This window comes from Galeopterus variegatus, unplaced genomic scaffold, assembly GCF_000696425.1.
Source record: "Galeopterus variegatus unplaced genomic scaffold, G_variegatus-3.0.2 Scaffold639, whole genome shotgun sequence".
NCBI classification, from domain to species: Eukaryota; Metazoa; Chordata; class Mammalia; order Dermoptera; family Cynocephalidae; genus Galeopterus; species Galeopterus variegatus.
In genome coordinates, this window is record NW_007726750.1 from 151,248 (window position 1) to 222,465 (window position 71,218).

At 45.7% G+C, this 71,218-nt stretch overlaps 2 protein-coding genes across 2 annotated transcripts in view; one reads left to right on the forward strand and one right to left on the reverse strand.

Moving 5' to 3' along the window:
- Positions 1-18,812: 18,812 nt before the first annotated feature.
- On the forward strand, positions 18,813-37,605 carry ST14 (suppression of tumorigenicity 14 (colon carcinoma)). Its single transcript, XM_008570880.1, has 18 exons — positions 18,813-19,092; positions 19,369-19,496; positions 19,721-19,791; positions 20,542-20,699; positions 20,874-20,909; positions 21,185-21,425; positions 23,199-23,338; positions 23,702-23,799; positions 24,390-24,499; positions 24,617-24,747; positions 25,894-25,998; positions 26,384-26,494; positions 26,589-26,702; positions 27,043-27,165; positions 27,956-28,142; positions 35,215-35,489; positions 36,691-36,827; positions 36,919-37,605. The coding sequence occupies exons 1-18, from the start codon at positions 18,813-18,815 to the stop codon at positions 37,078-37,080; spliced, it is 2,607 nt and encodes an 868-aa protein (XP_008569102.1). The 3' UTR covers positions 37,081-37,605.
- Positions 37,606-59,269: 21,664 nt separating this feature from the next.
- The window catches only part of ZBTB44 (zinc finger and BTB domain containing 44), a 66,474-nt gene continuing 54,525 nt past the window's right edge, over positions 59,270-71,218 (reverse strand). The window contains 4 exon segments of the mRNA XM_008570878.1: positions 59,270-60,501; positions 62,786-63,086; positions 64,819-64,982; positions 67,572-67,656. Of these exon segments, the coding sequence (XP_008569100.1) occupies positions 60,219-60,501; positions 62,786-63,086; positions 64,819-64,982; positions 67,572-67,656 (833 nt within the window). The 3' untranslated portion in view covers positions 59,270-60,218.

Below are 71,218 nucleotides of genomic sequence, written 5' to 3' on the forward strand. Positions count from 1 at the left end.
CGGGGCTGGCCGGACCTTTGGTACCAGACCTGCCGCGCGCCGGCCGCGATGGAGGCGGGAAGGAAGCCCCAGGGTCTAGGGGGAGCCGATCTCTCCTCCCGTCTTCGTGCCCCCTAGGTCCTTTCCCTGACTTGAAAAAGGGGTTCCGTCTCGGTTCCTTCATTACCTTCGGGCTATTCATGCTCATCTGGAAGGAACCAGGGAGCGGAGGCTAGGAGGGCAGTGATTTGGGCGTCGGAGGTTTCCAGAGGGGTTTGGAGTCAGCCTCTGCAGGAGTTTGTTTGTTTATTTGTTTGTTTCTTCCTGGTCAAAAGGCACTTTGGGACCTTCGCACAGGGCAGCTGGGTGACCAGAGCTTCAGCTGCCATAGAGGCTGGAGCTAAGGACTCCAGGGTTGGGCTTGCCTGGGCTTCTCCAGCCGGGGATGGAGCCCTTTGGGAAAGTGACTGTATGAAAAGGATGTGGGAACACGTGCCTTGAGCCTTTTGGAAGTTACTGAGGTAGGAAGCTCTTTGGCAGAAAGAACAATGAGAGACTTTTTGAAAGACCTCAAAAACAGTACACCTTAATATACGGAGTGGGGATGGGTTGTTAGTCACTTTATTGAAGGACACACCTAGGTGGCAGTGCCCAGGCGGGACCAGCAGCCAGGCCTTTACCCTCTCTGTCCAGTGGGGACCCCAAGTTTCCTGGAAGGTCAGTGCACACCAGGTCAGGCCGGCAGGAAGTAGCGCAGAGAGGCAGGGGCTGCTTGGGGTTAGGGTTAGTGGACTGCCTCCGCTGCCGGCCTTCACTTTCTCCTGGGCATTCCTGGGTTCCATAACCTCTGCCATTGCTCACATGTCAGGCCAGAGTCTGGAGCTCTCTCAAATCTATTCCTTTTCTCCAAGCAGCATTCTGACTTAGGGAACTTGCTCAAGACCAGATCCCGGGGCTGTGTGGCTCTCTTCACCACAAATGGCAACTGAGGCTGGGCACTTTTGTCTCCACTGTTCGCCCCCCACTGGGAAGCATGGACTCAGCAGCAGGCCCAGGGGCTTGGGCCGGTGCTCCTGGTTGTGCCCCGGCCCTGCTGGGAGGCAGATTCACCGGCGCCTTCTCTTCCTTTCTGTAATTGTGATGTTTGTGAATCCTTGGTAATTGCCTACTTGGGGCTCTAGACTCCTGCCTCCTCAGCAGAGAGCCTGCTGTTTGATATTTGTTTTTTCAGGGCTGTTTTTGTCCCCTTCCTCCAAGTTCATTCTTCCGACTTCCCTTTCTGGGAATCTCCTGCTGACACTGGGAAAGCTGGGTCTTCCTGGAGTCTCTACTCAGCCTCCCCCTGTGCTACCTCCTTGCTACCTGCACTCCCTCCCACACCTCTCTGGGCTCCCGGGGCTGACTTCTCTTGTCACTTGGAAGCCCTTGCCTTCTCTTCCTCCTGCTCCCTGCTCATTTTCTGTCTTCCGTAAAGCTCATGCACTCTCCACACCAATCAGGCTGCTCCTTCCACTCTGATTCTGCCATTTTCCTCTGCGGCTCCTTCTTTTTCTTTTCTCCTGACCAGCTCTGTACCTTGAACCAATTCTGTACCTAGTCCAGGGCCAGGCCCTGCTGAAGGGAGGGCTCTCGAAGACCAATGAGATGTGGTTGTTTCCCTTAAGGAACTTGCAGTCTTGAGAGCAACGCTAAGAGACACGTGCCAAAGTGAGAAGTGCAGCAGTGTGTCCTGACTGCAGTAGCCAAAGCTCATTTCCATTTCTCCAGGAAGTCTGCAGTGTTCCTCCCTACCCCAAGCCTCACCAGAAATTGCACGCCCTGGAATCACCTTGCAGTGTTTGTTTGCAGTCGGGTCTGCCTCTGGGTTGTTCAGCAGAGCCTGGTTCAGGTCGTGCTGGTCCCTCGGGGGCATTGTTATGTTTGAATTCCTTGTTCCCCAGCTTCCATCCCTGTATCCCTGTTTGGTGGTACTTGTATCTGGCTGCCTCCTTCCAAGGCTGATGTCGTTGGCTCCTTCCCCACCCCCACTGCTCCCATCAAGTGGGAGGTGGCTGCAGATGTGTTCTCCATGGCCTCCAGGGCCCTGATGTATGTACCAGGTCTGATGATTGTGTGAGCCCTGCCTACATGTGAGCAGGTGTACAGATGCCAATTGTTATGGCCATTAACGAGAACTGGAAAGCCTGCCTTGCCAAGTTTATTGGTCCCCCCTATTTGATGGTGGCTGTGACACTGCTTTGCCATCCATTGGTTCCTTCTCAGGTCACGATTGCCTGAGGTAAGACTCAGCATCCCATAGGCAAGCAGAGACAGGGTTGGAAAATCAGGTGATGGGGGCTCAAAATCAGATGTCTGGAGTCAAGGCTGTACATCTCTGGCTATGCAGTCATCTGTTAATTGGCCAAACATTCATTCATTTTTTTTGCTTATTTACATAAATGTTTACTAGGTTCCCACAACTGAGCATATGCCAGGCACTGGGAAATCCAGTGAGAGAGACCTCAGTCCCACAGTCCCTGCCTCAGGACCACCCAGTGTAGTGTGGGATATAGAAAGTTAAATTCTGGGGCCGGCCCGGTGGCGCACTGCTACAGTGTGCCACTTGGGAGCGCGGTGGCGCTCCTGCCGAGCGTTCGGATCCCACATACAGACCGGTTCCCTCTCATTGGCTGAGCGAGGGGCGGGCGCAGCACCGAGGGTTGCGATCCCGTTGCCGGTCCCGGTCTGGTACAGGCGCGACACTGAGGGTTGCGGTCCGTTGCCGGACACGAAAAAAGACAAAAAGGAAAAAAAAAAAAGTAAAAAAAAAAAAAAAAAAAAGAAAGTTAAATTCTGTGTCATGAGTACTAGATTCTGGAGAGGCCCAGCGTGGGCATATAGGAGGGGCATCTGTGGGCAGGCAAATTGGGGCTGGCGGCATCTGTGATGTGGTGCAGGCTTGTCCAGCATGGAGCCGAAACCTGGCGCTTCCGCTGTCTAGCCACATGAGTTCAGAGATGTTACCTAATGGAAACCTCAGTTTCTGTGGCTATATATGGGGATGACATCTGTGTTCCAGGTTTGTTGCAAGGATTGAAAGGCATCCTGTACATGAAAGCCCTTTGTAAGTTGCAGAGTGGTGTTCAAATCATAGTTTGAGTTTTTGAGTTGGAAAGGCCTTGAGACAAACAGGAAGGTTATATAGTGTTAATGGGATGCACGTGAACAGGCTGAGAACCCAAGTTGGCAGTGGGGGCCAGACCTCGCAGAAGTGCCAGCCTGCCCTACCGAAGCACGGGAAACGCTTCCAGGAATGTTGGGGGACATTGCCCCAGTGATCGAGACCTCTTCCTATGGTTTTCTGGTTTTCATTTTCCTCTCTTTACCCAGCTTCTATGAGAAAGATCCTTCTATGAAAAGAAAATGTGGCTGGCTGCTCACCCCTTTCTGCATCTCATCCCTTCCCCATCCCACCATGCAAAATAAACCTGTAGAAAACCTACTTTGTTCTCGTGAGCATGTGCCAGTAACATGTGTGCAGGAGTGAGGGAAAGAGTAGGCAAGCGGGTAAGTGGCAGGAAACGAGAATGGTTCTGTAGGTGGGGACTCACAGGTGCTGTGCGTGGACAGGAGGGCTGCCTTCTCCAGGGCGCCTCCCTCCACCTTGGTCTTGGGAACACCTCGAAATTCATGGTCCCCATTTAGGAGAGGGGGAAACTGTGGCATAATAGAAGACAACCCTAGCTTGATGGCCACTATGGTGGGTAAGAAGCCCAAGTCGCCTGCTACCAGTGGGAATTGGCTGAAGGTGGATCTGCTTAGAGCTGGCTTGGCAGAGATGCTGTGTCATCAGACATAGCTGAAAGAGAACCAGTCATGGCCCGTCCCCCACCTGGCTGCTCGCTCTGCTCCCAGGGAACATGACTGCCTGCCGCTGTGTTTCTGAAGTTCCCCTGGTGTCTGTTCCTTCCCTGGTCTGTGGTTCTACCCAGGCTGTTGGCCTGTGTCTTGTCTTAAGAGAGAAGGTCTGTTCTCGGAAGGGGAGGGAGAATGGGACAGAGCCCGCAGGGAAGTCCAGGTCTCAAAGATGTTGCTGCTTCTGACATTGTGCACGTGGCTACTGGGGTTTCTAGAATATTAATGATCATTGCTAGCATTTATGAGTATGTACCGTGCGTGTATTTCCCCTCTTAGAGGTAAGTACTGTTAATTGTTATTATGACCCTTTTTAGGTGAGGAAAATGAAGCACAGAGCAAAACAGTTGTGGGATCTAGATCTGGATTAGAACCCAGGTAGTCTGTCTCTGCTGTTTTCTACCTGGACCAAAACATGCAAAACAGGGCTGTCAATGAAATGGGCTCAGAGGGATGGATTACTAACGGTAGAATGCATTTGATTTGGGTAAGAAACTGGATTTCTTTTCTCAGGGTGTTTCTGAGATGCCTGGGGCCATTTGGTAGTATAGGAATAGGGATGGAAGCTTCCGGGCTTCTCAGGAAGTTCTCAGGTTGGTTGGCAGTAGTGAGAAGTGTGTTTGGGGTTTGCTCAGAGCTTGTGGGCAGTAATTGCCCTTTTTTCTTTGTTGAGAACTTTTCTGGAAACAGGTCCCTTTTATCTCCAGTACTCATATTTTCAGAATTTGCTTCTTATGACTGGGTTTAGCAATATGTTGGGGTTTTCTCCAGAGTCCTTGTGATAGTTAGCTAACTGGTCAAAATTTTGGATTCTTTGTCTCTCTCTTTGGCCCCAATTGATGATGCTGAAGTGGTGGTGATGGTGACAATGGTGGTGGGGGAAAGGTGGAGAATGTGATGACAGCCATTTCTACCCTTCGCTGACATGTACTTCAATTCATTAGCTTGCTTTATTCACACAGAGCCATGTGGGAAAAATGCCTAGTTTACAGATGACAATACTGAGGCTCAAAGGCCTTGTGTAAATGGCCCACAGGCAGTAGGAGGCAGAACAAGAATTCAAAGCTTACGATCTTAACCACAATGCCATTATAAAATTGTATTCCAAAGACAATGGCGATTGACGTGTATCTTCAGCAAAATCCTAGAACTCATCATTAAACAAAGAGTTGTGAGCACATAAAAGAGGAAGTGGTGATCAGCCGGCGCCAGCGCAAGTGCACTAAAAACATCTCACACCAAGCTCGTCTGGTTCCCTTTTTTGATGAGGTTACTTAGCTGGTCTGCCAGGAGCAAGCTGGAGAGGTGATTTCAACAAGGCTTTAAACAAAATGTAGCTTTATTTATTACACACGATTAACATCTGTGGTGGAAATTTTAAAATGAAAAAAAAATTCACCCACCCAAGCCAACAAATCAGGTTGAAGGTCTGGTAAGCTTGTGTCTGATTGAACAAGAGGATCCATTCATGCCCCCATGTCACTCTGGGTGGTGGCATCGGGGCTGCTCCTCTCCCCCTCGTGGGTCCTGTGCCATTTCCTACTTCGTAACAACTCAGGTGAGGACCTGGCGCATTTGCCTATCAGCTTTGTAGGCGACATCCAGCTGGGAGAGAAGGGCCGATACTCTGGATGACTTAATTATGACTCAGAAAGATCTGGACAGGCTGCATGAGAGGTTGCAGTGAGCAGAACGTGTCCGTCTGGGTTAGCTGCACTCACTGCACCATCCTCAACAGCAGAAACAGAAGCCACATCCCTCCTGTGGTCAGGGCCTGAGGACCCAGGCACGCGGGAGATCCAGAATCTTGAGCTGACAGCACTCTCGGTGAAGGCCGGACAGGTAAATGTGGCTGCCCAAAGTCTAAAGGAAGTTTTTACCCCCATATTTTTATTTGTTTATACCTTTAGAAATTATTATTAAAAGGCTACTGTATACTTGTTTAAAGGAAGTCTGGCCAACTCAGGTAACTAGTAAGAAGTAGAAAATGGGGGAAAGTATCTATACAGAGGCATTTTAACAATTTGGTATTGCCTTAATGTTTTCTTTTCTTTTTCCTTCTTTTCCCCTATGCCCTCCCTCGCCTATACTTGTTTTCTTAAAAAAGTTATCTTTTTCTAATTACAAAAGTTAAGAAGTCTTTTTTTTTCTAAAGTCAAGCAATATAGATATGGAAAGAGTAGAAAGTGAAATTTCTCTGAAATTCTCTCCCCCAGATTTTATAATCTCTATAAACAGTTAGGCTCAAATTCTCTCATGTCTTCTGTGCATATGCTAATATTTATGTGTACACATATTCTCCCTGAATGGGATCATAATGTAATCCCTATTCTGCAGGTAAAGACATGGCTGTAATTAATTAATTAATTTAAAACATTTATTAAATATCTCAGCCCACACTAGGACTGTGGAGCAGAGACACACCTCCTCTCCTTCCCCATCATGTTGAGAGACTGGGAAGGAGGTCTGCCGGGGGCAGGGGTCTCTCCCGGAGAGTTTCTCAGAAGAGATGTCCGAGCTGAATTTTGAAGAGTGGGAAGTAACCATGTACTTTCTGACTTTTTTAAAATTTAACATTCATATAATCTTAGATAGTTTTCTGTGTTATTACCTACTCTTTGAAAAACCATCTTTGAATGCTACCTACACTTTCACCAAGTGAGTGTATCATTCTTTCTTCTCATTTTACTTGTTTATTGTTTGTGTGTGCTAACTGACGCATTGTGGGACAGTGAGTGGAGAAAGAGTGATCAGGATGGAGGGAGGTGACTGCCAGCCAGCCCCTGTCGAGGCTCATTGTCAGGCCTCACATGGCTTATGACGTTGAATTCTGGGGACCATGTCTTTAAGAGAATAAGACTAGTGGTGAGCTTGAACTAGATGGCCAGAGGTTTAGAAAACGTTTTGTTTGAATGATCGGAGGAACTGAGCATGTTTAGCCAGAGAAGGAACAGACCAAGGAAGCGAATGAGTGCTGTTGTGGACTATTTCCCGAGCAGGAGACATCAGACTGGTTCTGTTGCAATGCTAATTAGTGCAGAGGTTATTGCGATGCTGATCACACTATCGGAGAGAAGAACTTTCTAATCATGGCACTAAATGAAAATACTATTTCCTCCAGAAAGGTGGGAGGGGAGATGCCCTTTAGGAGCTGCTTTGAAGGATACGGTCTGCAGTCCAGCAATTCTTGCCTTGCTCCATCCTGTTACTTCCACCAGCAGAGATTCTGGTTTGAAATTCTGGTGTCCTCCCCGGGGACAGGGGCTTTCCTGTCTGCATATTCAGCCCTTTAGCCCAAATGACTTAGATTTGTAGCTCATTTAACATGCCTGGGAGTCATGGAAGAGGTATTTCAGAACTTTGCCAATTCTAGGAGGCTGCAGGTGGGCTTGGGGCTTTCCCACTAACTTCTGCAGATCCTTGGGTCCACTAAGGCAGGAACAGACCGTGGTTCCTATGTATCATGGAACACTATTCAGCAATAAAAAGGAACAATCTACTGATAGACACAATGACTTAAATGATTCTCCAGGGAATTTTGCTCAGTGAAAAAAGCCAACAGCTCTTAAATCATACGTACTGTATGATTTATTTATATAACGTTTTTGAAATGACACAATGTTAGAAGGGGAGGACAGATGAGTGGTTTTGAGGCTGAAGGGGGTGGGGGACAGGAGGGAGGGGACTGTAATGGTGGATACAGGAAACTGCATCAGTGATAAAATCATTACACACACACAAAGGAGTGTAAGTAAAATGGGAAATCTGAATAAGATCAGCAGGCTATATCAATATTGTGGTATTATAATACACCTTTACGAAGTGTTACCATTGGGGAAATGGGGCGAAGTACTGGGGATCTCTCGCTATTATTTTTTACAACTACATGGGAACCTACAATTATCTTGATAAAATTTTCAGTAATGAAAACAGGCACTGCCTTGTGAAATCAGAATGTGGGTTCATTGAAAAGTGGAGAAAATGAACGAAAAGAGGTATGTGGTGCTGGTTGCATCTCTTGTGTCTCTTGTTTGGTTTCGAGGGGATGTACCTGGCTGTGCTGCAGGTGGATGCTTCTGCTTTGAGTCTGGTGTCTCAGGGTAGGAGGAGAGTGGGATGGCTGGGCTGGGAAGGGGGTCTCGGGCAAACAAGGATGAGGCCAGTGCAAACTTAGTGGGATCAGAGAGCCAGAGATGGAATTCTGTGGTTGGACTTAACAAAAGAGGTTGTGTCCTAGAGGGAGCAATGAACCGAGGACCAGGAAAGGAAGAGACCAGACAGAGTCCAAACTTAAATGGGGCCTGGGGACAGCAGGTGGCTAGGCCAGATCTGACACCAGAGACCTTGGGGGCTGTCAGCAAAGCCCTGGATTGAGCATTCTTTTCCCTTCCTGGCACCTGGCACCTGGATGATTATTCCAGCCTGCCCTGGGGCTGATGCCCAAGTCTGGCTACAGAGGGAGAAGTCCTCCACTCAGTCAATCCATCCATCAGTCAAGTGCTAACTCTGGCCAAGGTAAAAGGTGGAAGGTGGGGGAAGAAGCAGTATGAAGAGGAAACTGACCATCCAGGACTGTGCGGTCCACCCAGCGGGCAGTGGACATCACTGATGCCGTGTGGGTGGTGCAGGTCAGAAAGGAGATGAGGTCCCAGGAGAAAGTGCTGTGGATTGGGGTGGTTGGGAGAGGATTCTTGGAGGGACTCAGCCTCAGCTTTTATCCTCGGGCAGGCAGGGTTTGGTAGGTGATAAGGGGAGCCCAGTCCTTCTGAGTGGGCAGGATGGGACCAGGTTAGAGTCCCTCCTGGATGGGGTCAAGGCCAGAGATGGGGGGTGTCAGTACCCCCAGACCAGTGTTGAAGATGCGGAAATCCATGTACAGTGGTGAGCACAGCAAGGCCCATCTCTTGGGCCCTAGACATGGGTTTTGTTGTAGGTAGAGTTTTGCAGTGTTCCTTTTTTAAATTTTATTTTAAATCAATACTGGTATTTTATTTTATTTATTTTTAAACCACTTTATTGAGGTGTGATTTATGTACAAAAAGCTGTACATATTTAATGTGTACAACTTGGTGAGTTTGGACATATGCATACGCCTGTGATACCGTCACCTTCCATCTATGCTGTAAACATATCCATCACCTGCAATAGTTTCCTCCACCCCCTTTATCTATTGTTATTATTATTATTATTATTATTTTTATTTATTTTTATTTTTTTTGTGATAATAACACAATATAAGATCTCCCTTCTTAGCAACTTTTTAAGTATACAATACTACATTGTTAACTATAGGAGCAGTGCTGTGTGGTAGATTTCTAGGACTTATTCATCTTGTATAACTGAGACTTTGTACCTTTTCACCAACATCTCCCCATTTCCTCCTCTCCCCAGCCCCTACTCTCTGCTTTTATGAGTTTGACCGTGTTAGATTCCTCATTTAATTGAGATCATGCAGTAATTTCTTTTTGCGCCTGGCTTATTTCACTTACTATAATACCCTTCAGGTTCATCCGTGTTGTTGCAAATGGCAGGATTTCCTTCTTTTTAAGACTGAGTAAGTAATATTGTATTATATATTATCACATTTTCTTTATCCATTCATCCATCGATGGACATTTAGTTTGTTTCCACATCTTTGCTTTTGTGAATAATGCTGCGGTGAACATGGAGTGCAGATGATCTCTTTGAGATCCTGATTTCAGTTCCTTTGGATAAAACCAAGAAGTGGGATTGCTGGATCTGCAGAGTGTTCCTGAATCTATCTGAGCTTCAGTTTGCTTGTCTGCAGCATTGGGAGGTGGGGGTGGTAATATTTCCCCCCCTCTCCCCAGGAGGAGCCGTAGAGTGAGAAGAATGCTGGCTTTGGAGTCAGAAATTCACCCGGCCTCTGAAGTTTGCCTCTGAAAGTCGGCCACTTACAGTTCTCTGTTTTTTTTTTTTTTTTAAAAGATGACCGGTAAGGGGATCTCAACCCTTGGCTTGGTGNCGGGTGGAGAAATCAAAATCGAAGGGAGACAGCAGGTAGACCCATCGTTTGCGAGAATCAGCTAATTGTGGTCTGCAACAGCTCTGCTTGGAAGGCCGTAAAGGGTTATTAACCCACCTTTATGAGGGGGAAACTGAGGAACAGTGAGATGTACTTGCCCCAAAGGCTCTGCCCTGACCCCTCATCTAGGTTACACCCACTCCACCCCCACAAAAGGGAAAGAAGAGACTTGTGTCCGGTACTTCTCCCCAAAGTCCCCCCCCCCCCCCCCCCGTTCTCTGCCTGCTGTGGGGGTCTTGCTGCTGGTGTGTGTGGGCAGGGCCCCAGGCAGTGCTGGCAGCTGGCACGAGACCTGTAGAAGCGGCTTCTGGCCGGCAGAGAACCACCGGGTGTCTGTATGCTGGTGAGTGCCCACGCTGGCTGAGTCAGGCCCCAGGGACTTTCCTCCATGCTCTGGCCAGGTGTGGAGACTTTCGGTTCACTTCCTTCAGTGCAAGCTTTTCGTTCCCTGGTGCACTGGGGTTGCAGATCCACAGACAATTCTTGATCCTACTTGGGTTTTCCAGAAGCTCCTTCTGGTGGGGCAGCTGAGGGCAGTGATGGGTCAAAGGACAAGACTGAGAGGGTTAGGTGACAAAAAGGCAGAAGGGTTTAGGGAGCCTGCCACCTGCTGCCAGGCCTGGGGCTGGCTGGGTGTTCTCCTGGGTGGAGCCGGGAGTGTGTGTTTCTGAGGAAACTGGTGACAGCCTTAGGGATTTCTGGGATGACGCTTATAACCTATTGTGGGAGGGTCTCCAGGGTGGGGAGTCAAAGTCCAACCCTGTACACAGATACCTTGCATCCCGGGTGGTTGCTTAAAATAGACCAGCCGAGACTCTGACGTGATCTTCTCACTGGTGACAGGAGGTAGGTGAGTCCCAATGGTAGCCTCTAGGAAATGGTGGGTGGAGTTTCCTTAACTTTCAGGTTCCTAGGCATGACCTGGGGCACTTGTTCCAAACTTCCAGACCCCAGGCCCCGCCCCTGATGAGCTCCATCAGAATCTCTGGGGAGAGGGGCTTGGGGATCTGGGTGCTGAACAAGTGCTGTATTTTAGTTTGTTTTTTATTCTTACTTTTTTTTTTTTTTTTTTGTCTTTTTTCGTGTCCGGCAACGGATCACAACCCTCAGTGTCGCGCCCGTACCAGACCGGGACCGGCAACGGCTTTTTATGACCAGCCAAGTCTGGGAAATGCTGGGTGGTGCGGTCAATGGGAACCGGGGTCTCTTGTGGGTTTCTTGAGAATTGGCTTCTTGAGAGATCAATTGCCCCCAGTTGGTGAGTGGGTGGGAGGATTCCAATGTGAGTTTTCTTTTCCCATCTAGTTTGTCCCTTGATGAGCAATCAAGTGTCCTCCCTGGATTAGGGCCTGATCATGATGGTGGCAGGTGGGGTGACGTTCCTGCCCTCAGGTGGGCCTCAGGTGCTGGGGTGCATGAGTTTACCTGTGGCTGGTGATTTAACTGGAGAGAGCCCATTTAAGTAGGGCCCTTCCTGGCTGGAGATGGGTCCCTTTTATAATCAGTGACTTGATGGAGCCTTTCTCCAACTTCCCCTCTGGTATCTGTCTCAGGTCAGCACCCGTCTCCTGTGTTCATTCAGCATTGCCCAGATGTCAAATGCAGTGTTTGTTTTGGAGGTCATTTGTTGCTCGAGCCATGCTGTGTTTCTGGGTACTCTGGCCAGTATCTAACTGGAGCCAGCCAGCAGGGAGTGACCACAGGGTTATGTGGGCTTGGTCTTTCCCTTGAAAAGGAAGGTGTCTTTGACGTGCCACAGAACACCTTGTTTTGGAAAACCATTGCAGATGCTCAGCCTGTACTTTCCTTTCTTGCTTGAACAATCGCAGGAACATTTTTTGGTTCTCACGATCCTGGTGGTGGTGATGACATCAAGGAATGGAAATTCATCCCATCTGGTACACTGAGTCAGTGAATACAAAGAGAATCTGCCACAAATCAGTGCCAGTGGAAGTGGCACATGAACGCAGCCACCCTTGTCTTAGTCTCAGGTCTGAGCAACACAACTGTGTCCCCAGCCTGTGACGTCACCTCTACCCCTTGACCTTGATCTTCAGCAGCAGGAGCAGGTTACCAGTTGTCATGTGATTGCCCTTCATGGTCCCATCCAGGGACTCCGAGTCACTGCTTCAGGTTTCCAAGTTCACCCCCTGCTTTTCCAGCAGATCACACCCAACCTTAGCCAAGTTAGGAACAAGCTTAAAAAAAAGAGTCTGGCACAAAGATTTATTTTTTCCCCATCTGCTTTGATTGGAATGTTGTGTGGATTTGTGGATAGTTAGTAGAAGTTTTGCTGTTTGTAAATGTAGAGGCTCTTGCCAGTTGCTTTTCTCTAATGAGGACCACGCTCTGAGGTTCCAATGGTAAGTTCCAGCTTTGCTGGCCCCAGGGTTGTAGGCCCTGGGGAGTTTGCACTGGTGACAGTTCTATTAGTATGGGCTTGAGGAACCAGCAGTGGGGAGATTCTTTGGTTGACTTGGACACAGAGTTTTGTTTACTCAGCACTTAGCTGTTAGCCCTTGTGAGTTTCTTACTTAACAGGAGTAGGGTGATCGGAAGGGTTTTTTCTATATCATAAAATAAAATACACCTTTTATAATCAGGTTTTTCTTGGGCAAGCACAGGACTTGCAGAGGATATGTATCACTGCGCTAGTGTGCCAGAACAACAGAAAATATGATATGCTCCAGGGCTTCTAATTCTTCTTCCTGGATTTCTGGACTTGACGCCCTCTCCCCCTCCAGGAAGCTGAATGGGAACGGCAGTAATCTGATCTTGTCCCTGCTACCTGCCCCTTGGGTTCTCGCCCTTCATACCTCTAGGGTCTTTACTCTGCGTTTACCCTGAGCCCTTTATTCCCTTCCATCCTCCTGGAAGTCATCCCTTGTTGTCTTGTCTGAATGGCCTAGAGCCATGCTGCGTTTCTGGGGACTCTGGCCAGGCTCTAACTAGAGCTGGCAGGTAGGAAGAAGCCATGAGGCTACGTGGCCTCTATCTATGTCTGCAATTAAGCAATAACCTGCCTGATAGCACTGTGTTGTGTGTGTGCACCTGCAAATATGTTTACTTTTAAGAAAGAGAGACAGGAGGAGCAAAGCGTGCACAGGTGTATTTTCTCTTCTCTTGGCTCTGTGGCTGTGGAGAGAAATTGTTATGTGTGCAGTTAAACCAGGGTGGATGGGAGCTCCCTGAGACCTCTTCCTCCTTCCTCCCCCATCTGCCTCCTGCACTGGGCTCTGGGGCCAGCCATCTGGATGCTGGAACCCCGTATAGGAGTTGGAAGAGCGTGGCTCTTTTCACATCTCTGCTGCTTCACTGTCTTCACTAACTTTGTGACCTTGGACAGGTCATTCCCTCTCTGTCAGCCTCAGTTTCCTTATCAATAAAACGATGAGTTACACAAGATCTCTCTTATGCCTGAAAATGGAATTGATTGCTTGGGTTGTAAAAGGAAGAGGCTAGTTACTGATTAAACTGCATTTCTGGGCTGGGTGGAGCCCCAGAACTCACAGCGCAGGACCAAGGCCCCACCATTGTGCCAGTGCCTCTGTGGACGGCCTCGCTCCGTGGCAGAGCGAGGGGGCCTCTGGGCCCACTGGCGATGCTCTTGGCCACCTTCCTCCTTCTCTATAGGAGCCTTTGCTTGCTTTTTGTTTCCCCGAATCCTTACTCCCAGAGTTCTGGAAGCTGACCACACTAGGAGGCAGAAAACCAGGATCAGATCCTGGATCTGACAGCAAGTGCCGTGTGACGTTGCGAAGTCTTGAATGAATTGTGGGATTGTTGTGCAGATCAGCTGAGAAAATAGTTGTGAAATTACTCTGTAAATTGAAAATATATCTAAATGTAGTATATTATTATCTTGTTACATTTCTTATACGCATACAGTCTGTTCAGAGTCCAGCTGAAGCCTTGCTGTTTTCTCATTCTTAAGTATGATTAGACACCAAGGACCACTGGACATCTAAAGAAAACCTACAGCCTGAAAGAGGAAAGAAAAGACAAAGTTCCAAAGATAACCTACACAAATGTAGTTGGTATCCTAAGAAAGTAAGAATAGAATAAGAACAGGCAGGGCATCCAGGAAGTAAGAAAAGGCTGCTCAAACAGGTAACCATCGAGAATAACATCATTCTGAGAAGTAAATTTATACAATTTTTGAAAATAAAAAAAATTCATTGCCTTTATAATAAGTCTTGAAGTCAGGTAATGTGATTCCTCCAATTTTGTTCTTTTTCAACATCTTTTGCATTTCCATAAGAATTTCAGAGTCAGCTGGTCAATTTCTACAAAAAACCTGCTGAGATTTTGATCAAGGTTGCACTGAATCTATAGATACATCTTAACAATAGTGAGTCTTCCAACCCATGAACATGATATATTGTTTGATTTATTTAGGTCTTTTAAAGTTTCTCTCAGCAATGTTTTGTATTTTTCTGTGTACAGATATTGTACGTCTTTTGTCAGATTTGCCCCTTAAGTATTTCATATTTTTGACACTATTGTAAATGGTATTTTCTTAGTTTTAATATTAATCTTGTATTCTGCAACCTTGCTAAACTCATTATTTCAGTAGTTTTTTTGACTTACAAAGCTACAATAATACAGTATGGTATTAGCATAAACAGACAAATAGATCGATGGAAAAATAGAATCTGGAAGTAGACTCACAAATGTATGAACCACCAATTTTTGACAATGGTGCAAAGGCAATTCAGTGGAGAAAGGAGAGTCTTTTCAACAAATAATGGTGGAACTAATGGATATCCACATGCAAAAAAGAAAAGGAAAAAGAAACGAACTTTGATCCATACCTTGCACATATAAAAAAGTTAACTCAAAATAAACTATAGGCCCAAATGTAATACATAAAACTGCTAAAGAAAACATAGGAGAAAAATTTTTTTGCATTAGAGTAGGCAAAGATTTCTTAGATACAACATCAAAATCACAATCCATAGGAGGAAAATTTGACAAATTGGACTTCATCAAAATTTAAAACGTCTGCTCTTAAAAAGACACTGTTAAGGAAATGAAAATACAAGCCGTAGGCTAGGAGAAGATCTTTGTAAAAGAAGATCCTTTCTATCTGATAAAGGACTTGTATCCAGAATATATATAAAGAACTCCAAACACTCAATAATAGGGAAATAAGCAAACTAATTAAAAAAAAACAGATAAAAGATTTGCAAAGACATTTTACTAAAGAAGATTAAACAGATGGCAATTAAGCACGTGAAAAGATGCTCAACATCACTAGTCATTAGAGAAAAGCAACCTAAAACCACAATGAAATGCCATTGTACATCTATTAGATGGGAATGCAAAATGGTGTGATCACTTTGGAAAAGTTTGGTAGTTGCTTAAAAAGTTAAACATAAACTTATCATAGGAACTTGTTATTCTACTCTTAGGTATATACCCAAAAGAAATTGCCAATACAAGGACCTCTACAGGAGTGTTTGTAGCAGCTTTGTTCGTAATAGTCCAAAACTGTAAAACCCAAATGTCCATCAGCGGGTGAATAGGCGAACAGATGGTTGTATGTTCATACAATGGGTTACTATTAGACAACAGAAAGGAATGCACTATTGATACACATGATAACCTGGATGAATCTGAAAATAACTGCTTAGTAAAAGAAGTCAGGTGAAAAAGAGTACATACTGTATAATTCCATTTGTATAAAGTTTTAGAAAAAGCGAGCTAATCTTAATGACAGAAAGCATGTAAGCAGTTACGTGGGGACATGAAAAGGAATCGGGGAGGAATGGGATGGAAGGCCCAGGAGGAAACTTTTGAAGGTGATGGATATGTTTACTATCTTGATTGTGGTGGTGGTTTCATGGGTGAAATCCCAGAATAGAACCAAAAATCTCTGAATAGAACCAAATGATGAAGAAATGTAAAATATGGGAGAGAAAAAACAGAGGTGCACAGGATCTACTCTTTTTTCCTTGGTGTTCTGAAATTTCATCACAATATATTTGGTTATGTATGCTTTTTCATTTATCTTTCTCACCAATCAGTGAGCCCTTTGAATTTGAAGATTTATGTCTCTCTTCAGTTCTTGGAAATATCCTTTCAGTACGTCTTTCATAACGTCCTCTTCTCTGCCAGGCTCAGGAATCGGGCTCAGGTATTACAGATGTTAGAGGTGAGACAGGGAAGGGCATTGCTAGAAATCCCCAAATCCCCACCTCTGCCTCAAGCAAAAAGACAACTGTCCCTCAAGTCCCCCACAGAGGATGGAAGAATAGTCTGAAGAGTCAGAGCCAAGAGCATCTGGACTGTGGACACCACGTGCGGACAATGCTGTAGTGGGGGGTTAGAAGAAGGAACATGAGTCTGTTCTCCCATGTGTTCCTGGGTGCTTTTGGCTGGGTTAAATCAATCTACCCAAGAGATTGGAAAATTATTCTCTGGTACATTTAAACCATCCCATAGAAAAGTCTACATAGCTTAGTAGTTGGGAGTACCCAGTAAAAATTCTGGCTAGCCACTTACTTGTGCCCTATAGTGACGCCACTTGTGGCAAGCCATGTGCATAGCACTTTTAAATAGCCCACAGAACCTCATTCCTAAACATGAAGGAATAACAAAAGATCCTCAGGCATTTGAGGAAATCCTTCAACATGGAAGAGAAAGTCAAAAACAGAGAAAAGGTACTCAATACAAATATAAAGATGAGATTTTGCATCCATGAAACAAATATAAGATGCCATGAAGAAGAAAACTCAGAGAACAAGAAACTCTTGAGAATTAAACATTTAATAGTAAAAATGAAAAACTCAATAGAAGGGTTAAAAATAATGAGATGCATAATACAGAGAATAGATAAGTAGAGGATCAATATAATAGAAATTGAAGAGTGGTAGACCAGAGAAAATGATGGGGAGGACATAATCTAAGAAATAATACGAGAAAGTGTTCCAGATTGAAAGGCATAGTTTCCAAATTCAAAGGGCAGGTGGACAGCTCAGCATAATGGAATTTAAAGGCCCAATTCAAAGTACATCCTCAAGTCTTTCAGAGAAAGTTAACAGTCATAAATAAAAGTTAATGGATTTATAAGATCATGTTTCTCAAAAGCAAAACTAGAAGCTAAAAAACAGCAGAGCCTTAAAAAATTCTAAGTGAAAATTATTTAAACCTATAGTTTTATACCCAGCCAAATTATCAACAAATGTGAGTGTAGAATTAAGGTATTTTTAGAAATATGCAAAGTGTTAAAAAATTCCCTTCTCTGGAAGCTACTAACGTATGTGTTCCACCAAAGTGAAGTGAAGTAAGCCAAGAGAGGTGAAAACATGGAATTCAGGCGTTTTAACACAAAAAGGAGACTAAGGAAATTCCCAGGTTGATGCTGGAGGAAGTTCCAAGCAACTTATGGGAAGGGACAAGGGACTCTGGGAGGAAGGTCCCTGAGAAGAAAGTGGAATAAGTTATTCAACAGACTTCACATGCAGAAGATTGAGAAGAGCATTATAGAGCTCATAGATTCTATGTAAAGACTTGGGCATATGTTAAAAAGAAACCCAAGTAAAGGAAAATCTGCAGCAAGAAGAACAAATAAGTTGGACAGGAAAGGAAACACAATTGTGAACAATATTTTCATAGTCTCATAATGAAAATAATGAAAACATAGAGTATGGATATAAATTTTTAAAACTTTGATCCTATAACTATGGGGAAAATGAAGAAGAGAAAGGGAAGGAAGGACATTAAAATCCACATTACCATAATAGGAAGTCAGTTGATGATATTTTAAATAGACAAATCAAGAGATGATGATATTGGCATATTATTTAGAAATAAGGAGACAAATTCCAGAAGCAACAGCCAGAAAGCATTTTAAGTGGCTGCCTCTGGGGTTGGTTCCTGTGTGTGACATTAAGTAAAGTTTACAACTATAACCAATTAGGAAATTAAAATTGGAGATGTAGGTATCTCAGTATGGCAGCAGTGAGGAGAATCTTTCAAAGCAGTGCGTTCATAGATAATGTGTAAATGTGACAAATTAGGAAATGTCAGTGCAAACACATAATGTCGGGTTATGAGGTGACCACCAGAAGAACTACATCAGGAAGCTGTTAAAAGTGGTGGCATCTGTGGAATTTGGGGTGGGGACTGCTGCTTTCATAGTGAGCCCTAATGGAGTGGGCATGAGGTAGCTGAACCCAAAACACGACAGCGAAAGGTCACAGCTCCTCTCCGGGTTCAGGGCGGGCAGATGTAGTGTGCTGTGCGGCAGGAGAGTTGGCCTCTGTCACCGCTGCTGCAGATCCCCGCCTGCCCTCTGCATATTCATACCTCCTCTTCACTGGCCGGGAGGAGCCCGGGAAGCTGCCTCCTGCTGGTCGGAAGTGTTCGTCTGCTTTCACTCTCTTGGTTGTTAGCATGGGTGTGGGTTCCGGGAGAGACCTAGCCTTCTCGCCTTACCTACCTTGAGATCCTGGACTGGGACACCTAAGGTTAAAGCCCAGAGGATTGTTCCACCCTGGCACTGCAGAGCTGCCAGGTTTATTGCCTTTTGGCTTTTGGCTGATTAAACACTGGTGGGGCAAGGCCACTGGGTAGGGTGTGCAGTTCACGTGCTGCCCACAGGCCCCTGGTCCAGGTGAGCGGTGGGGATTGAATCTGGAAGGGGTGCGTGGGTGGGAGGCGGCGGCTGTCATTGGAAGTCTGCACAGAGGCCTGGTGGCTGCCAGTCAGGGCCTGGCCTGGGTCCTCTCTCTCTACTCCTGGGCATCCACTTGCATCAGAGATGATTCATGTAAGTGGAGCCCCTCGAAGACTGGGTCTTCATTTCACGCCTGGCACTGTCTGATGAGACGCAAGGGCTCAGGACTTAGCATAGCGCTCTTTGGGCAGAGGGTCCCTCCGCTCCGGGATGAAGCTCTCTTTAAGCTGGAGCTCACAAAATGTGCCTGTCTCTCCCCGAGTGGGGCGGGAGGATGTTGCGGGGAGGCTGTTGTGGTGGGAGTCTCTGAGCCGCTCCGCCTCTGTTCAGAACATGAACGGCTGGGAGGAAGGTGTGGAGTTCCTGCCAGTCAACAACGCCAAGAAGGTGGAGAAGCAGGGCCCGAGGCGCTGGGTGCTGCTGGTGGCTGTGCTGACCGGTATCCTCTTGCTGTCGCTCACTGCTGGCCTCCTGGTGTGGCACTTCCAGTGTGAGTAAAGCTGCCCTTGGGGAGGACAGAGTGGGAGTGGGGGGCTGTCCCTCCGCTCTCAGTGGACAGACCCAGGGGCCACCTGCTGTGGACAGGAAGGAGAGAATAGGGGAGGAGTCGAGGGGTGGGGGAGGAGAGGCCTAGGGTGCCATCTCCGCTGGCCCGCTGGCCCCTGCCGGCATTCACTCCCCCAGGACGCTGAGGCAGCTGCCGATGCTGGGGAGGCAGGTGGGGGTGGCAGCACCTCCCCGACCGTTCTTCTCTGGTCTCGCACAGACCGCAATGCGCGGGTTCAGAAGGTCTTTAATGGCTACCTGAGGATCACAAATGAGAACTTTCTCGACGCCTATGAGAACTCGAACTCCACTGAGTTTGTAAGCCTGGCCAAAAAGGTGAAGGAAGCGGTGAGTCCAGTCCCTGGGCGGGGAGCCCTGGCCCTGCTGTCTACTCTGGCCCCCACGCCACCTCCCTGGCAGAAAGGACACTCCTCATCTCTGCTCTCCGGTCCCTGGGTTGGGGGGTGGCCTGGGAAGGGACTCCAGGTCCCAGGAGGGGTGGAAGTGGCCTGGGCCTGGGGAACGGTCATTGCCACTCTTTGACCTGCCATGAGTATTGTCTCCTCCCCCAGCTGAAGCTGTTATACAGCACTGTCCCTGTCCTGGGCCCCTACCACAAGGAGTCGGTCGTGACTGCCTTCAGGTGTGTGCTGGGGACAAGTTTCAGGTGGGATGGTTCCTGGCGTGTCGGGGAGTGGGAATGGCGTGGTGTAGTTTGTGCGATAAAGCACCCTTGTCACCCGCGGGGCGATGAAGCTGGAGGTCCTGGCTTGGAGAGCCAAGGCGGCTGAGGGTCCTTCCTGCAAGTTTCTTAACATGCTCGATTCTTACGTCCTCAAGGCAGGGCTGCCCATGGCGGTGTTGCTAGGGCAAAGTGCGCAGATGCACAGGGAATGCTTTGCACAGTGCCTGCCACATGAGCCGTCCTCAGTAATGTGGTGATTTATGGGATTTATTTTTCCAAATTTGTGTTTGCGGGGGTTGGGGTGCTCAGAAAGGCTTCAATGAGTCCTCAAATTTTCCTCGTTTGGGCAGTTTTCAAACATCCTCTTTTTCCTTTCCTTTTAAAAATTTCTTTATAGGCTCGATTCCCAGAGTACTTTTTATTTCACTTGCTGAATCGAATGCTGTGTGGTAGATGGCATTCTCAGCCCCTTTGTCAGATCAAAAAACAGGCTCAGAAAGGTGATGCCCAAGCTAGTGGCCAGACTCCAATCCAGGCTTTTTCCTCACTCCTAAACCTGAGGCCCCAGAATATGTCTGGTTGGGGTGGGCGAAGGGGCAAGCTCTCTCGCCTGGGGGACGGAAAGGAGGGTGGGCACAGGGGGACCGTGCGCGCTGGTCTCGGGGAGCGCGGGGCGGGCGGTGTCCTCAGGCCGGCCGGTCTCCCCAGCGAGGGCAGCGTCATCGCCTACTACTGGTCGGAGTTCAGCATGCCGTGGCACCTGGCGGAGGAGGCGGAGCGTGCCATGGCTGAGGAGCGCGTGGTCACGCTGCCACCGCGCGCGCGCGCCCTGAAGTCCTTCGTGCTGACCTCGGTGGTGGCCTTCCGTGAGTCCGGGCGCGCCTACGCGGGGTGGGGCTGGGCCCTGCAGGGGGAGCCACCACACCCAGAGCGCAGGGCGCCCGCGAGGAGACTGCTGGCGGGGCACCTCCCTTAGGATGATAAGGAAGCGGGAATAAGGAAATACCCGCATCAGTAAATATGTTATTCTCGTTCTTCAGCCACTGACCCCAGAACAGTGCAGAGGAGACAGGACAGTAAGTATCATGATCCCCACCTTGTGAGAAGGGGAGGGACACTGGCAGATGCCCCTTCCGTCAAGGAGGTCCCCAGGAGTCAGGCGGTACTGGTGGCCTCCTCCTCCCTCCCCTCTCCCAGGCCCCTCTGAGAAGCGTCCTCCTCCGCCTCCCCCAGCTCCAGGCAGCCTGGCTCATCTCAGAGGGGCCGGGCCTGCCGCGCGTCCTCACGGGCTGCTCCTGCGGCTGTGGCCGGTCCCGCCCCACCCACGCCCTCCCCCGTGTCTCCTGCACAGGCAGATGCAGCTCCGCCCTGCACGCCCGCAGCGGGCAGCAGTCTCGCTTCACCACGCCTGGCTTTCCCGACAGCCCGTACCCAGCTCGCGCCCGCTGCCAGTGGACCCTGCGGGGGGATGCCGGCTTGGTGCTGAGCCTCACCTTCCGCAGCTTTGACGTCGCGTCTTGCGACGAACGTGGCAGTGACCTGGTCATGGTGTATGACACCCTGAGCCCCGTGGAGCCTCATGCTGTGGTGCAGTGAGTGTCCCAAGAGCGCAGGTGGGGCTGTGGGGGCTGGGCAGCCTCCTGAGCGACTTACGGTGACCCATGCACGGCTTCCAGGCAGCAGAGGACAGGTGTAGTGTGATCCAGTGGGAGAGGCAAGACAAGGAGGCAGGGTGGGCAGGCTTAGGGCTGGCTCGTGCAAATAATGTCAGCAGGCTCTGGAGCAGAGGGCTGCCCCCAGTTTTCTGGTACCGGGCCCTGGGGTGATTAGGGCAAGGAATAATGGCCCTAAGTGTGAGCGCCTGATGGGGGAGGGTCGCCTCCGATCGGTTGATTTGCATATGAAAGTGGATTTGCAGGTGAGTCCTTTACTGTCTCTTGGTGAGTCCCTGGAGAGGCCGTCTCCCCAGGATCAGCAAGGCCGCAGCTGTCAAAGCATCAGAATTGCAGGAAATAAAGGGGCTTGATTGATACACCTGGCAAGAAGGTGCTGAGATGAGTGCCCCAGCCAGCCCCACGTCAGGGTGCAGCAGACCCCAGAGGTGCTGCGGGTGGGGGGCGAACTGCCTCTGCCTGACTCAGTGGGCCAGAGCCTTCTATTGCTGTCTGTGGAAATGAGCTGGGCAGACGTTTTGTGATTAATAATGGGCTGAAATTCAGACCAACTGCAAGCTAGAGCCATCTGCTGCCACAGCTGAGCAGCCAGGACTTCTGTCTAAGCACCCTGTTCCATCTTTCTAATTTATTAATTGTACAACAAAGCAATGCATGGTCTGGATAGGAAAAAGTAGAAATTGACAAGCAAAAGGATGACAGAAGTCACCTGTCATCTCTACCTAGAATAACCACTGCTCAGTTTTTGATGTACACGTTCTCAGACTTTTTTGCTGTGTGTGTGTGTATTTAGAAATAGGATTATACTGTACATTCTGTTTTGTTACCTGATTTTTTAAAATGAAGTATATTATGGTGATCTCTCCAAATCAATCAACCTTTCTCTAACCATCATTTTTAGTGGCCGCATAACTTACACTATTTAGGAGCAGGAGGACACAGTCGTTAGCAGTGTGGCTCTGGAGCCTGAAGGCCTGAGTTTGAATTCCAGCCCTGCCACTTATTAACCGTGGAACCTTGAGCCAGTTACTGAACCTCTCTGTGCTTCAGTTTCCTTATCTGTAAAATGGGGATAATAGTATCTACTTCATAGAGTTGTTGTGAAGATTATGAGAACCTTGCCTGGCATGTTCTTAATAAGTGTTGGTTGTTAACTGCAGGTTGAGTAACCCTTATTCAAAGTACGTGAGACCAGAAGTGCTTTAGATTTTGGATTTTGGAATATTCGCATTATACCGACTAGTTGAGCATCCCAAATCTGCAAATCTGAAATCTGAAATGCTCCAAAATCCAAAACTTTTTGAGTATCAACATGATGCCCAAAGGAAATGCTCATTGGAGCACTTCAGATTTTGGAGTTTGGGGTTTGGGATACTCACCCTGTACTGCTACTATTGTTATTATTTAGCCCATCATTTGTTTTACGAATCCTCTGTGGTTAGGCATTTAATGTTTCTCAGTCTTAGCTATTTAAACAAAGATGAACAGTCTTATCACTAAATCCTTACTCATGTTGATTGTTTGTGTGGGTAGAAACTTGACCGAGGGTCTTTTTGACCCCACCCTTGGCCTTCTGTGGACAGGGCCAGGGTTAGGGATGGGGTCCTTGGTCCCCTCTGCTTGGTGAGCCCCATTGGGTGTGAGAAGTTTGGGTTCTGCTCTCTCTAATGCCCCATCCCTCTGCCCCCACAGGCTGTGTGGCACCTACTCTCCCTCCTACAACCTGACCTTCCTCTCCTCCCAGAACGTCTTGCTCGTCACGCTGATAACCAACACTGAGCAGCGACATCCTGGCTTTGAGGCCACCTTCTTCCAGCTGCCTAAGATGAGCAGTAAGGAAGGACAGGGGCAGGGCGGGAACTGCTGCAGGCCTCAGAGAAGGGGACAGGCCTTACCACAGTGTCACCTTGAGCTAAGGGGCCTCAGGCCAAACCCTGTGGCTGGCAAACTGGCCCAGGTTAGTGACAGAGGTTTGAAGCTTGAGCTAAGGGGCATTTTGCTGACCACCTGGGTCAGGACCCTTCCTTAAAGCAGTTAAAGCTGTCAGCTTCCCAGCACCTTGCTGTGAAGTATCCAGGGGCTCAGATCTGCAGCTCCTGGCCTCAGGCCGGCTGTCCCCTGGGCGCTCTCCTTGCCCGCCTGCTCGGCCCAGCAAGTCCTTGATCCTCAGCACTCTCTCCCACCTTTCCTCTCAGGCTGTGGAGGCTACTTACGTGAAGCCCAAGGAACATTTAGCAGCCCTTACTACCCAGGCCACTACCCGCCCAACATCAACTGCACGTGGAACATTGAGGTAGGAGCTGTGTGTGTGTGTGTGCGCGTGTGTGTGTATAAGACAGGGAGGGAGCTGGATGCTCCAGGCTGGCAAAAGAGGAAGGGCAGAGAACAGTGAAGACGAGCTCCTCCTGCAGCCACAAAGAGGCCACATACCTGGAGACCCGTGGGGTTAAGAGCTCCCGCAGCGTTGTCAAGCAGACCCAGACTCAGATCCTGGCTCCTGCATTGGTGACTAGTTGAGGGACCTTGGGCCAGTTGCTTAACCTCTCTGTGCCTCAGCTTGCTCCTAGGTAGAGTGAGGGGGGTGGTGTCTGTGTCTTAGCGGTGCTGTCAGGATGACATCAGAGGGAGTGTGAAACACAGAGGGTACTTGTTAAATGGCAGCGAGAGAACAGTCGTGCCCCTATGACACGTCACCCCAATCAGAGATTCATCTCTTTTTCTTTCTTTGAAAATGTTGGGAGAACTTTCTGGTCTTCTTTAGTAATAGAACCGTGTCTCTTCCTGCTCCAAGCTGTAGCAGCTCCCCACCCCCTGCCATGTGACATCCTTGGGTTTAGGAAAGAGGGAAGATGCATCAAGTCCCAGCCATGTCTCTCCCTTCAGGTGCCCAACAAGCGGAACGTGAAGGTGCGCTTCAATCTCTTCTACCTGCTGGAGCCCAACGTGCCACAGGGCACCTGTCCCAAGGACTACGTGGAGATCAATGGGGAGAAGTGAGCCCCTGGGGAGCAGGGCCTGCTGCTGCTGGTGGGGAGGGCAGAGCAGGGGTCCTGTGCACCCCCCGGTGCCCTGGCTCCCAGCCATCTCCCCTCACCTTGCGCTGTCTCCAGGTACTGCGGAGAGAAGCCCCAGTTTGTTGTCACCAGCAAGAGCAGCAAGATCACAGTTCACTTCCACTCGGATCAGTCCTACACTGACAGGGGGTTCTTAGCCGAGTACCTCTCCTACGATTCCAGTGACCGTGAGTGAACGTGGCCAGAGGGAGGGGCCTGGCTACAGGGATTGGCCCAAGATGCACTGTCTGTTCTGTGTCTTATTAGAACGTGCTTTCCTGACTCTAAGGCACTGGAGAATGTAGGATGCATCTCACTCTAGTAGCTTTTTGAAGGAAGAACACTGCTTCACATACATTTATTTAAAAAGGCCAGCAGTGAACACTGGTACACACCGTGCCCTTCAGGGATGCAGCCCCAGCATGAGGCACCTGGAGCCTGAGGACTCTCCTCTCTTGAGTTCCTCTGGGCCATCTGTCCCCATCACTGTGACTTTGATAATCTGTGCTTGTCTTTGTAGCCTTTTAGCATCTTTAGGATTAGCAGCATAATTTTGAGATATTAGAAAACTCTGTTAACTATGCGAACAGCAATTGTTCCCCCTAAGCAACAATTTTTTATTTCGGTCCTGCATCCTAGAATAACTTTTTGGAAGATATTTTAAAAGAGGAAAAGCCACATTTAAGTTAAGATTCAACTGCATGGTTACCACCAAAAGTATCAAAGATGAATCTTTGACTTAAAAACTTCCCGTGACGAAAGTGTACCTGTGTAGGGGTGGTGACGACGGCCTCCTCATGACTTTGTCGTCTGCCTCATGATGGCAGTTGTCAGACAGTTTTCACTTTCAGAAACATTGAAATGTGGAAGATACCTTAGCCTGAAGGAATACGCGGTGCTGTTTTACATTTGGGTAGGACACAGGCGTCAGTGACTTCCGAGCTCCTGTTGCCCATGTGACAGATGGGGAACCTGGCTCTAGAGGCACGTGGTGGGCCAAGGACACAGGGCACAGAAGGGCCTGCAAATGCAGCCAACTTCTCTGCACTGTGCCTGGAGCTTCCTGGGCTCCAGGAGGTGGTCAGGAGGGACCCTGGCCAGCCTCCAGGTCCCTCTCAGGAGAGACCCTGGCCAGCCCTCCTCTGCACTGGCTGCTGGTGTAGGAAACCCCTTTGTTGCATATCAGTGGGCCTGGGTGACTCCTGCCCTGGGCCCAGCGCCTGTCCTGCTCCTCTCTGTTTTTGGGCTGGGTCCTCAGTGGGGCTGCGATGTTGGCTCTGAGGGAGGTGGGTGGATGGGTGCTGTGGACTTCAAGCCTGCCCTGCACCGTGCAGCATGCCCCGGGATGTTCACATGCAACACTGGGCGGTGTATCCAGAATGACCTGCGCTGTGACGGCTGGGCTGACTGCACCGACTACAGTGATGAGCTCAAGTGCAGTGAGTTGGGCTGGGAGACTTGGGCCTGTTTCCTCCTGCCCTGTTGTGTCCCTTGGCTCCCACCAGCTGACCCCGGATCAGGAAGGCTGAGGTGGTGGGAATTTGTTCTTACATCCCTGTGTAGACCTCTGGCCCCCCTCCTCCCTCTGCTGGCTGGAAATCCTGGCTTCTGTCGGGCTGGGTGCTGGGGGCTTCAGCAGTGCTGAGGTCAGCTGCAGCTGGTGGCGCGGGGTGTCCCCGCCACTCTCCAGATGGGAAAGCAGTCCCCAGGCAGCTCCGTGATTGCCCAGGCTTCCCTGGGACACGGGGAGTGATGAGCATGTCACAGAGGGGCTGAGGGCCCAGCTGAGCCTGGCAGCTGATTCCTGCCCCTCGCCTACTCCAGAATGCAACACCACCCACCAGTTCACGTGCAAGAACAACTTCTGCAAGCCCCTCTTCTGGGTGTGCGATGGCGTGAACGACTGCGGGGACAATAGTGACGAGCAGCAGTGCAGTGAGTGTCTGGGAGGGCGGCTGTCTGGGCGTCCCTGCGGGTGCGTGCATGGCTGTGGCCTGTTAGGCCGTTGGTAAGTACCTGTGCTCCCCAGGTTGTCCGTCTCAGACCTTCAAGTGCACCAATGGAAAGTGCCTCCCACAGAGCCAGCAGTGTGATGGGAAGGACGACTGTGGGGACGGGTCCGATGAAGCCTCGTGCAAGAGTGGTGAGGCCCCACCCCGCTACCTTCTGGGGCTTTTCTCTTCGTGGAGCTGCTGGAGCTGCACCCGGAGAGGGCAGCCACAAGCACTCTCTTGTGCGGTGTGCCCAGATCTGATAGACTCAAACCGCCTGTGTGTTGAGTGTGATGAGAAAGGGTGTCCGTTGGGGAAGAATCTTCTAGGAGGTGGAGACCTGTAGCAGGAATGCAAGGACAGTGGGTGTGCAGGAGCGGGGCAGGTGTGGTGCATGGATCATGAGCTGCCACCAGGGGTCGCTGGTGCTGACTCTGGCTTCTGGTTGGGGGCTGCAGAGGAACTGATTCCCTCCCTGGTGTCCTTGAACAGTGAGAGTCATCACTTGTACTGAACACACCTATCGCTGCAACAACGGGCTCTGTGTGAGTAAGGGCAACGCTGAGTGTGACGGGGAGGAGGACTGCAGCGACGGCTCTGATGAGAAGGACTGTGGTGAGTGGGGCTGCCATGTATGCTTGTGCAGGGTACCCACCTGAGGGCGCATGGGCGAAGAAAATTCTGCCAGCACCTGGTTTACCCAGCTCTGTGCCCAGTTGACAGGGTGCATGTGCCTGGAGGAAAGGAAGACTTTTCCGGTTAGCACAAAGGCACTGCCTTTGTCCTAGAGAAACGCCCAAGGCAGCCAGCACGTTAGCGCCTCTGTGGCACACGGCTGGGGTCCTGGCCGCAGGGCCAGGCTGGCTTCTGCTCTGTAGACATGGCCACAGGTAAGTGGCCTGCAGGGAGAGGGCCCAGCTCACCCGAGTGCTAGGCAGGGTTTCACCTTGCCCACCCCATACTATATTTTGCAGGCTTTGTGTGTTTCAGAAGCACTGGCCACTGATTAAATTTGAACATAGCTGCAGCCGTTCTGTGACTTCATGTCACCCTCTGCTCTTCCCTATGGGAAGAGCTGTGCCCTTCAGCATTCAACAAGGAAATCTAGGCAAATGACTCCAGAAGCAAATCTAAGCAAACCAGCAGGCATCTGGAGGCCTCACAGTGCCTTTGTGTGGTATGGAGGAGGTGGGAGTGTGAGGGTTTTGAGTTTGGGAGCAGAGGAGAGGGAAGGGCCAGGTGGAAGTCAGAAGGTCTGTGAGGCTCAGAGATAGTTCTGGAGTCCCTCACGCCACGCCTGTTCCTATAGTGCTGTGCATGCCAACAAGTGCCTGGTGTGTGTCCCCTCGGGGCTGGGTGCCCCCTCTTGACTCACTGTCCTTTTGTTCTCTGTCCCCATCTCTAGACTGTGGGCTGCGGTCATTCACCAGGCAGGCTCGGATCGTTGGGGGCACAGATGCAGAGGAAGGGGAGTGGCCCTGGCAGGTGAGCCTTCACGTGCAGGGCCAGGGCCACGTGTGCGGGGCGTCACTCATCTCTCCCAACTGGCTGGTCTCCGCGGCTCACTGCTTTATGGATGACAGATCATTCAGGTGGGTCGCTGGCTGGGCAGCAGGGAGCCTCCTTGCAGGCCCCTTGTGTCTGTGAGCCATTCCAGGGTGGGCTGGCACAGGGTGGAGCAATGGAGGGCTTCATAACACTGATGATAAAAAGTCACTTTTGTTAGGTGCTCACTCTCGGTCAGTCACTAACTGTGCCTCTTCTAACAACCCCTAACAACTTAGGTCGTCTGTTTATATACCCGTTTTACAGAAAGCAAGTTTTGCAGAGGTAAGGGCATTTGCTCAGGCCTGCACAGCTGTTAAGTGGCAGAGCCCGACTTGAGCCCAGGCATGTTGATTCTAAAGCCCATGTGGTTAGTCTCTGCACTGCACGACTCCTTGGGATTGGTTAGGACGAGCCTTAGATTAACATTCCAGCTCTAGCTTGTAGGTGACCTTGGGCAGGTTATTCAAACTTCCTAGGCCTTGGGTCTTCATTGATGATGGTGATACTATTAGTTCTCATCCTTAGAGTTGTGAGAATTAAATATGATAATGCATTTGACTCTCGGTGCTGTGCCTGGCACATAGCAGATGCTCAGCACATCATAGTCTCAGACCCATGTGCAGGTAAAAGGCCTGGAAGGGTCACGTTGCCATGTCAGTACTAGGTGAGCAGGGGCCAGAGTCTGGGGGGAACAGGTGGCATGATGTGGGGCCGGGGCTGTTGGTGTCTTAGCTCCTAGCCTATACAGGCCCTCTGGAAGGAGGCTAAAGGGACAACTTGCTCTGGAGCAGCACAGGGGAGTGGGCCTTCTAGAAGATTCCCACCCTTAGAAGGAGTGAGTGTGCTTCCTGCTGGCTGTGTGGTCTTCCACAGCAGCATCTCTGGGAGCAGGTGACCTGGGCCACCACATCTGCCTTTGGCAGGGAGCAGAGATAGGGCCTGCAAGAGGCAGGAGGCCTGGGCTCAGATGCTGGGCTTGGTCAGACATGAGGTGCACATTGCGTGGGTGATGGAGATGGGCCGCAGAAGGCAGGAGGCAGCGGGGCCGGCTCAATGGTCCCTGGCCTCTCTGGGCCTGAGACTGTCCCCTTTTTATTTTGTCACACTTAACTCCACACTGGGTGGGAATGATTATCATTTCTGGGGGATGATGGGAGCTTACTTAAGAATTGTTTTAAATAAATTTTTTATTTTGGAACACAGAGAAGTTGCAAAGATGGTGCAGAGTTCCTGTCACCGTCACCCAGGGTCCCCCGGCATTGACACATGCTTGTCAGCTCGGAGGAACTAGCACTGTCATTACCATGCACTAAACTCCAGACTTGACTGGGGTTCACCAGGTTTTACAATAATGTCCCTTCTGTCCTGGAAGCCAGGCCAGGTCAGCACACTGCATATCCCTGTCCTGTCTCCAGTCTCCTCTGGTCTGTGACAGTTCCTCAGTCTTTCCCTTGATCGTCTTGAGGCCACGTTTCCTGTAGAATGGCCTCCCATCTGGGTTTGTCCGATGTCTTTGTCAGGATGAGACTGGAGTTATGAGTGTTTGGGAGGAATGGCACATCGTATTGGCAGGTAAATTATGTCAACATGACATCACTGGTGACACTCATCTTTATAGTTCGGTTAAGATAAGGCTTGCCAGCTTTCTCCACTACAAAGTTAACGATTTTTCCCCTTTTTATACTCTGATTTTTCAGTGAGAGACAATTTGGAATTCTGTAAGGAAGATTTGTACCTTCTCTTCCATTTAGTTTAGTCATTTACTTAGTTCATATGGACTTGTAGATTTGTTTTATATTTTGGGGTGTAATCCAATACCCTATTTACTCCGTTGCTTGTATTGTTCTAGATTTGATCATTGGGAGCTCTTCGAGGTTGCCTTCTGTGTCCCCCCCCTTTTTTTGAGTAACTTCCTTGCTTTATGGCATTACCAGATGCCCCAGGCTCATCTTGTATTTTCTCTACCTTACCCTAGAATCAGCCATTTCTCCAGGGAGCCCTTTTATTGGGGGATGGTATTTAGAAACCAAGATCTGGCGTCCAGCATGCTTGTTGTAGCTGCAGCGTCGCTGTTCCTGGGCCCTCTTGGCGGGTCGAGCTAGGAAATGAGTGTGCGCACTCACTAAGAACTCACCCCGTGCCCGTGTTTACTGCTTCCTCTTTTCCTTTGCTTCGTTTCATTTCTCATTTTCCTTCCCCTTCATCAGTCATACTTCTGCCAATTAACAGTGCAGTTAATATATTCAACATCCATCATTGTTATTAGCATGAGGGAGACACATTTGAATAAGACTTGGTCCCTGTCCTTCCACAGACTTGCCAAGGTAGGGGACAAGACATGTGACACACATGCATATGCACACGTGCACACATGCATATGCACACGTGCACACATGCAGTAAGTGCTATGCCAGAACTGTGTCCAGGCTTTCTCCGGCCAGGTGTGCTTAGAATTCCACCCGAGGGGCTGAGGAGAACTCCTGGGGAGTGTCTTCGTGAGCAGGGGTGTCTGAACTCAGTGTTGAAACGTGACAGTGTCTGTCAGCTGGACCGGGTGGCTCAGACCTTCCAGACAATGGGGGTATTGTGCGCAGAGGCAGGGAGGTGTGGTGTGTGCAAGGCCCTGGAGTCAAGTCACTTGGAACACATTTCTGAGTCTTCAAGTGCTCGTAGGGGTGTCACTGAGAGCTGGAATAATGTGGTTAAGGGCATAGGCAGCCTGGGTTCAAATTGTGGCCTATAAATTATTAGCTGTGTGATCTTGGGCGAGTTACTTAATCTCTTTGTGCCTGGGTTCTCATCTTAAAACAAGTGGCCCTACCTCTCAAGGCTGTTTGGGGATAAAATGACTTCATGTGTCAGCATGGAGAAGAGGGCTTGGTCCCTCGTAAGTGATCATCAAGTGTGCTCTAACACCGTGACAGTCACTGTGGGAGAGCGATGGCTGTCTCTTCCCAGCTGGTCTCACTTGCCGGCCGACCGTGAGTAAGGTGAATGAATGACTAGAGGCTGAGGCTGCTGACACAGTCAGATACTGTCCTAGCTGAATAAGGTGGGTTCTAGGGAAAAGACCGCTGTGGCAGAATTAAGAAAGAGCTTCATGAAAGCGGGGGCTCGAGCTGAGCTTGCAGGTGAATGGAGCCTGGCTTGGGGGATAGGAGGTAGAAGGCTCCAGGCACAGGTAAGGAACTTGACAAGGGGGTGTTTGTGTTGGGATTATGGGGTGTTGAGCTGGAGGGGACCGGGGTGACTCTCTTCTCTCCCCCATCTCATCCCATCCTTTTAAGCCCCGAGTCCTTGCCTCCTGAGTTTTTTGGAAACACCTCTACTGTTTTGCATTTTGCACGGCTACTGCCTGGCTTGCCCTAGCCTAGGCGGCTGCAGCACTCCCTTCTCAGCACGCTAGTCTGTGCTGCACAGGGCCCAAGTGCCCCTCAACTCTGACTACGTCAGCCTGTTGCTTCAATGCTTGTCACGTTGTGCAGGGTGGTTGGAAACTCATTGGAGTGACTGACGGGGCCATATCATCTGATCCCTGCCCGTCTGTCCGACCCACCTCCTGTCCTGCCTCGGGTCCTCTCCATGTTCAGTTGTGGGGCTTCCTGAATGCCCCCTTTGCTGTCTTTAGATAGGCTGCTTTCTCCCCCACCCACAGGCTTTGGCGGCCACGTTCTGGCTGATTTCCAGGCGGGTTCATGGCTCGCCCCGTTTCCCACGCTCAGCACCTCTCCCTTGCCCCCCGTGCTCCTCCATCGCTCTTGGCCTGCTCCTCTGGGGACAGTCTCCATGCTGTGCTGGAGTTGGTGGTTTTTATGTCTCTCTTCCCAAGTTACACTGTGAGTTTGAAGACTGGGTCTGTTGCAATTCCTGGAACATCATAGATGCCCAGTCATCATTGAACGAATGGCTGGCCGGCTGGATGATCACATGGTTGGATGTGAGGATGATTGGGAGAAAAAGTTAGAAAGGGTCAGGCCAATTAATAGTGATGGGGATACCTGCTTGGGGAGGTCTTAGTAGGCCCTGGGAATCATTTTGGCTGTTGAATGAGTTGAAAAGGATCTCACAAGAGCAGGTTTCAGGAAGCGATTTCTGGCAGCCACAGATGAGAGTGAGGAAAGGCCAGAGGCACAGCCCAGTTTGAGGCTAGTGCTTCAGTCTGCTGTGGGATTCTACAGGCAGATGGCAGCAAGAATGGCGAGGAGGGGACAGGTGCGGGGGCAGCTGAGGGTGGATGAGCAGGGCTTCGGGCAGGGGCTGGGAGAGACAGCGAAGGAGGAGGCTGAGTCCAGTGGCCGGCAGGGTGAGAACCAGGCTCCCCTGAGGGCTCAGAGAGAATGAAGACGGCCTTTATGCTTTCCTTCATCACATGCACATTTTCTGTTTTTTTTTTTTTTTTCCTTTTTGTCTTTTTTACTGACCGGCAACGGGATCGCAACCCTCGGTGTTGCGCCCGCACCGCGCTCAACCAGTGAGCGGGAACTGGTCTCCACATGGGATTCGAACCCTCGGCAGGAGCGCCATCGCGCTCCCAGGGGTGCGCCACCGGGCCAGCCCCACATTTTCTGTTTTAAGAACATGTTTTCCCAATTATTTATTTTGAAAATTTTTCAGATCTACAAAAATGTTGGAATGAAAGAAAATAAAAGACTAGTGCAGCGAATAGCGTTCATGTGCATTGAGTAATTGTTGAATTTGACCACGTTTGCTTTCTTTCTCTCTATTCATACATGCACATGTATTTTTTGGAACTATTTCTGAGTTGCGCGCAGCCATTGTGTCCCTTTTCCCCTGACTACACCAGCCTCTATCCCCTGAGAACAAGGAAATTCTCCCTTGTAACCCCCGTGTGGTGGGCACACGCAGAAACAGTAGCACTGGTACCATGCTAGAGCTTGCAAACTGTCCACAGTTCATCTGTCCTCCAAGTATCCCAACAGTGTGCTTTATAACTTTTTTTTTTTTTTTTTTTTAATTCTAGGATCCAGTCAAGGGTCATGCCTTGTATTTAGTCATTAGGTTTCTTTAATCTCTTTTTAATCTGTGATAGTTCCCTCAAGGCTTTCATTTTTTGGTCTTTTATGGAATTGACATTTTTGAAAAGTCCAGTCCAGGCAGCATGTCTCTCAGCTGGGATTTTTTTTTTTTTCCTTTTTGTCTTTTTTCCTGACCGGTAACAGGATCGCAACCCTCGGTGTTGCGCCCGCACCGCGCTCAGCCAGTGAGCGGGAACTGGTCTCCACATGGGATCCGAACCCTCGGCGGGAGCGCCACCACGCTCCCAAGCAGCGCACTCTCCAGTGTGCCACCGGGCCGGCCCTCAGCTGGGATTTTTCTGATTGTTTTTCATGGTTAGAGTTAGGAAGTACTACATAGGTGATATGTCCTTCTCAGGAAACACACGATCTGCCATCAGTGGGGGTGGTTGGGAGAGGAGTCTTAGCACCTGGTGCAGATGGTGTCTGCCTTTCTCCATCACAGAAGGACTTTACCCTTGAGTATGAATAAGTAATCTTGGGTGATACTTAGAATCAGTGTGAATATTTTGTTCCCCAACACTTTTTTACCCAGTGGTTTCAGCATCCTTTGAGGATTCTTGCATGCATTAATTATTGCTATGGCAGGTGTGAATGTGATTTCTTATTGTATCATTTCTTCTACATTTATTAGCTGATGTTTCTTTGCAAAGGATAGCTTTCCTTCTCCCATTATAAATTTTGCTGAAGTTATTTTTTGGCTCAAGGTGGATTGATGGATTCCGCCCCCCCCCCTTTAAATTATTCAATATGTACAGATGGTCCCTGACTTAGGATGGTTCGACTTATGATTTTTTTTACTTTACAATGGTGGAGAAGCCATGCATGTTCAGTAGAAATTGTACTTTGAGGACCCATACAGCTGTTGTGTTTTTCATTTTCAGTATAGTATTCAATAAATTACATGAGCCATTCAGCATTTTATTATAAAATAGGCTTTGTGTTAGATGATTTTTGCCCAACCATAGGCTACCGTAAGTGTCCTGAGCATGTTTAAGGTAAGCTAGGCCATGATATGATGTTTGGTAGGTTAGGTGTATTAAATGCATTTTTTTTTTTTTTTTGGTCTTTTTTGAGACCGGCCGCACCGCACTCAGCCAGTGAGTGCCCTGACCATCCCTATATAGGATCCGAACCCGCGGCGGGAGCGCTGCTGTGCTCCCAGCGCCGCACTCTCCCCAGTGCGCCACGGGCTCGGCCCTTAAGTGCATTTTTGACTCAGGATATTTTCAACTTGCCACAGTTGATCAGGTCATAACCCCATCGTACATCAAGACACATCTGGTCCTGTTGCTATTTTGGGTGTTCGTCTTATCCCGATGTCAGCCGCGAAAGCTCCGTCAGCCTGGCTGCGTGATGTTTGAACGCTCACTCACTTCCTGCTGAAAGACAATGTTACAGGTTCACTTTATACTCTTGCCCCAGATCGGAAATCAGCCATTTCTCCAAGGAGCCCGGGTTCCCTTTAATGGAGAAGGATATTTAGAAACCAAGTCCTGGGTGCTATTGGGACTGGCATTGCTTTTAGGCCAATTTTTAAAATCATGAGCTTTTGCTGATACCTCACATCTCATTCCATGTCTGTATCTCCCTCTTCCGACACTGGAAGTTGGCTCCCAGCAACATCCGTGTATGTTCGTCTTTGCTTGGTCCTCCAGTGTACACGACACAGTTGTAGAATTGCTAAACCCATTCCACTGCCATCAACAAAGTAGATAAAACTTAATATATTTTTCAATTCATTTTCATTTTAGGGTATACCACTGTGTCCAAAAATTATTTGGATTGATTTTTGTGTTATTCTTTCTGTGAAAGATCAGATTCCTCAGATACATATTTTTTTGGTAATCAGATTAAAAATGTATTAAAAGAGGGAAAAAAAGAGGTCAAGAGGGGTTTAGTGCTGTAGTAGGAGGCACTTAGTAAAGCTTCCAGTGGAGGGTCAAGACCAGGTGAGAGTCATCGTGGTCACCTCCTGCTCAGCTGCTGCCGGGTGCTCTGCAGAGCAGCCTGCTGGCGTTCACGGTGCTCCACACCTGCGCTCTGCACTCAACGATGGCCCTCCCGTTACCTCTCCCAGGTACTCGGACCCCACGGTGTGGACAGCCTTCCTCGGCCTGCACGACCAGAGCAAGCGCAGCGCTTCCGGGGTGCAGGAGCACCGGGTCAAGCGCCTCATCTCCCACCCTTTCTTCAATGACTTCACCTTTGATTACGACATTGCGCTGCTGGAGCTGGAGCAGCCAGTCGAGTACAGCACCGTGGTGCGGCCCATCTGCCTGCCTGACACCTCCCATGTCTTCCCCGCCGGCAAGGCCATCTGGGTCACGGGCTGGGGCCACACCCAGGAGGGAGGTGAGCCTCGAGCCTGGGGCCTTCCTCCAAGGCTACGGTGCCCCTGCATTTCCACCCTCTTGGGTATCCAACCCAATCTGCACACAGGAGTTGGTGTGGCCTCCAGCAAGAGTTGGAGGGTTGACCTGGTTTCCCTGTGCCTGGCAGGATGAGGCTGTCCAGGATGGAATGGAGCTTCTACTAAAAGGAGCGTGGGATTGGCAGGCTGGGTTCTGGATTGCAGGTCTGGCCTTGCCACTTAACTACCTGAGTGATCTTGAGCAAGTTGCTTAAACTCTCTGACCCTGTTTCTTCATCTGCAAAATGAAGGTTAAAACACCTTCCCAGATAGTGTTTGGTGAATGTGAGAACGTGGGCTTGGAAACACTTTGTGACTTAGAAAGGCCTGCTGAGCTGTCACAGGAACTGGCTCCCACTGCTGCCTGCCCCTTCTGCTGCCACCTGTGGGAAGCAGGCCATTAGTTGGCAAATGCTAGATTGAAAAAAATCCATCATAAAGTTAATATATATTTAGCACATTGCTGAAAACTTACAGAATATAAAGGGGAAAAAGAAAAAAGAACTGGACTTCCAGCTCTACTGCCCTCATGAAACCACGGGGGCATTTTGTGGCCCTTTCTTTTTTTTTTTTTTTTTTTTCTTTTTCCTGACCGGTAAGGGGATCACAACCCGTGGTGTGGTGTCGCCCGCACCGTTGTGGCCCTTTCTTTTCCTCTTTGTTCTCATACCCGGTTATCGCCATGTAGGACAGATTTTCAGCATGCGCCTGGTTGCTGTATGTGGCTGCGTAATCCCTCAGGGGAGTGGATGTGCCATCAGTTACCTAACCATTTGTCAGGCACAGGCATTTGGGTTGTTCCAGAGTGTTGCTAGTAGAATGACTCCTGTGTGGGCCGGCCCGGTGGTGCACTGCTACAGTGCGCTGCTTGGGAGCACGGCGGCGCTCCCGCCGAGGGTTCGGATCCCACATACAGACCGGCCACTCACTGGCTGAGCGAGGTGCGGGGGCAACACCGAGGGTTGCGATCCCGTTGCCGGTCCCAGTCCGGTACGGGCGTGACACTGAGGGTTGCGATCCGTTGCCGGTCACAAAAAAAGAGACAAAAAGGGAAAAAAAAAAAGAATGACTCCTGTGGGGAGCAAGGCGAGTGACACTTTTCCCCAGCGGCTGCCTGGGTCAGCCTGTCCTGCTTGTCCCCAGGCACTGGATCGCTGATCCTGCAGAAGGGCGAGATCCGCGTCATCAACCAGACCACCTGCGAGAGCTTGCTGCCGCAGCAGATCACCGCGCGCATGATGTGCGTGGGCTTCCTCAGCGGGGGCGTGGACGCCTGCCAGGTGCGTGGGAGGCGGGGCCGCGGGGCGAGGCCCGGGAGATGGGGCGGGGCCCGGTGGGCGGGGCGCTCATGCCCGGGCTTGGTCTGCGCAGGGTGACTCCGGGGGCCCCCTGTCCAGCGTGGAGGCGGATGGGCGGATCTTCCAGGCCGGCTTGGTGAGCTGGGGTGAAGGCTGTGCTCAGAGGAACAAACCAGGCGTGTACACGAGGCTCCCTGTATTTCGGGACTGGATCAAAGAGCAGACTGGGGTGTAGAGGCAGGAGCCACCCTCCGGCCACCCCAACATGCATACCTGCAGGCTGACAGGACTGCTGACTACATGCCTGCCTTGGGCCGCCCTACCCCACCCCTGGAACCCAGACTGTGAACTGCATCCCAGGACTCTGGAGATGGTGAATCTGCCTGGAGAGCCTCTGCCTCTCTCAGCCTCGAAAGTAGGCTGGGAGGTGGGGAGAGGACCCGCAGTGCGAGTGTCTCAGCTGGGGGCAAAGTTTCGGAGACAAAGCCTCCCCCTCCAGCTCCCTCTTCCTGCAAATCGGCCTCCTCTGTTCCTAAAGAGCAGCTGTGATGTAGCTCTGGGACCTCCTAGTCAGAGGTGGTAGGGGCTGCAGGCTCTGGGCTGTGGGGTCCTAGGGTCATACTCTTCAGGAAAGCCAGGACCGAGGACCTTGGAAAACAGACAGGTCTGAGATTGGACTTGTTTACCCGCTCCCAGGGTGGGCTTCAGTGTGTGTATTTGTGTGTATGAGTAAAACATTCTATTTTTTTTTCTTACTGGAGTTGATGGGCTCTCCTTCCTCCTAGCTCCATTTGCAGGAAACTGGACAAAATTCTCCTCAGCACAGACCCTGAAGTCAGCCCGAATGGGACCACAGTGCCCCGTCACCTTCTCCGGGCCAGCAATGGGCAGTGTTTCTGCTCTTCCTGCAGCTGGATAGGAGGGGCAGAAAGGTCGCAGGTCGGCAGGGAGTCTGGGGGAGAGGTATGCAGAGGGGAGGGAGGAGCTGTGTCAGAGGAAGACGGGTGGTCATGTGAGCTGTGTGTGTGCGTGTGTGTGCATGCAGACACAAGCGTGTGCATGAACTGGTGTGTAGCGTGGGCTGAGTGTGTATGCAGAGGGGAGGGAGGAGCTGTGTCAGAGGAAGACGGGTGGTCATGTGAGCTGTGTGTGCGCGTGTGTGTGCATGCAGACACAAGCGTGTGCATGAACTGGTGTGTAGCGTGGGCTGAGTGTATAGGTTCTGAGGCCTTGGCACAATGCTGCTTTGCTTAAGGACATCCACACCTCTCGTGTTATGCCCCTCGATTTTTTACTTAGTAATTTAAAACATTTTTTCCTTGCTTGGGGTGGCCCAGAGGGACAGTCAAGGATTTGGGGAGGGGTTAGGGAGCTTTCAAAGGGACATTTGAGGGCCTCTTGTAAGTCGAGGCACTGTACGAGCTGGGGCTGGGAAATGAGTGGACCTAGGAAGACAAATCATATGGCAGAGTCATGAGAACAAAGTGGGTGGCCTTTCTCATCACTGTATCCCCAGCTCGGGCCTGGTTCCTAGACGATGCTGAATAAATGGTCTTTGTGCTCCATGAGTTATAGAAACAAAAGGAGAGGGGAAATACAGTCTGATTGGAGCAATCTGGTAAGACTTCTTGGAGGAGGTGGGGTTTGAGCTGCCTCTTTCATTTTAGCTTGAGTGTTTCACTCTTGAGGTGGGGAGAAGTTTTGTCTGGAGCCTGTGCATGCATTATATGTTGGATTTTCTCCCAGGCAAGGGAAAGAGCATCTCTTCTTACCAAGGCATGGGAAGCAGAAAGAACGAAGATGATGCCAAAAGATTCCTGCGCAGACTGTACTGTGTTGCAAATGTCATTTCTTTTCTCCCTGACATGGTTGCTCCCTCCTGATGGCGCGGGACGGAAGTGTCCCCATGTAGGTGCTGAGCAACAGGCTGCATTAAGTGGAGAGGTTTCACGTGGCTCTATTTGTGTCTGGTCTGGTTCCTAAGCCTGTGTGGACCTTGGCAGCCAGGGTTTGGTGCAGTTGTAGATGAGGTTGTCCCCAGAGTGGGTTCAAGGAGACCAGCCCAGCCTGTGCCACCCCACAGCACCCTCACTGTCCACCATGGCCTTATATCCATCTGAAAACTCACTCCACCAGCTCAGATACATGGCAGGGTTGGCTAACGACTTTGCTGTGCAAGTGCCTTTGTTCCCGAATGGCAGCGTCTTTCTCCTGCTTCCCTGTTCTAGGTAATTGTGGGTTTTGGAGTTACTGTTTTCCACCTGTGGGGCAAGTTAAAAACACAGATGATTATTCCTTTAGGGTCACCTTCACCCTCTCCAGGACCCTCAGCAGGGGGTCTGGGGTGGGGACCTGGCATGTCTTCTGTGACAGTGGTTCACACAGCATGGTTCCTGGGCAGGAGCATCACAAGCCCCTGGGAACTCACAGGTGCAAATTCTCACACTTCACCCAGACCTCCTGAATCAGGAACTCTGCGGTGGAGCCCAGCAGTCTGTGCTCTTAAGAAGCCTTCCAGGTGATTCGAACGCACACTGAGGTTTGCAAGTTCTGTTTGAGCAGTGGGTCTTGCCCCTCCAAGTGTGTCCACGGACAGAGGGCATCACTGGGTGCCGCCCGCTGGGCACGCGGTGCTGTGGTTGCAGGCATGCCCTTGGTCCGCGGGCCTGGAAGCCTGCCTGAATTTACAGAAACATTTGATCCCTGGAAAATCAAGTGTCAATGCCTTTGGGAGATCAGAATAGGCTCAGAATGCTTAACTAGCAGGAGGTCAGACACATCACTCTGAGGCTCACTGCTGATAGGTCTAATGAAGGCAAGTCACTGATACAAAGAGCCTGAGCCGATGGTGGGAATGTCAACAACCTGTAACCATCCCTCCCTGTGAGGACAGCAGCAGAAGGGGCCAGAGGCCTGTGCTGGCCACTACTCACCTGCTTTTTTTTCACCGGAGAAGGCTGGGGGAGGGACAAGTGGCCAAAACTGTTTCGCGAACATTTGCATTTTCAATTCAAGAACTCTAGCTCCAAGTGTGGGACAGAAAATGCCACTGAAGGAAAGCAGTCTGCTGTCATTGTAGCCAAGTCCCAGTGCAGGGCCTGGAATGAACGATGCGCTCGTAGACCCCCTTAGCACACTTACAGGCGTTGAGAGTAAGAGTGTCCCTCACTCCACCCCAGACAGCCATCAGGGCTGCGACCTGAGTGGTTGCCCAGCATGGGCCCCACGCTCGGTGAACCACCATGGTGTGTTTTCCCTGAGTATCTTTGTTGCTGGGAATCTCAAAATGACCCATCTCTCTGGTCCCCTCAAACTGCCCTGTATTTCAATTGTTTTAGCTACTGAGCAAAACCACTGAAAGTTTAATGAATGTTTCACTCACGGTCCTGCCTTTTGCAGCCACAGGGAGTGTGACCCAGACCTAGATTCTGCGGTAATCACAGTGAGATTTGGATTAGTTAGGACACGCTTTAGAGAAGACGTGTGGTTCAAGTCCTGGACCCAGATTGGAGGTCAGGGGGGCCGGGAGGCCGGGAGGCCGTTGCTCAGGCTGCTGGTTCGGTCATGCAGTGGCGATCTCGTGCTGTTCCAGGGGAGAGAGCTGCTGGGTGGGTGGGGAGCATCTCTTCTTGCAAGGATGTCTGCTGCTGCTTTCCATTGACCTTTCAGGAAAATCGGTGCCTGTCTCAGGTTGAGCATCCAAGAGGCCCCAGCATGAAGCTCTTCCCGGCCAGTCCTTCAGCCCCTCTAGTGCACCCCACTCCATCCCCAATCTGCAGGGCAGGCTCAATAGGTGGCTTTTGAGGTTGAGCAGAACAGAGAGGTGTCCTGTGGCTGCTGAGCATCCAAGAGGCCCCAGCATGAAGCTCTTCCCGGCCAGTCCTTCAGCCCCTCTAGTGCGCCCCACTCCATCCCCAATCTGCAGGGCAGGCTCAATAGGTGGCTTTTGAGGTTGAGCAGAACAGAGAGGTGTCCTGTGGCTGCCCGTGGGTGTTATCTGTGGGTGTTATCTGTGAAAGTAGCGAGCAATGAGAAACACCCGTGAGACATTCCCAGTGNTGTGACCCAGACCTAGATTCTGCGGTAATCACAGTGAGATTTGGATTAGTTAGGACACGCTTTAGAGAAGACGTGTGGTTCAAGTCCTGGACCCAGATTGGAGGTCAGGGAGGCCGGGAGGCCGGGAGGCCGTTGCTCAGGCTGCTGGTTCGGTCATGCAGTGGCGATCTCGTGCTGTTCCAGGGGAGAGAGCTGCTGGGTGGGTGGGGAGCATCTCTTCTTGCAAGGATGTCTGCTGCTGCTTTCCATTGACCTTTCAGGAAAATCGGTGCCTGTCTCAGGTTGAGCATCCAAGAGGCCCCAGCATGAAGCTCTTCCCGGCCAGTCCTTCAGCCCCTCTAGTGCGCCCCACTCCATCCCCAATCTGCAGGGCAGGCTCAATAGGTGGCTTTTGAGGTTGAGCAGAACAGAGAGGTGTCCTGTGGCTGCCCGTGGGTGTTATCTGTGGGTGTTATCTGTGAAAGTAGCGAGCAATGAGAAACACCCGTGAGACATTCCCAGTGGGCTCCCAAGACAGCTGAGCGGGGCTGTCTACAACGCACAGGCGCGTCTGTTCATGCCGTTCACACACAGGCATTTTTTGGGGTTGTAGTGGATAGAATTTTGTTCCCCCAAGACTCACTGAAGCTGGAATTATGTTCCCCAAGTTTTATGCATTACAAACTTAGCCCCCACTGTGACTGTTAAGAGGGTGGGAAATGCTATTGTGGTAATTGAAGGTGGAGCCTTGAAGAGGTGATTGGATTGGGGGACCCTGCAGTAGTGAATGGATTAAAAATGGTGGCCAGGGGCGTGGTTCTGAGGGCTTTAAAAGAAGAGGAGAGTCTATTTCTCTCTCTCTGCACCATCTTGAAGTGTGAAACCTCTGGGTCACTGTTGCCACCACCACTTTGGACTTCCCAGCCTGAGAAACTGTAAGCAATAAATGTTTTTCTTTATAAATCACCCAGTTTCAGGTATTTTGTTATAGCAACACAAAAAGGACTAATACAGGAGTGGAGCGGGCTGTGTGTGTGTGTGTGTGCACGTGTGCGCGCGCGCGCGTTTTGGGGATTAAGCTCCTGGTCCTGGAATAAACTTATTAGAATATGCCACAAGAACTTGACCTGGCTGCTGCACCAGGACACTCCCTCCCCCGGGGGCACCTGAGGAGTGTAAGTCAGGTGCATGTGATGAGATGTCGCTTTTCACTTGGCCAGGCTTGGAGTCTGTGTGTGTGTGTGAACACGTGTGCACGCGTGTACCCACCTGTAACCACATGTAAGGGAAGTTGGATCTTTCAGCCAGTGATTGTCAGACACTTGAATTTCTCCCAGCTGTGAAATGATAGGCACAACGCATGTTCAGCATATCCCACATTTAATGCACGCCCCTTAAGTTTCTAACTGCTTTATGTGTCTTATTTCATTTAAACCTCACAACTCCTCTATGGTCATTCCCATTCTACAAGAGAGAAAATCAAAAGTTTTGAATAACCTGAAGCAGGTACATGTGGACCAGCACTTGGGGAACTGCTTTTCTAAGCATGAGGCCCCTTCCTGTGGGAATCCTGACACCTCCCTAAGAGACCTTCCAGCCAGGAAGAACCACTCTCCAGGCGGGGGCTTTGCTCTGGCTGGTCATGTGCCTGTCTTCCATCTGCTTTGTCAGCCTGCGTGGAACAGGCTGCTCTGCTTCTTGGGTCCCTGGGGTCCACCTAGCCAGAGGGAGGGTGACTTTGTTAGCCACGATGCCCCCTCAGTTTGCCCAGTAAGGATGGTTGGCTGGGGAGGGAAGGATGAGTGCTGGTTGGAAGCAGGTGGGGACAATGGTTGGCCAGGCCAGTGAGTTGGGTGGGGTTCCTTGGGGTGACTATCAGGAAGAGGTTGGGAAGCCTCCGATTGCCACTGAGAAAGATGAGAGCAAACCCCAAAGCAGGAATGGGGATATTTCTCACCTGGTTTTGTATCTCGGGGTGGCCTACGAGATGGTTCAAACTGCTCTCACACAAGGTGACAGGCATGGCATTGACAATGGGGGAAGAGGTCAGAGGGGCCATTTCCTCTAGGGCTGGGAGTGGCACTGGCTCCTGCAATCCCACAGCCAACAGGTGGCAGCAGGTGCCAGCAGGGGACTGGCCTGGCTCTGGGATGAGCCCTTCTGAGCTTGTGGCAGAGACGGAGAGGAGAGGGACGTCAGGTACAGCTAGAGTGGGTGGGACGGAGGCACCTGCCTGTGCCGGGATCATGCACAGGCTGTTCTTGCCCCAGACACTGATGTGTCCGTCATACTAATTACTTCTGTGGTCTGATATGCCTACAGTGAAGACTTTGTATTCTGATGAAGAAATCTTAACTGTTAGGATTTCGACAAGCTTGACTGTCCTTTTCTTGTTTCTCTCCTTTTCAAGAGGGGCGTCAACTCCCAGGCTCCATCATCCCGTGCCTGCCGCTCGGAGACCATATGGTTCATTCCATCCTTTCTCTCACCTCCCACCATTTCCTAAAAAGCCACTGTTGAGAGTTTCTTCCAGGAGTAGGTGGAACTGATCCTATTATCTGTTCCACTGTCTCAGAATCTTCCAGCGGGAGGCCTGTGTGAATTTTCCTGGGATGGGAACCTCACTTTCCTTTGCCTTGGCTCTCCCTGCCTGCTGCCTCCATCCGCCATGGAGGTGATCACTCTTTCCCTGCCCCACCCGTGCCCGAGAACAACCAGAACCCGCGCCAGGCCTCCCTGGAACTTCATGTGGTCTTGTTTAACTCGGTGAGGAAGCTCTTCCATCCCCAGCTGGTGCGCTTTTTCCACGGGGCCACAAGAGCAAGTGTGTGTGTGTGTGGGGGGGGGTAGATAGAGGGACCAGGTCCACCAGGGAAGGGAGACAAGACCTCTGTCCACACAGAAGCACATTCCCAGAACAGCCCCCAGAATACACAGGGCATCTGACATCTCTGAAGTTCATAATCTAAGTACTGTCCAAAGACCTAAGACAGACAAATAGGACAGGAGAAATGTAGATACAGATGAGGAAAAAATGAAACCTAAGTTTTAAACATGTGACTCAGTTGCAAAAAATGGGTAACAAGCTTATTTATATAAGCCAGGGGAAGGGGTGAGGAAAGAAGCCATTCGTTAATTCAACAAATCTGTGCCATCTGTGACGGGGGAAAGGGCAGTTGATGTGGGACGTCGGCTGCTTAGGGCTCGTCAGGCCCCTGTCAACGCTGACACTCAGGAAGCAGGGTCCTGAGGCCCGTCCGGAGCCAGGCACGAGCTTACATTCCTAGCAGGGCGAGGGCTCAGCATCTGGCTGATGGACCTGGGCTGAGTGCAGGGAAAGGTGCCTCTGCCTGGGGACTTTCTGGGTGTGTGCAAGGACAGTTCCGTGACCCTTCAGTTGCTGAGTGGAGTGCTTCCTGGGGCAGCAGCTGCCTGAGGGGCACCTTTTCAGAACTGGAAGGATACCACCATCCAACCTCACCGTTGGAAAGAACCTTAAATTCGAGGTCACCCAGGCCAACCACCAGCGAGGAATTTGCATCCTCTCATTAACACTGTGAGAGCACAGACGAGCTTCCCGTGACTAGGAACTCACCGTGCCTCCAGGCCGTCTCTGTACACCTGCCTTTGCCAAGAGGGATTCTGGAAAGAACCTTAAATTCGAGGTCACCCAGGCCAACCACCAGCGAGGAATTTGCATCCTCTCATTAACACTGTGAGAACACAGACGAGCTTCCCATGACTAGGAACTCACCGTGCCTCCAGGCCGTCTCTGTACACCTGCCTTTGCCAAGAGGGATTATAAACTACCTCTCTCTCCCCGCCACTGCCGGATGTTAGAGCTGAGTAGGATCTGGAAGATCATCTGTTCCAACAATATTTAGTAGGTGTCGGTAACAACCAACAGGCTGTGCTAAGTGCCTTGTATACGTCACCTCACTTCATCTTCATCACAGTCTTATAAGCAGATTCTATCATTCCCATGATGTGAGAGGAAACTGAGGCCTGGAGATGGTCCTGTGAGTATCTTGTTCATGGTTCCTCAGTAAGGGGAGAGAAAGGACGTAACCTGGCTGCTGGCCCCCACAGCCTGTGCGATTAAGTTTTGCACTGCTTCTAGAGCCAAGGCACTCTCTACCTGGAGCTTGGTAAGGTAAAAAAAAAGGCCAAAATGGACTTCCACTAGTTGGGCTCTGAAATGACTATTTCAGCATTTCAAAATCTTTCCCCTTCCCATTTCCTTGGCTATCCCAGCAGCCCCGAGGCATGTCGCTTTCTCAGGGACCAAACCATCTGCTTTCTCTTACTTCTCTGCCTAGTGCAGTGTGGACTGGAGGGAGAAAATGTTTCCTTGAGGTCTAGGCTGTGGGCAGAACGATGTGTTCTGTTCTCTGATTCAGAAGGATCAGTCTGTGACCTTCATCTTCCTCCCTTGAGAAGATGCTGCATGCTGCTTGGCTTTGGGGGAAGCTTAGCAAACGGAGCAGAGGCCAAAGTGCTAGGGGTACCTCGGCCTGGAGCCGTGAGTCACTGGAAAAGGAGGATCGATTGAAATTCCGTGGGGGGCACAAAGCATGTCCTGGGTCCCGCTGAGCTCAGGGCACTCCTCTTTGCTCGGATTTCCAGTTCCAAAGAAGACCCACAGATTGAACCTGTGTGGGGGACAAAAATATTTCTGGATTACCAGTGACAAGGACTTTCACTGGCACCTGGGGAAATGTAGCAAGAACCAGTGCTGAAGAGATATTACGTTTTGTTCTAGTTCAAAGGCTTTTGAAAAATAAATGAGTGGTTCACAGTTTCAACTGTTCCATAAAACATTTATATTAAACAAAAGCCTTTTGGTTTGGTTTTGAAAAGAAAGAATATTTTTTAAGTTCGTGTTAAGGGTAAAGAGAAATGATTTTGGTTTGTTTTTTCTTCCCCCTCCGGGGGTCATGCCCGATGAGAGCAGTAGGGGGCGCTCACACACTGCGTTTCAGCATGGCCAGTGGCCGCAGCAGCCAGAGTACTGTGGCAGGTTTTGGGAGGCCAGGGGAACTTGGGACTCTGGCCACTGCTATGGGGAACTGAGCATTCTCTCTCCTCTCTTCTCGTAGGCATAGAGGGCCCCCAAAAGCTACTTTGATCATCTCTGCCAGAGCTGGGATTTCACACTTCTGAGGCTTTTCTTCTCCAAGATTAGATAATGTCAACCCCTTTCGCCTTTCTTTTCTAGCCCTTCGGCCATGTTCACATCAGGTACTGGGGAAGCTGATGACGATCTGGGGAAGGGTTGCTAAAGTCCAGCCCAGCCGCTTCTTGGCACTGCTCCTGGTACTGCAGCACCCACGAGCTGTGAAGAGCTTGACTTCTCTGCCAACAGCTCATAACTGGGTGCTTTTCCACTGCTGAGGGTGAAAATGGCAGGTAGGAAGTGTACTGAGGTTCACATTATACTGTGGTTTAAAAATAAGTGTAACCTGATCGCAGGCTTCCATTCCTATCCCCTCATTTATTCATCTAAAGGGTACTTACCGACCTCATGCTATGTGCTAGGCCATGTTTTAGACGCTAGAGGTATAGCCACGATCCTCAGAATGACTCCAGGAGGAAAGTGCAGGGCAGGGAGGCTAACCGCTCTGGCGCACTGGACTCACGTGCTGTGTTTGGAGTCAGCTGGGTGCTCTCTGCCCTGCTCTATCACGGGAGGGAAGGAAAGAGCCTTAAAGAGTCAGGAGCACAACTGTTTCATCAACACTTCATAACACCCAGCTACTGAAAGATGAGTTTTTGGATCCTTAAAGGTAGGCATATTTGTTGTATGTTCCTGTCAATCTAGATTTATATAACCTTAGACTGAGTCAGAATCGACCTCCCCAGATACCTTCCACTTCACTGAGGATTGGTGAGTCTCTTCTATTGTGTACGTTATTCACAGGTCTGCGCCCTGGAGAGCTTCTGGGAAGCAAGGTGCAAACCTTGGTGTCTGCACTGAGCACAGGTCATCCAACTTCTTATTTACCTCCCTCAGAGCTGGCCTCTTAGGATGCTGAGAGGACAGAAGCCTGAATGTCATGCTGCAAGGGTCAGGAACCTGAGCAGCAAGTGCTGTGCTGTGGGGCACATGGTTCCCACTGGAGACTGAGGGCTGCTGGGTACAGCTAAGCTGCTCGATGTCCCCCTGCTCTTGGCTCTGCTTGCCCCTCTGTCCCATTCCCAACCTACAATTTCCAGACGAACTGGGAAATCCACTGACTCATGGCAGAGCTGGGATAAACCAATGACTGCGTGTGGAAGAGTCAGGGTGGAGAATCAGCAAATTGGGGGAAATCCTTCCACACCTGATGCTGGTAAACAGAGGCAAGTGAGGGGCTAGAACGTTTGGCTCTGGAATGGTGGTTGTTGGTGACAGCAATGAAGGGACTGAGAGGAGGGGAACGGCAGGCTCAATTGGGAGCACACCAATTTCACGGCACGCAAAAGTTCCCTGTACTTTGTTGAGAGAAGCGTTACATATACACGTCTGTGTGTATGTGCATGAATATTTAGAAAACAGTTAGAACTAGCTCTCCCCCAAAGCTAATCTGTGCCAATCTCTTTCCACAGGGACATCCCTGCCATGTTTGACATCTGTGTCCATGTGGTGATTTGGAATGCTCACACATGTACGTGGGAAGCCTGGGGTACTGTGGAACCCCAGTTCCAGAGAGAAATTATGCACAAATGTAGAAGCACACACTGGGTACTAGTGGGTGAGTTGGTGCTTAGTCCGTCCACCCAAATGCGTGCTGCCTTGTTTACATCCTGCCCCATCACAGAGCAGTGTTGTGTGTCTCCTCACCGGTCAGAGGTTCTTGAGAAGAGAATGGGTCTTAGCAAGGCCACTTCATGTGTACTGGATGAGTGTAGACCACATGCCTGTGAAGTACATCTGCATGTGTGTGCCTCCTGGGGTAGGATACACAGGAGCAGATGTGCAGTCAGCCAGCCCTCCTGTAGGAAGGGCTGCATCTGGGTATTTGACATGCAGCAGTCTTTTAAATGACATTTTAAACTCTTATAGTAGCCAAAAATTTGGATATGGAGGATGTTAAAACCTACAACTGCTGTTAGTGCCTGGCTCTGACTCAGAGCAATCTGCTCCTTGGCTTGTGCTGGGGAAATAGGCTTCCTCTGCGTTTGTCCAGGAAAAGACATCTAGTATGCCTGGAAACAAACTCCCTCCATGCTCAGTTTCTCTGTTGTTTCACTTTTTAATTTCTCTGGCATTGCCTGTTCAATTTTGGCTTCTTCCCACAGAGGCCTCAAAACAAATCCACCTGGGTGGGGACCCTGCTCCCTGCTGTCCACAGGCCAGGCGGGCCACGCCTTTCTTCCCGGGCCTCGCACTTGCTGTCCCTCTGTCTATAGCGCCCTTGCCCTCACACTGTCACCTCCTCACCTGCCCACCAACTCCTAACTCCTTCTCCCTGCTCCTTCTTTTTCTCCTTGGCACTTAGCACCACCTGACATACTACATTTACCTTGTTCCTTGTGGGCCGTGGCCCCTTCCCCTCCCGGTTCCCCCACCAAGAATGTAAACTCCATGAGGGCAAGCTCTCTGGTGTTCCATGCACTGCCTCATGCTCAGCAGGTATTTGCCACTGTTCAGAGATGAGGCCTGGACTTAAGGTCACAGGCCTGCCTCTCACCAAAAACTTTTCCCGGCCTGCGGCTCCATGTTTTAGGCCCAATGTCACAAAGACATGTCTTCTCCTCTAGCCCTACTCCCATTGCCTTCTTTTGGGCTCTTATCTGAAATTCTGATGTGATTCCTAAGTGATCTCGGTTAAGTCTGCATGCACGCTCGTTAATCTACTTTATACCTGCTCTTAATCTTCCTAGAGAGAGCTCTGAGCATGTTCGTCTGCGGGAAAACACGTGATGGTTGTTTCCTACCAAATCCAGGTGCAGCTCCCCAGGCCTTCTCTGACCGAGCCCTCACCTACTTTACGAGGCTTCCTTCCATTCTTCCCCTTCAGGGATACTGTCATGCTCAGCACGTGGAACTACTTTTGTTACCGCACACGCTAGCTCTGAGGCTCAGTGCCATCTCCTGGAGTGGTCTCTCTCTCCTTCATTTCTGTCTGTACAAATCCTACATCTCTTTTCAAGGAACACCCAGCTCAAGTGTCGCCTCTCTCATGCTGCCTTCCCTCACCTCTCCAGCCAGGTCTCTCCCTCCTTCAAATTTCCAAAGCTCACATGGCAATCAGTTATTTCTCTATCAATTTTGTTAATTCTTTACTTCAGAAACCTTTTTTTTTGTGGCAGACTGCTATGGGGATCGAAATCTGTGACCTTGGTGTTATAAGGCTGTGCTCTATGTGACTGAGCTAACTGGCCAGCCACCCATAAGCTTCCTAAGGTCAGACTTCATTCAACCAACCTGGGGCCTGGGGATCCCTTGGTACAAGAGACAGGTATGCCACTGTCCTCACAGAACTTAATCTAATGGAGTATAGTCCAACTGTTTGCAAATGGTCAATTACATTGCAATAAAAGTACAGAATGCTACGTGAAAATATTACAAAGTCCCAATTTAATGTGGACGACTCTGGGAAAGCTTCCTTGAGAAGTGATGAGGAAACCAGATGCCAGGGAACAGAGCAGCAGACATGAGTTTGGGGAAATTCGGGCCAGGTTGTTAGCAGTCGTTCTGAGGATTAAAGTTAGTATTCACTCGTAACTCCTACAGCCTTGTATTTCAGACCCTCATTTTAAAGTAAGATTCCGATACATTCGCTAAAGTTAAGAGCTGAGGCAAAAAATCATCAGGCAATATGACAAAAATAGTTCTGTGTATTCCATCCTAAGGTTCCCTGATAAGTACCTCCAAGCACTGTGTAAATTGAGCTTATGACCATTTCTTGACAACATTCGTTTATTCATCCAACAATTTTTGAGTTCTACTCTATGCCAGGTACTACAGGGATACACAAACACAAGACACACTGCCTGACCTCCAGAATTTAGTCGGATAAGGAAGACACACTGGTCTAGTACCACTGTCTTCCAATAACAGACAAGACTTTCTAAATAGTTGATATATACCAGGCATTGTTCTAAGCATTTTATAATAACTCATTTAGTTCTCACAGCTACCCCGCCAGGTAGATTCACAAGACCTGTGACTGAGAAGTGGCTGGTAGAGCTAAACAAAATCTGCTATGGGAATAAACAGGAGGGACCTTTGACCCCAAACTGGAAGAAGGTGGAAGGTGGGAATGAGGACTGAGGGGCAGGTTCCGAGAGGGTTTCTGAAGCCTGAGCTGTCTTCAAAGTCCAGGCAAAGCAGGCTGGGAAAGTGACCTGACGGAGAGGGAGGCCAGAGCTTTTAAGTAGGGCAGTGGCCTCATTAGAAAGATGACTCCAGTAGCAACGTGAAGGATGGGCTAGAAGGGGGCCCCGACTAAAGAGAGTAAATAGCAGTTAGGAGCCTGTTGATGTTATTAGGCCAAAAACAAAGGCTAGAATTAAGCTACTAGCAGTAAGAATGAAGAAAATAATGGAAAATGTTATCAACAAGGGTGAGAAAGATAACCCAGTGGAGGCATTAGCTAGATAAGAGCACCCAGAGAAAAAATGGACCAGTCCACATCTTTACAAAAAGGTCACCAGCAATTCTTTTCACACTGTAAAAAATTTATATGACTCTCCTTTAAGAGAACTAGACCCTGGCATAAGACATAAAAACATCAGTCCGCATAATTTCACATTTTCCCCCAGTATTACCCTCCATGAAGGGTTCCACAAATGCCAGTGCCCAAAAAGAATTATAACGCTAGAATTGGCAGGGCAAAAATGTCCCTGGCTTCTCTTCCAGTTATTGTGTTTGGGAGAGAGCACAGAGTCCACACAGATTCAGACTCTACCAATTCAGGACCTCTGAGACTCCATCCCTGTTAGTGGCATGGAGCTTTCTCAGTGGATCTGGTGTCTCTCTATAATGTATAGGAACGGCACTACCTACCTATGTGGATATTTTTATTACCTTTCCTGCTTATCTCACTGTGTTTCTGAAGACCAAATCACTAAAAGTGCTAGCATTTTATAAACTGTAAAACATAAGAGATTTTAACTAATTTTTAAGTAGGCTCATTTGCATTCAATAAAGAATTCTGTTCTTGGACAAAAGTTATCATGTACACAGGTGTACTGCTATTACTTGGATTGCCAAAGAAGGCATTTCTGCCTCAGCTCCTAATTTAAAATGGACTATGGGAATTTTACTTGGCGTGATCTTTTCTCATTATGTTCTAAAGCAACTTTCCCAACAGATGGTCTCTAGGTGGCAAGAATCATCAGAGGCAATTCATTTGAGGCCACCCTTCACTAGGGGTGTGTGCTTAGTACTGAGCCTAACTTTTCAGATTCTCTGTTAAAAGAGATCAAACATTCACTAAATGACTTCTGGCCAAAGCCAGCCAAAAATGTTAGCCATGGAAAAAGTCAGGCAGAGATAGAAAGAAGGGTGTGGGATTACATGTGAGAGCCTAGCAAAATGATTCTAATGCCAACTCTGCTCACAGCCTCTGCAATGACTTGTTTTCTTATCTATAAAATCGATAGGTATAAAAATTTCAACTTTTTGCAGGAAAATTCAAGTAAACCAATCAGAATTTAAGGAAACAAACAACAAAAAAAACCACCTTTCTCTTTGAAGAGAGTTCAAACCCTAATTTTAAATTGGTTTGCTGAAGAGCACTTTCCAGATTGAATATGTCATATCTTACAGCTTTTCCATCTGTATAAAAGCCTGCTCACATTAAAAAAAGGATTATATAAAACTCTGGGACTTGATGTTTATAAGTAGGTTTTCCCCTTTTAAACTCCTGGTATGTTTGTAGATTTTGTTAAATTTCTCAGTTCAGTACCTAGAACAAACATCCTTGTTCAAAAGAGAAAAAAGCACAAACTGAATTTCAACTCTATCAGTTGAGGAAATACTTATCTTTGGTTATTACTTTGGTATCATTCTCTGAAAGGAATCTTTCTGGTACATAATTCATATGTAGAGCAAACTGTAGGTAGGATATATTTATTTTAAATTCTACGTTCTACACTTACATACATCACCTGTGGCCAAGGCTACCGAGGAACCCAACACAGTTTGACAGCCTTGAATGGTTTGGTAAGTTGTTGTTAAAAACACTCAACACCCTCACTGAATGAAAGAGAATGCTTCTTAAATTTTACCCTCTTCCTCTCTGAACTTAATTCTAAAATGATCCTTCTAGGTTGGAGTCAATGCAATATTTTTCTTTGCCTGTTACTGTCATTCTATAGACCAGTATCGTCAAAATCCACATTAAGATGAATCTAAGGTTAGAAAGCCCTTCCTTTTTTTAGGCTTTCATAGCTTCATTTTGTAGCTGCTTTCCCCTGCTAAATACCTACTTTTTACTTCCTGGGTGTAAGATACCACTGATATGGCATGAATGGGTCTCTACTCAATAATGTATGACTTCAGAAAGAATCACAGCAACTTCTAAAGATACAGCCCACCAATCATTAGTAGCTTCGCACAAGGACCTGGGGTTCAAACTCTTGGATCTGATGACTTCCTCTAACCAGCCTCCTTGATATCTCCCTTCCAATTCTGGGGATGGTGTCTGTGGAGTCTTTGCACTTACAGCTCGTTTCTTGAGCAGAAAACTGACATGTGCTGTCTAACAATTAATACTCCAGTCTGTACACCTCAGTGCATGTTTACTTAAGTAACGAACTTTTCTGATGACTTTTCCCATCCACTTGGCCTCAACCAACACCACCAATTCTTCCTTCCAGCCAATAATAAATAACAACAGTGGGACATTTTATTCCATAAAGCATTAACAATGTATTTTAATGGGAAAAAAACCCCCAAACAAATCTTAGTCTCATGTTTCTATCCAAAGACACTGAAAACTAGTTTTTCCCTGCCCGTCCCTTCTAACTGCAACTTTATTTATGACCATGTAATAAAGGCCAGTTTAAAGATTTTTTTTTTTAAAAAAAGTTTAAACCTTTTTTAAAAAGATTAAACAATCAGGCTAGCAAAAAGGTACTCAATACATACTTTCCTTATATCAAACAAGCTAATATTTCAGTACAATGTAACTATACAGAATATATACAATACACGTATATTCACAAAGCAAACACTATAGGCTCAGAACAGATTTGAAAAAACATGATATTCACATTGATTACAATAACTCTAAAAATGATTGTAACGTTGAAACGGCACTTGGTTTACAAAAAAGTCACAAAAATATATATATATATTTATATATGTAGTCACCAAGAACTATGGTTCCTGTAAAATACTAATAGATACTAGTATATAAAATGTGAAGTTCTGACACTGTATACATTTTTAGGCAATAAAACAAAACAAAATCCAAAACCATTTTTGTTACTGTTGAAAGTCAAACATGCCAAGTAACTTAGCTATGGCCACTGTCACCAAGTAAAGCCATACTTGAATGAGATGATGACTGGATACAAAGCTGGTGAGCTGGGGACTGGCACAGTTAAGAGTTGTATTAGTTCTAGGAGAGAAGACATAAAAACACCCATCTATGGAATTTAATTCACATTTTCTCCCCAGCATTACCCTCCCCCTCAAGGGTTTCACAAAATACCAGTGCCCAAAAGAATAATGCTATAACCGGCAGGGTAAAAAAGTCCCCCCCAGAGTTCCTTGCTGCCGGGCTCTAGGCAAATATTAAAGCATGCATCAGCTAAACAAAGCAATCAGTTGCCCATGTGGAAGACCGCAGTGCAGTTTCCTCCCAGGCTGGCTGCACTAGAAAGTACTCCAGTTTTTAAATGGAGCCAGATTTGTGTTAGCCCTGTAAAATATTGAGCTACTGTAGCAGCAAATATGAAATTACAGAAACAAAAATAATTTTATTCAAAAATCCATTTTTTGTTACATTAAAACAACTTTTTCCTTCAAATCTGTCTCCTTTAACCAGACATCAATTTCTTCTATCACTGAATTCTGGCCTATTACCTCAATCTGACTTTCTCATTATGCTGCTCTGGAAAAAGACACTTCCTAATCCTGGAAAAGTTTAAATTTACTCTTAAAAATGGGAATACAGAAATTTTAAAGTAAAAAAAAAGTCTGTTCCAAAAGTATCTTTCACAAATATATATATTTAAATATTAAAATAGGCTACCTAGGATTTTTATAAAATGGCTTTTGAAAAGATAGTAGAGGCACAAAGAAGCCCAATACTATCCTCCAAGCTGGACATAAGGTGCCACAAGGGTGCCCTATAAAGAGGCAGGCAATCTTTATCTGATGCAACAGGAGGCACCAGTAACAACAGAAAAATTATATATATTATTGGGAACTTGGATAAAATCAAATTTTACTGTATTAGGGATTGTTGCTTTTTAAAAAAATACCTTGAATATAAGCATTAGAAGCTACAACTTTGTACAAGGAAGAAAATGAATAAAGTTTATGATGTTACTCCTTCCAAGCACCTGATGTCACTCACTCCAGGTACCTGAAAGATGACAGCAGTTCAACTTTCAAAACGGTAATGGACTACTCTCAGTATGAGAGACTTTACATAATATCTGTCAACTTGAAAACTAAATTGATAACTGAAATAAAAAGAAATTTGCTAGAGAAAACACACATAACCTAATTATAGAAAAGGCTCTCCCTTGAAAGCAGGTGTTTCTAAGAACTTCATGAAAGGCTTCCTATCTTGAAGTAAACAAAGCTTCTACTATTACCAAGGGAAATAACGTGTATTAAGAGATGATGGGTTTCTCTTAAAGCAAGGAAGATAAACCCTCCCCTTCAGCAAGTGATGTACTTTGGTAACCTGAACATTCATTTACAGGATAATTTTTCTGCTTACTTAATTGAATAATAAAATCTGGATATGGCATTTGGGAAAACAAGGACAATTTAATAAAAGTCATGACACTGTAGCTCCTCAAACCATTATGCAGCAATTTTATCAATAAATCATCACAATTGAGCCCAGGACTTTAAGCTTAATCAGCAAAATTAGTTGATTTAAAAGAGAAAGGAAATAATTAAAAAATTTGATTTTTATAAATCAGGCACTTCAAACTAAAGTAAAAATTTTTAAGTTTTTTTATTTTTTAAAAAACGTTTTGTTTGCAATCTGTGGTTTGAACTCTTAAGTTCTTTGTAAACTGTTACGTACACAGGGACCTTGGAATTAGTTGGAACTGGCCTACATCCTCTACAGAGAGTGCTTACTTGACTACAGTAGCACAAACACTTTTAAGGCAGTTTCATTTTTCTGATACTGCCAAACCAAGATTCCAATAACATCGTCTGAAATCTCTGCAGAAGACTTTGTAAAAACATGAAACTTGGGCCGGCCCGTGGCTCACTCGGTAGAGTGCGGTGCTAATAACACCAAGGCCCCAGGTTCGGATCCCACATAGGGATGGCCGGTTCGCTCACTGGCTGAGCGTGGTGCTGACAACACCAAGTCAAGGGTTAAGATCCCCTTACCGGTCATCTTTAAAAAAAAAAAAAAAAAAACATGAAACTATTTTTTCTATCATAAAAATATAATCATTATGATACAGTGAAAATATCTAACTGTATTAGCTTAGTATAAAGTAAAAAAAAAAAAAAAGGCATGACTACTGATGGTACTGGTATGAGACTTTATCCCATATTTGACACAGGCTTAACTCCCCATAGATATGATTACAATACCTCAACATATCTATAATCTAAAGTGAAACATCCACAGAGTGTTCCTTAGCTGAACCCAGGGACTGGTTCAATTCCATTTCATTGTTTAATATGAATCATTACTGCTTTTGGCTAATTCGTCTTGCTGAGGACTTTCCAAATAAAAATACCTTATTTGTCACCACATTCTGTCAAGCAAAAATGACACTGAAAGATAAAAATGGATACAGGCAAAATAAGGAAAAACTTAATTTAAATTTTGATGATTTTAGCTTAAAGCCTGTGTAGTATGCTTAGTTATAAATATTCCTCAAAGACACGTTTACCATAATACAACTTTCCTGTTTCCCCAATTTTGTTCCACTGCTTCAGAAAAGACAATCTAGTTTCTATACATTCTTCCTCCGATAACTTTCAAAATCTAAATATATTATAAATAAAGCATCTTATGTCAATAACTTATAGTGAAAACGACATTTATCACCTTTTGGCAACTTTGGGTTTATTTTTTCCAAATGTAAACTTAACTAGTTTTTTTCCCAGTTAGTATTAATACCTAGAAAATTATTCTCCTTCACTTGGATGTATATTTCAGAGTTATAACTTCCTATTTTTCAGATGAGTAAAACAAAGTATCACATGAAATTTTCTAAATCTGTTGTTCAGCAATTCCACAAATCTCAAACTCCTTTCAGTTAAAGTATTAAAATTTTAGCATTATTCATTCATCAAGAATTGTCATTACATTATATAGTAATGTATTTGTCAGGGACTACAAAGCTAAAAAAAAAAAAAGAGCCTAAAGCATGATCTAAGAATCTTCAAAGTGAAAGCCACTAAACTAGAAAATTGGCCTCTATTTAGATAAAGATAAGAGAATAAAACAAGAAGAGATAAAAGACTGAGATATTTAATACAGCTTCCAAAAGCTCCCAGGGAACCATTTATAGATTGAAAGAGTCTGGCTCAGTAGTTAGAAGGTAACTGAGTTACCAATAATTTACACATTAGATGTTCTGACTAGTCCATTTCATCTGGTAAAATATTTTAACAAAATGGAGATTTTTTTTTTTTTTTTTAAACCAAAGGGCATGTGTCATAACAAGGAACCTAACTAATGTAAGCCAGAATGGTTGAAATGTTAAAATCTAAGACTGAATGAGGCTATTTAAACATTTTAGTATATAATGTCTCACTGAAGTTAAGAACTTAAAAAAAATAGCAACGTAATTAAATGTGTAACTAATTACTCCAAGTAAAAATTAGGATTCAAATTCAAATTAAGAAAAAATCCATTTAAATGTATTTGTGCATCCATTTAAACTGAAATAGTTTAAATGCAAAAAAAATAACCATTATCACTCCCTTCATTTCTGAATTAGTAGAATCACTGACATGCTAGATATTTTCACTGTGCGAATACAACCTTTAAAAATGAGAAGAACGACTGTAGAAGCTACAACATCCACTATTGTGGGCAAACATTTTTGTTTACTGCTGAAGTATATCATCACACCTATTTGGTACTTAAAAAATTGAAAATAAGAGCTTTTCTTGTATAAAATGCTTGGTTTTGAAAAGGCAATTAATCTTGCATTCTAAAATTTAAGCCCTTTGAATATCACAAAGTTACCTTCTTGGGCCTTAAGAAAGACAGCTATGCTTAAATATTCTAAACTGAAATATCTTTATGTTTAGTTACACTAGTAATTTCTAATAGATGAGATAATAAAACTGGCTGTTATCTCTTTGCTATGTTTTTCATATATTCTAGTAAAAATTATACATCCAGGCATCCCTCCCTTAAATGAACTTTAAATAAATGTAGGTACTACTATATATACAAATATCACTTGCAGCTGTCTTTCCTGAGTCAGATCCATAAACTAGATATCCTTAAACCATGTGTCAAGAAAAATGTAGAGCCTCACTGAAATAGAAAAAGGCCTTTGTATCATTTTATGTAAAATACTGGTTAGTTACCTGTATTGATTAAGATTTGGGAAGTAGGCTACCAACTAGATATGCATTTTCATAGTATATTCAAATTTCCCATAAAGCTTGGGAATCTGTGCAATTTGTAATTACCAATGAAAATCTAAAGTTTCCATTTGGGAAAGAATACCTAGTGATGGGTAATTATTCATTCTGACACACAGTCAGAATACCTTAGAGTTGCCAAAATTGTGCAGGGCTCTCTTAATGTGGAGTTCTCAGGATAGAGAATGTGCTAAAACACTTTCAATCAATAAATCTGCAACAACTCTTTATTCTTATTTCTTCCTTGCTGTTTTAAAAAAAAAATAACTCTTTGAACTAAGGGCAATGATAATGTCTGCTCATAATTTTACCTATTCTTTTTAAAAATTAACTTTGACATTAATCTATTGCTATGCATAATAGTTTTCAAAGACTAAACACGACATTAAAAATAAAAATACCTGACCATTCTAGGTGAGACACAGCTGCACCATAATAAGTATCAGTCTGTTGCAGAAAGTAATTCAACTCTATCAGTAAAAAAGCATCGATGGTGGAAGCCCACCATAACCTGTACGTGCTGATTTTCCTGAAAGTAATACACCAATGTTTGGGAGCAGATGGATAAAAACAGGTTTATGAGTGAGGGAAAGAGTCAGAAATAAGTTAAGGACAGTAGAACATGGGCAGAGACAGGAAAATGTTAACTTAAATGAATCCTAATGAGTTTACTTTCTCTTTCTTTACATTTGTGAGGGAAAAAATAAATTACAGAATTAGCCAATTAAAAAAACAAAACAGGGCCGGCCCGGTGGCGCACTGGATAGTGCGCCGCTTGGGAAGCGCGGCGGCGCTCCCACCCGAGGGTTCGGATCCCACATACAGACCGGTTCCCGCTCACTGGCTGAGCGAGGCACGGGAGCAACACCGAGGTTTGCAATCCCGTTGCCGGTCCCCGGTCCGGTACGGGGGCAACACTGAGGGTTGTGATCCGTTGCCGGACACGGAAAAAAGACAAAAAGACAAAAAAAAAAAAAAAAACAAATCACTACAATTAAAAAATATATATTTAGTAAGGTTTAACACCTGAAAAAAATTCAGAGCTTGTGTTTTGACTAAAGAACTATATGAGGATACTTCAAAATGTTCATGGAAAAATTTGTATCATTTTTTAATTCTATTTTTCCATGAACTCTTTGAAGCACTCTTGTATTTTGTTTCTTTCTTCTAATCCAATCAGGTGCTTTCACAATTATTAAACTTTGGATATATACATAAAAAAAGTTACTTAAAATTCATTATTCATGGACTCACGATACTTAGGATCAAGGTCAGAGATGCTTTAATGGCACCATATGAAAAGTATACCCTAGTCTAGAGCATCATATAAATTTTAACTGTAAACCAGGAAGTTTCATTTTTTTTAGCAGCAGAAGACGTGATATTTATTAATTTAAGGTTTTTAGTTTTTTCGTTAGTCTTAACAATTTTCCCTTTTTGTCCCCCAGATTTGAGTTACAGATGATCATTTTATAGCCTCTTTTCATCTTTTATATTATTGCTTACATAACTGTGTAAAAACTATACTAACTGCTTTTAATAAACTTGGCAAAGTCTAAAAATATTTTGGAACAAGGACAATGTATAGCTGTCATATGGGATTTTGTAAACAATCTTAGTTGGGTTAAGAAAGTAGCCTCAACACAGAATTCTTTATTTTGTCTAAAACAGCACAGTAAAAACATATCCAATAATACATAAACCTATATATAAAATATAGAATATCTCCACTATTTTTCCTTTATATGGTACCACATCAGTATATGCAAGAGAAAGAAGTACTGTTGGTAGGGCAAGGGGAAAAGTGATTTGAGCAGTGACCTAATTAGCCAGGCATTAACATTCAAAGACCAGGTAAACATAAATTTTAGTCAGAAAAGCAGTATTAAAAGAGTTCCTATGAAGCTGGGATTTATATACTTCATTTTCCATGCCTGCTCATTTCATCTATGGATTGACTATTCTCAATCATGGTTCTTTGCTTCTGAGGTGGTACAGAGAATGCCTATCCCAGTACCAAATTTTCACCAGGAAAAATTGTAATAGAAATGACAAAGCTTAAAAAAAAAAGTATGCTGGACTTCAGAAATATTTATGCTAATAATTTAAAAAAATGCTTACCATAAATACTTCCAAAAACAACAGGCTTTACAAAATACTGTACAACATACTATATATAGATGTAAATATCAGGCCATTTGTCAAATTCTGTTTAGTAATTTGTATCTCATGTACTCTTTCCATCTCAGGAAGGTCAATAATCATCTGATTTCTTCTTTACCAAATGATCTGTTGTTAGCCTACTTTTAACAATGGAAGAAGAAACTGGTATATGTTTTAAGTCAGCTGGTTCTCCTTAAACCTTATAGTTTTTATTATGTTTCAACATCATGTTACTGTGTACTTACAGAAGCAATCTCTCAGTTATGAAAAATAAAACATCAGTTGCAGGGCTTACAAAGTAAAAAGGGAAATTCTTTCCCAAATCCTTTTTTTTGTTTAAAAAATTTAAATTAAATTTAAGTGTACAAGACCAAGCACAGGCACTTTCCAAAAACCAAAAATGAAGCCAAACCGCAAAATTACTCGATAGTTATAGAAGACAGCTCTGATTTTGGGGGGTCATCTCTGGTTGACTCAACACAAGCACTGGTCTTTGGCTGCTCTGGCACTTCTTCCTCCTTTTCTGCTAGCCCACCAAGAGACCCCAGGGGAAAAGTGCTTTCACAATTCTGAGTCGAGGAGACCTGTGAAATTACAGGCATTTGAACAGAGGAGTTGCTTTCAAAACCATGTTCTCCAAGATCATACTGAACAAGGGTTTCTTCTTGCTCCTGGTTTAAGTAGTCCGGTACTAGGAAATCACTAGATAAGAGGCAAAGGACGAAATATGGAGTTAATTTTCAAACTGGTAACAGATAAGCTACAATTAAACAGATCTGAGTTGTAAAACATGATTGGGACTTTTCATTTTACTAATTCTTCAATGAAGAATTCAACGAAGAACTCAGGAACTTTCAATTTATAAACTTTCCCAAATATCAACCAAAGCAATCCATTATATCCAAAGTATATCAACTCTCCCTACCACCAAAAAATCAGATTAATTATCACTTGCACTATCACTCTGGACACCTAAAACAGCCTTTCTTGTTTTAAGTAGACGAGTTTCTATGTACAAAACGAATATAAGAAGCAAGCTCACTTAAGCAAAGATCATCTGAATAACTCAAGTGCTTAACTTTTCTAGGATTATACACTGAGTAACTCAAGTGCTTAACTTTTCTAGGATTATACACTGAGTAAGAGGTATATAAACCTAGCTTTGTATTACTAACTGGATATAAGTTAATTAAGAAACTAAAGTCATTATGCATAAATGACCTTTTGCTACTATATACTATATTATACTATACCTACTATATAAAGTTGAGAAATGCAGAAAATAATTTATGTGTATCCTACTAATCAATCTGGTATATGAAAACAATAATAAATCACCTTTGAATTAGACTTTGGCAATGAATGCCTTGTGATTGGTTACATGTTAATCCTCAAAAAATATTTAATTATGATCCCCACAGGAAATATGAACAAAATATACCAAAAATTTAGTAACAGTGAATATTTTCCCCAAGTAGAGAGATCACAGAAAGATTTTAAATTTCTTCTTTATACTTTTGTATCTTTTCTAAGTTTTCTACTACATGCATTTTTGGGTAGTTAAAACAATAAACATTATAAAATAAATCTCAGACACTATTTAAATCTTTATTACTGAACTAAAAAGTTAATTTTACTAGGACTATCAATAACTAATATACCTGACAAAATTATTTTATAATTTGATTGCTCAGTATTAATAAGAAATTAAAATCTGCTCATATGCAAAGCAGTTTAAAATGTCCTATATTTTCTAAAAAGTCTTCAGGTAGGGGCCGGCCCGGTGGCGCACTGCTATAGTGCACCGCTTGGGAAGCGCGGCAGCGCTCCCGCCGAGGGTTCGGATCCCACATACAGATCGGTTCCCGCTCACTGGCTGAGCGAGGCGCGGGAGCAACACCGAGGGCTGCGATCCCGTTGCCGGTCCCGGTCCCGTACGGGGGCGACACTGAGGGTTGCGATCCGTTGCCGGACACGGAAAAAGACAAAATAAAAAAAAAAATAAATAAAGTCTTCAGGTATTAAACAAGAGGAATGGAAGGCTCTGTACAGGGAAGACAGAAAACAGGAGTGGTAACCTGGAACACAATTTTTGTTCTGAACAAACTATGTTTAATATGATACGTATAATCTAGGTTTATTATTATGACAACCACACATTCAGAATTAGAAATGAAAGGGCCGAGCCCGTGGCACACTCGGGAGGGTGCGGCGCTGGTAGCGCGGCAGCGCTCCCGGCACGGGTTCGGATCCTATATAGGGATGACCAGTGCGCTCACAGCGCTCACTGGCTGAGCGCGTTTAAAAAGCTTACATTTTGTCTTTCTCTAAGTTTCAAGCTTCTTCATCTAAAGTGACATGCTCAATCAACAGCAGTTAGTGGCTGAGCTAGAACTAGAACCTGATTTCTGTGGATACCCTATAAATCAGAAAGGTAACTCTACTTTATATTAGGAATGTTAAAAGCATGGAGCACTAAACTGAAAGAGAATAGGAAAGACTTCATTTGATCTAAACAATCATATCCATTATAGTTGCCGTTGAACTTTCTTTATCAGTAAACGAATATTCCTTTATAGAGAATTTAAAAAAGAGAGAAGTGGTGAAAGATTTTATTAAAATCCAGAGTCTGAAGTAATCTAATATTGCTAAGTATCATCTGACATGGTAAATTTTCCAATAAGATCTTATTTATGACCCACTTCAGAATTACTCTAACCTAATATTTTTCAAAAAATTAAGAGGATGAGTAGTCTACTTCTGTAGGAAAATATTTTTAATACCAACTATAAAATATTTATAATTTTATGTGCTTAGAAGATTCAGCAAAATTTTATCAGATCAGAAGATCAGACAGTGGGAATTTAAAATGAATGGGATTGATCAGCTGGCAACCTCATTAAAAAACTCAGCAGGCTGCCCTAAAAGCAGGAAAAGAGAGTTCAGAAAGCAGTTTTCCTGGTTGGGTTTTCGTTGTGCACCTCACCTGCTCTGGAAGTAGTTTGCTAGCTCTGATGCTTCATGGTTCAGACTCCTCAGGTGCACGATTAAATTTCCAGAGTTGGTGAACATGGCGCCACATGTTTTGCACTCGTAAATCCGAGGCTTGCGGATAATGTGCCGGGAAACCCTCATGTGGTGTTTATATTCCCCGAAGGAAGTGAAAGTAGCACTACATATCTGGCACCGGAAACAGCGTTTACCTTCATGCTTTAGGCGATGCATCTTTAGCGAGTAAGCCCTGGTGAACTTTTTCCCACAGCGGTCACACTGAAATGGTTTAATTCCTATAAAATAAGACAAAACAAAATAAACTAAAAGGTCATAAAACCTCACAGATTTCTGAACTATAATTTTGTAGCAACAGATAATCTGAAAGACAAAAATTACCAGCAAAAAAAAATATATATATATATTTTTACTGAAGCATAATTGGTTGTACATATCTGTGGGGTACAGCATTGATTATCAATACCTGTGTGCAGTATGTGATGCTCAAATCAGCATAATTAGTATATTCAATTTTACACACTGTAATCATTTTTTGTGACCCTTTATCAATTTCTTGCTACCCCTCCCGCAACAGGACTGCTGGTCTCAGTTCTGTTATCTCCTCAAAAACATATTATAATTCACTATCTCAAAAAGGTGCAGAATACGAATATGTGAAAAAGTTGATTTTTCAATATTCTTCTAAATCATCTATATTACAGATTTCAAAACACAATTTAACCACAGTATTTAGAACCAAAATCCCCATGTAACTGCATTTATTATTTCATTTCATTAAAGCAGAAAGGTTTATATTAAAAAGATTAAAAAATGATCAGTACCTACTCTCCACTCCCTATCTCAGAAAGAAATAAGAAGAAAAAAGGAAAATTCTAGTATCTCTGGATGTAATGATCATAAAAGAATCATCATTTGATGAACTGGCTTTTTGGGTATTTAATGTAATATTGACAATTTAATAAATGAATTATAGAGTGTATTAATGATCTCCTCAAATTTATTATCACTGTTTTAGAAAAAACCAAACTAAAAAAACACTTCAAAACACAATCTGTGAATTTAGAAAGTCACAGGGAATTGGTATTAAGACAGGACTACAGACCTATCTACAAAGAGGAGTGAGTTACTAACATAGCTGAAAACAGCAGCAAAGATCCTTTAGCCTTCAGAAGTCAGTGTTTTACCCACAAGTATCCTGTTGCTCTTCTGTGATCACTGAACTTAAGTTTCAAATCCGTTCTACATATTTATCCAAAATCTCTCTTATACTAAAAATACTACAAAGCTGACTAATCAGGGTACAGAGAGATTTAGGATTGTACAATTAAAATCAAATTAATAATAAAATATTAAATTTTAAAAAACACTCTGGAAATAATTTCAAACTTACAGAGAAGTCACAAAAATAATAGTACAAAGAACACCCATATATATCCTTTTGGCCCCATTTGCTTTGCCATCTGTTTGTGCTTCCGTATTGTACATATACGCACATACCTAATATATCTAATATCTTTTTATTTACATATTACAGATTACATATAACCTCTAAGTTTTAATACTTATGCCTGTAACAGATGCATTAAGGAAATAGCTTTCTGACACTGTACCATTTCAGCAAGACACTAATCTGTTCTCATTTGACTTCCAAGAGGTTTTTTTTTTTTTAATAACTCGAAAGCACCTGTTTTCTACTTCAACTGGTATTCCAAAATAAAATGTTTTTTTTTTTTTCCTTTTTGTCTTTTTTCGTGACCGGCAACGGATCGCAACCCTCAGTGTCGCGCCCGTACGAGACCGGGACCGGCAACGGGATCGCAACCCTCGGTGTCGCGCCCGCACCTCGCTCAGCCAGTGAGCGGCCGGTCTGTATGTGGGATCCGAACCCTCAGCGGGAGCGCCACCGCGCTCCCAAGCAGCGCACTGTAGCAGTGTGCCACCGGGCCAGCCCCAAAATAAAATGTTTTAAAGTGCTCACTTCTGCAACAAAAGGGAAGATGACATTACCTGAGTGGATGAGCATGTGCTGTTTTAGGTTCTGAATACGGGTGAATCGTACCCCACAGGTTGGACATTGAAACGGTCTGTCTGGACCATTTGGGCTTGGTCGTTCTGTACTGCTGGTAGAAGGAGCAATGTAGAGTTGGTAGGGATACTGAACATTTTCCAGTCTAAAAAAACAGACCAAAGAAGGCAACCAGGCTCTGATTTTTAAGTTGAATAAACATTTCTACGGGTCAACTTTAAATGAACAAAAGAAAAACACTTCAAGATTTTTTGAAACAGTTTAACTGTTAGATTACAAGTTTCGCTTACAACAATATGAAAAACAATGTTATTGTCCAGAGTGTCCAGTATCTTAAATTAAGCATTACACACAACCACAGAAAATAAATTATTTTACCTTAGATATCCTTAATCTCTCTAATCTTTTCCTTCCTCCTACTGCTATAATTTAGGCCCTCATCAATACAGGCCTGAATTAACAACCCTCTCTCTTTAGCTCCCCACTTGTCTAATGCATCCTTCTCACTGTATCACACTGATCTCTGATTAAATCAGTCCTCAGTTTAAAATCCTGCAATGGCTGTTAACTCCAGAATAAGTCCAAATCCCTTTACAAGGCATTCAAGACTGACGATCTGAGCCCTGTGTACTTTTCCAGCCTCATTTCTTGTCATATTGCCCAAACATACCCCATACCAAAAATTCCTCCAATGTGCCATAATGTTTCTCAATGCTGTGCTTTTGCACAGATAACTTTCTCTATTTGCCTACCTTCTTTGCCTAGATAATGACTACTCATTTTGTAAAATTAACTAAGAAGTCACATCCTCCTCTTGGAAGCCTTCTATGATTTATCAGTACTTAAGTAGGTACTCTTCTATGCAGAGCAACAGAAATCTCTGCAGACCACTTATGATTAGGTCTACTTGTCTATCTCCAACCTCTTTCTCCCTCAACACTGACCGAGCTCCTTGAGAAAAAGGGCTACACATCTCATCTCTATATCCCTGCTGCTCAGCACAGTATCTAATATAGAACTAGTGACCTGATTAAACTTTGAAATTAAGGAATCTAGGTACATTTCTGCTTGTTTATGCTTTCATTAATTCGTACAAATGATTTTGGTTCATAATCTCCTCTACTAGGTTTAGCTATTCAAGAATAATAATCCTTGTCTGAATCCCCTGAATCCTTCAAGTTTTCAACAAATGCAGTTTTTAGGATTATCCTAGAGTCTGAGTAGGAATTCAATCATTCAGTGGAGTCTATATTCAGTAGTGAGAGACAGGCAATAAGTGATCAAGAAAATTATCAGAGCAAAGAATTAAAATAGGGAGATCCAGTAGTGATTGGGTGCTGCTTTAGACTGGTCGTCAGGAAAGGCCTCTTTGAGAACAGACACTGAGACAGTGATCTGAAGGTAGGAAAGAGCCAACAAGAAAATCAGGAAAGAAAGCATTCCAGGTAGAGTAAAGACCCTAAAGTGGCAGAAAGTTCCAAAAGCAGCAACAAATATGGAGTATTACAGGAACTCAAAGAAGGTCAATGTGGTAAGAATGTAGTATTGCAAGAAAGAGAATAGTCTGAAGGGAGTTAGGCAGAAGTCATATTACATAGGGTTTAAAAAGGCACAGCAAGGAGTTTGTATTTTAAATAGGAATGAAAAATTTAAGAATCTATAGCTTTGGGGCTGGCCCATTAGCTCAGCTGGTTAGAGCACAGTGTTGTAACACCAAGATCAAGGGTCTGGATTCCTCTACTGGCAAGCCACAAAAAAAAAAAAAAGAAAGAAAAAAAAAGAAAAGAATCTATAGCTTAAAACAGTGACATAATTTGACTTAACTAAAAAAGGAAAAAAGGTAATAAGGTAATGCTAGCTGCTACGTGGAGAATGGATCAGAGCAGGGTTAGAATGAAATCAGGGGCCAGTTTGACGACTACTGCAGTAGTTAAGGTAAAAGATGGTGGTGACAATACTAGGGTGGCTATAGCACAGACAGGGGAAAAGTGAACAGATTAGGTATATACTTTGGGGGTAGAGTTGTCAGGGAGGGGAAAATGGGGAGTGGTTAGGTAAAGAAAGATCAAGAATAATTCTCAGAGCTTTCTCTTGAGAAGCTGGGGAATGATGATGATGTTTACTAAAAAGAGAAAAGTAGTGGTGAAGCAGAATTTCGCTGAGTAGTTAGAAATCAAGAGTTCTATCTTGGTCTTGTTAGGTCTGAAATGACTCATATCTATGTGGAAATATCAAGTAGGAAGGGTCAAAGGGAAGATGACAACTTGGGAATTATGGGTGTATAAATCAGGATTTGGCAAACTTTTTTTTACAACAGTCCAGACAGTAAATATTTTGGCTTTGCATGCCATGTGGTCTGTTTTAACCACTCAGCCCTGCCATCCACAAACGAGAGGTAAACCAATGAGCATGGGTGTGTTCCAATAACACTTGATTTACAAATAAAGATGGTGGGATGGAACTGGCTTGTGGTCTGTAGTCTGCCAACCACTGATACTATTTAAAGCAATGGGACTAGGTAGTTTTCAAAATGCCAAAACAACAACAACAACAACAAAAAAAAAACCTCTCATATAGGTGGTCTAATTTATGTGATGAAGCTACCTCATTACTCTGAAAACATATTAAAGTGAAGTCCCAATAGATTTCTTATACAATTCTGAGATAAAATGCTTGAATTTAAAGTTGTAAATACAACCCTTACAAGAAAATTGCATACTATGTTAGTACTAACCGATCATCATCTTCTGCATGAGCATTAGTGCTAGAAGTACTTTGAAGCGTAGGTAACCCCTCAGTTACACCTTCATCTACCGATCCTGTGTATAAGAGAAAGAAAAGAGGACAATCGTCAATACTTTGGTGTAAATAAACCAAGATATTAACTGTGAGCTACATATCTAGGCCTCTAGTATATATTATCTAGTTCATATCCTGAATTATTAGTCAAAAGTAGTAATGTTCTATATTTTACTTTTGCTTTAATTAAATGTTTATATGATTTAAAAGGAAATCATGTGTAAGACAACAGCCTTGTATTACTGTTTAAATTCTTTTAGGAATATTTCTTTGATACAAATTTCAGAAAACAAGCAGAGCAATTCAAATGCAAATCAACAAAAATCCACATAAAATTAATTAACAACCATTTAAGGAAGCACTGACAATTTTTACTTTTAAAACTTATTGTACAACATTTACACAGAATTTAAAAAAATAAATAGAACACCTGGGCAATCTCCACATAAGTCAAATGAAAACACTGCCAGCATCCTAGAAGTCCCCATTCACCTTTCCCTGATCATAAACTTCTCCCTCCTCCAAGTGTTTTTTATGGTTTTCATCCCTCCCCACTCCCCTTTTAAAAGTAATGTTATCTCGAATACATGTACCCATAAACTAGGAGTAGGAACACAGCCATGGCTAGTCTAGGGCTGCTTTTGCACTATAGTGGCAGAGCTGAGTAGCTTAGGTTGCAACAGAGGCCGTGTGGCAGTTAAGTCTAAAATATTTACTATCTGGCCTTTAACGGAAAGTATGCAAAGCCTCACCATAAACAATACAGTTTAGTGTTGTCTGGTTGTAAACCTTACATAAGTTAAGTCATACTGTACGTATTCTTATGTCTTCTTGCTTCTTTCCTTCAACACTGTGGACTCGTTCATGTTGTTACATATAACTGAAGATTATTTTCATTACTGTATAATATTCATAATCTATACATTTCACTCTTGATAGTTTCAGGGTATTATGAACAATGCTTCTGTGAATATTCTTGTACAAATAACTTAATGCACATGTACATGCTTTTCTCTAAGGAATATACTTAGGAATCAAATTGCCAGATTGTCAAATATGGATAGCTTCAACTTTATTAGAAAATGCTGAACTCTGGCTTTCTGGTTAGCTCATTTGGTTAGAGCACAGTGTTGATAACACCAAGGTCAAGGGTTCAGATCCCCATATTGGCCAGCTGCCAAAACAAAATAAGAAAATGCTGAACTCTTTTCCTGAGTGATGGTGCTAAATCTGCATGACTACCAGAAATGTCTAAGAGCTGTGTGTTCCACATCCTCACCAACACTTCGTATTGTTGAATTCTTAAATTACTGCTCATCTGGTGGGTGTGTAGCAATATTTCATTGTGGTTTGAGTTTCATTTCCCTTGTTACCAATGAGGATGAAACACTACTTCATATATTTGCTGAAACTTCTCTCTTGTGAAATGTCTGTTCAAGTCTTGTTATTGAGTTGTCAGCCTTTTCAAAGAGTTCTTTTCATATTTCAGATACAAGACCTTTGTCAGTGATACATGCTAAAAATCTTTCCTCCTTCCATGTCTTGCCTTTTTACTCTTTTTATGGTTTCTTTCGCTGACCAAAAGTTTTAATTTAATTAAATTTATTAATCTTTTCCTTTATGGTTATGGCTTTTTTGTCTTTTAGACATCTTTTCTTATCTCAGATTATCATATAAAAAGATTTATGTTTTGTCTTTGTGGTTTTTTCTTTAGGTCTTTAATCCACCTGGAGTTGATTTTGTGACAAACACATTTATTGAAAAGTCTTTTTTCTTTTCTGCTCTACAATATCTCTGTCATATATCAAGAATGCATAAACGCATGGGTCTGTTTCCAGGTTTTCTATTAACTCCATTTGCTTGTCTGTCCTTTCATTAATGCCAATCCGTAGATACCACAGCTTTATAATTAGTCTTGATATCAAGGAGAGCAAGTCATCTTTCTCACCTTGTTCATTTGCTTCCTGAACATTGTGGCCATTCTTGGCCCTTTGCCTTTCTATATACATTTTAGAATCAGCTTGTTGAATAAAAGTTGGGAAATTACATGACATTGTCTTATTCTTTTTTAATGGTTACCTTAGAAATTAGACATACTTATCAAAGCCTAAAGTTAATCAAAATCTTTACTTTCTCCTGGATAAAAAAAAATTTCAGAAGCTTTATTTCTTACCCACTCCCATCCTGCAACTTCTACATCATTATTGTGCTACATTTTACTCCTTTGTTCTGAGTAAGCCGGACATTACTTTCACACACACAGTTGAACACTTACATTTGCTCACGTATTCAGCTCTTCTCTTACTCTTCATTCATTCCACCTGTCTGTGCTCATTTTACTTCTGCCTGAAATCCATCCTTAAGAAAATCTTTAGTGATATGCTGATGATTTGTTTGAAAATACTTTATTTCACCTTCATTCATAAAATATATTTTCACTGTGTGCAGATATCTAAATTGGCAGTTCCCCCCTCCGCCCAGGACACTGAGGACATCATCCACAAGATTCCTGACCTTGTTAAAAGTCAGCTATTCTTTGTAATCTGCATTTTTTTTTGTTTTTTATTATCTGAATTTTCTCCATGATGTGTCTAGGTTTGTGCTTCTTTTTATTTTTCCCGTTTGGGATATGCTGGCTTCTTAGACTATGGTGTCTCTCATCAATTCTGGAAAATTCTCAGCCATTCTCTCTTCTCCTTTTAGGACTTCCATCAAACCTACATTTGTATCTTCCACGCCCTTCTCTTCTCTACTCTAGTCTCCACCATTGTTTCTTTCTCAGTGCAGCATTCAGGTAATTTGTTCTAATTCATCTTCTGATTCCTCAAGTCTCTCTTCTGCTAAGTCCAATCTGCTGTCAAAATGTTCACTGAGATTTTTATTTATTTATTTAATTCCCTAAAAGTCCAACTTGGTTTCTTTTCTCAAATCTGCTATGTCAGTTTTACAGTTTACTGTTCTTTGCAATTATTGTTCAAGTTTACTTCATTAAACATAGTAGGCCTATTTGTTTTATTTCTGTCTAAAATCTATGCCAATTAGCTATGTCAATTTATTTGGTTTTTTTTCTCTGTGTTATTTTTCTCTCTGCCTTGTTTCCTTGTGTGCCCTGGTTACTTTTGACAGTGGTTACCTGCCCTTGAAAATTATCTGTAAGGGGACTGATTTGCTGAGGTTAAGATGAATACACACTATTCGAGAGAAGCTTTGTTTGCTTCTGCTAGGTTCCTGGGGAACACTACCTAAAATAAATTCACTGCTTGAGATCCTTGGCCTACCCACACTAGGTATAACCAGGATGTAAATCTGGTTTAAGTGTGCTAGTTGGTAACCACACTTTTCAGGGATGTGTCTTCCTCCCTTTTTCCTTTTCATTTTCTAGTCTGCCCACCGCCAAGGCAGCTTTTTCTACAGTCCCCTGGAGTTTGGAGGATGGGAAGCTTTAGTTCTAGAGGAACTGTCATTCAGGGTCCCTACTTAATTTGTGGAGCAACTTTTTTAAGACTTCATAACTTTCACAAGCTCTGGGTCTTGACTTCTGTTTCTTTCACTCTTTGAGTTGTGAACCAAAGCCCATTTGCC

What these genes read in the sequence shown, in the direction of transcription:
- ST14 (XM_008570880.1), top strand. Translation starts at nt 18,813, where the DNA reads ATGAAGCTCTCTTTAAGCTGGAGCTCACAAAATGTGCCTGTCTCTCCC. An exon ending in GTGGAGATCAATGGGGAGAA is followed by an intron (nt 24,500 to 24,616) that starts GTGAGCCCCTGG and finishes CGCTGTCTCCAG; the next exon opens with GTACTGCGGAGAGAAGCCCC. An exon ending in TGAAGCCTCGTGCAAGAGTG is followed by an intron (nt 26,703 to 27,042) that starts GTGAGGCCCCAC and finishes GTCCTTGAACAG; the next exon opens with TGAGAGTCATCACTTGTACT.